The sequence below is a fragment of the Myxocyprinus asiaticus genome, chromosome 41, assembly GCF_019703515.2.
Source record: "Myxocyprinus asiaticus isolate MX2 ecotype Aquarium Trade chromosome 41, UBuf_Myxa_2, whole genome shotgun sequence".
Classification (NCBI taxonomy): Eukaryota; Metazoa; Chordata; class Actinopteri; order Cypriniformes; family Catostomidae; genus Myxocyprinus; species Myxocyprinus asiaticus.
The window spans coordinates 32933233-32993370 of NC_059384.1; the positions used below are offsets into that span (position 1 = coordinate 32933233).

At 36.7% G+C, this 60138-nt stretch overlaps 2 protein-coding genes across 2 annotated transcripts; both read left to right on the top strand.

Moving 5' to 3' along the window:
* The first annotated feature begins 19837 nt into the window (after positions 1-19837).
* On the top strand, positions 19838-32856 carry LOC127431862 (type-1 angiotensin II receptor A-like). Its single transcript, XM_051682477.1, has 2 exons — positions 19838-19886; positions 31352-32856. The coding sequence occupies exon 2, from the start codon at positions 31469-31471 to the stop codon at positions 32528-32530; it is 1062 nt and encodes a 353-aa protein (XP_051538437.1). The 5' UTR covers positions 19838-19886; positions 31352-31468; the 3' UTR covers positions 32531-32856.
* Positions 32857-36230: 3374 nt separating this feature from the next.
* On the top strand, positions 36231-47176 carry LOC127431856 (carboxypeptidase B-like). Its single transcript, XM_051682469.1, has 11 exons — positions 36231-36318; positions 36423-36498; positions 38370-38494; positions 39588-39687; positions 41673-41774; positions 42373-42477; positions 42581-42691; positions 43029-43119; positions 43295-43497; positions 44553-44637; positions 46875-47176. The coding sequence occupies exons 1-11, from the start codon at positions 36254-36256 to the stop codon at positions 47060-47062; spliced, it is 1251 nt and encodes a 416-aa protein (XP_051538429.1). The 5' UTR covers positions 36231-36253; the 3' UTR covers positions 47063-47176.
* Positions 47177-60138: the final 12962 nt, after the last annotated feature.

Consider the following 60138-nt stretch of genomic DNA (forward strand, 5'->3'; position numbering starts at 1 on the left):
CTGATGGTAGCAGTAAGAACAGCCCATGGCTCGGGTGGCTGGAGTCTCTGATGATCCTCCAAGCTTTTTTCACACACCGCCTTGTATATATTTCCTGGAGGGAGGGAAGCTCACCTCCGATGATGTGTTTGGCAGTTCGCACCACCCTTTGCAGTGCTTTGCGGTTGTGGGCGGTGCTATTGCCGTACCAGGCGGAGATACAGCCAGTCAGGATGCTCTCCACAGTGCAGGTGTAGAACCGTGTGAGGATGTGGCGGTTCATTCCAAACTTCCTCAGCCGTCTCAGGAAGAAAAGGCGCTGATGAGCCTTCTTCACAACGACTTCAGTGTGGACGGACCATGTGAGTTCCTCAGTGATGTGGACACCCAGGAACTTGAAGCTGCTGACTCTCTCCACTGGTGCTCCATTGATGGTGATTGGACTGTGTTCTCTGTCTTTTCTCCTGAAGTCCACCACAAGCTCCTTTGTCTTACTGACGTTGAGGGAGAGGTTGTGCTCCTGACACCAGTGTGTCAGAGTGTGCACCTCCTCTCTGTAGGCTGTTTCATCATTGTCAGTGATCAGACCTACCACCGTCGTGTCATCAGCAAACTTAATGATGGCATTGGAGTTATGTGTTGCCACACAGTCATGTGTGTACAGGGAATACAGTAGTGGGCTGAGAACACAGCCCTGCGGGGCTCCAGTGTTGAGGGTCAGTGATGAGGAGATGTTGCTGCCTATTCTAACCACCTGGCGTCTGCTTGACAGGAAGTCCAGGATCCAGCTGCACAGCGAGCTGTTTAAGCCCAGAGCCCGGAGTTTCTCATCTAGCTTGGAGGGCACTATGGTGTTGAATGCTGAGCTGTAGTCTACAAACAGCATTCTCACATAAGTGTTCTTTTTTTCCAGGTGGGAGAGAGCAGTGTGTATTGTAGATGCAATGGCATCATCAGTGGAGCGGTTGTTTTGCGGTAAGCAAACTGCAGCGGGTCAAGATTGAGTGGTAATACAGAGCAGATGTAATCTCTGATTAGTCTCTCAAAACATTTGCTGATGATGGGGGTCAGAGCAACAGGACGCCAGTCATTTAAACAAGTTATTTTCGATTGTTTTGGAACAGGCACAATGGTGGATGTTTTAAAGCATGTGGGGACTACAGACAAAGAGAGGGAAAGGTTGAAAATGTCCGTAAAAACACCAGCCAGCTGTTACACCAGGAATGCAGAATCCCTCCATCAGTGCTCAGACTGTCGCAGTAGGCTGAGAGAGGCTGGACTGAGGGCTTGTAGGCCTGTTGTAAGGCAGGTCCTTACCAGACATCACCGGCAACAATGTCGCCTATGAGACCAAACCCACCTTCGCTGGACCAGACAAGACTGGCAAAAAGTGCTCTTCACTGACGAGTCGCGGTTTTGTCTCACCAGGGGTGATGGTCGGACTCACGTTTATCATTGAAGGAATGAGCGTTACACTGAGGCCTGTACTCTGGAGCGGGATCGATTTGGAGGTGGAGGGTCCGTCATGGTCTGGGGCGGTGTGTCACAGCATCATCGTACTGAGCTTGTTGTCATTGCAGACAATCTCAATGCTGTGTGTTACAGGGAACACATCCTCCTCCCTCATGTGGTACCCTTCCTGCAGCTCATTCTTGTCATGACCCTCCAGCATGACAATGCCACCAGCCATACTGCTCGTTCTGTGCGTGATTTCCTGCAAGACAGAAATGTCAGTGTTCTGCCATGGCCAGCGAAGAGCCCGGATCTCAATCCCATTGAGTACGTCTGGGACCTGTTGAATCGGAGGGTGAGGGCTAGGGCCATTCCCCCCAGAAATGTCCGGGAACTTGCAAGTGCCTTGTTGGAAGAGTAACATACTCTTCGGCAAGAACTGGCAAATCTGGTGCAGTCCATGAGGAGGAGATGCACTGCAGTACTTAATGCAGCTGGTGGTCACACCAGATACTGACTGTTACTTATGATTTTGACCCCCCCTTTATTCAGGGACACATTATTCCATTTCTGTTAGTCACATGTCTGTGAAACTTGTTCAGTTTATGTCTTAGTTGTTGAATGTTCATACAAATATTTACACATGTTAAGTTTGCTGAAAATAAATGCAGTTGAAAGTGAGAGGACGTTTCTTTTTTGCTGAGTTTATATACAGACAAAAAATAGAAAGCGTATTTCATAGAGAAAGCATTTTCATTCTCAATGAACAATAAAACAGCATATCAATTAATCATCTCTTTTATTTTTTTTATGTTTTATTAAGCATCTCAATTAATCCTATTTCTGTTCACAAATCTTTGAAAAATTACATTAATATCTTTGTTTCAACAGTACATTAACATTACAACAATAAGGTTAACAAAGTGGCACAAGAACACTGGTCTGCAACCAGCTGGTGAAGATAGTGGAGCATCAAACATCTTAAAAAGATTATTAAGGTAAAATTATTAAGGTAGGTTTGACAACTTTCTTTTTTATACAAACTTGCATAACACATTTTGTGGTTCAAGTACTGCTTAGAATGACAAATAACGAAATAATAAAGTCTTATTGCAGGGGATTCTGTTCCTGGGAGTTTGTAGACAACGGTCTGCAGAAACTCCCACACTGGTGCGCACTGCTTTGGGAAATTAATGTCCAAAACATAAAACGTTTAAAGCATGTGTCCACAGCACCAAGGAGAGTGTTTTGCTGTAGTGCCTGTCTGCCAACAACAACAAAGGCTTGATGGCACTGACTGTTGTCTCCGAGGCCAAGGGCAAAGGGGAAGGGTTTAGCAATCTCAGCCTCCCCAAGTATTCAACCATTTTAGTCCCAACCTGTTAAAAACAGAAGAAAAACTTAGAAGAATGCATGAGAAGAACATACAACACTCTATACATGCATGATGCAGCATTATTATACAAAATCAATCATCATCATTATTTTATATATCACACAGCTGACTCAAATTACCTTCTACATTAATTTGCATAAACATAGATTTTTAAGTCATGAAATTTGTAATGTCACGACGTCCAGGACCAGATAGTCATTTCATCACCCTGTCCGTCATTCCATATACCCCGTGTTTGCTTTTGACATGATGCTCGCGTCAGGTGTTTATCGACTTTGAACTAAATGACTCACATAAGTCACATATTTCAGATGAAAACATCGAATTTTGACCAAATGAGACATTGGTAGTGAGTTTGAATCATTCACAAAGCAAAAAAAAAAAAAAAAAACCTGAATAACAAACTTGATCACGATCCAGTGGGCATTACAGACCGGCACACCAAAGTGACGAAGCTAGCGTTACTTTTAATAAAAGTTAATGTCATGTGAACTGTCCTATTTTGCATACTTTTGCATTTTCTAGTGTACAGTAATGGTTTTACAGATAAAAAAAAAAACAAACATTGATACAAACCTTGTTTCTCCAAATAAATTCAACAATTTGCCTCGCTGAAAACTGCTCCCTCCTGAGGCGATTCAAAAAGTCAGCGTCAAGTAACTAAAGATGAGTTGATTTGAGACAGGTGTTGGGCTTATGCATCGGGGTAGGGGTGCACTGTTTCAACTGTCAGTGAAAATGAACCAACCTCTAACCCAGTGACTGGGTTACACAAAAACTACCCATCACTGAGAAAATAACCCAAAAAATAACCCAAACGGCAACCCAGTGTTTGGGTAGAAAAAATAGCCCAGCATTTTTTAGTGTATGAGAAATCACAAAACATAATGTAACCAAATGCTACAATTTACTTAATAATAATTTCTCAATATATAATAATGTTAATTAAGACTCTATATTATTACAACTGTAATACAATAATACATATACAGAACTGACACTTTTAGTGTTTGAATCAAACATATCTCTCACTAAACACTGTGTGAAATGTTTATTTTTGCCTTATTTTATTCAGTTGGCATGTAGGAGTTAAAAACAGTTTGCTTAATAATCTCATTCCATATCTTTATAATTGCTGCAATATCATCAATGATAAATTTCCTCTATGATATTGCATTATATTAGTTTTGTACAGTATATTAACTTAATAGCCAAAATACTTGGACATACTTGAATGAGAATAAACCTGAAATAGGAATGTGCTTCGGTCACAATGCACATTATGTAGTTTAGAGATTATTTAGAGACATTTAGAATGTCACAAATGTCTATTTCTATAAAATAAATGTTGTATTCTTAATTTTCTGTTTGTCCAAGAACCCTCTTGATGCAGGTCTTTGGCATTTAGAAGCTGCTAGTTTAAGACCTGTTTCTCAAACTAGAGACTGTGATTTACTTGTCTTTTTGTACTTATGGCCGTCCACTTCCCTCTCTATCCTGGTTAGACATTCTTTTTTCAATACAGTAATGCATGAAATTTAATGCATCCTTGGTGAAAGGAAGCATAAGTTTCTTTCAAGAACAAAAATGTCTTTGTGTTCTAAAAATGGAAGCGTATATACTTTATATAATATACTTTTCATAAAGTAACTTGTAATGTAATTACTTGAGTATTTATTTACTCTTACTTGAGTCATAATAATTCTTAGTACTTCTACTTGTATTTAAGTGAATTATTTCTTCAGTAGTAGAACTTTTACATGAGTAGAAAAAAACAGTACTTTTCCCACCACTGTTCAAAATGCTTAAAAGGGTAAGTAAAATGCTGACTTGCTGTCAGTGAAAAAAATTATTTGTCAGTGAAAGAAGGAGCTTAACCTTTAGAAAATGGAGTTTGTCCACCTCAGGAGGTCAAACTAAATATTATATGTGCTATTTTATTTAATATATTACATTGATGCTCCCATTCAACACAATAAAGGCTCAGAACCTGTTATAACTGTTATAAACCGTTATAAACTATTAAATGGATGACAGGGTTGCAGTTTTAATCAGAGTTTGAGATCACATGTTGTTTTGTAGATCTATTTGTTTTGTACTTTTTTCCATTAACTTTTTTGTTCATGTTAGTTTTTAGTTTTTTTCCCCTACAATTAATTGAATGCACTCAGATATGAGACCAAGGCAGGGCTACATACAGTCATAAAGCCTGACTGAGGCCTGCATACAGCCTGATAACAAAGGAAGTTCAAAACAGACTACAGATACTATGAAGCCTTGTTCACTTTACACCTATGTGTGAAATTCTGAAGGACCGAACTCTCAACTCCTATTGGATGAGGCGCACAACAGAACGCGTCCCTCAACCATGATGTCATCTGGAGTATAAAAACCTCTGAGATCTTTCTGGGCATTGCTTGCAGCGACAGTATGTGCCTCTAGATGCAGCTCTGCTGCTCCCAGGTGTATCCTCGTTGAACAAGGAAGTAACATACACTACCGGTCAAAAGTTTTGAAACACTTGACTGAAATGTTTCACATGATCTTAAAAATCTTTTGATCTGAAGGCATATGTTTAAATGTTTGAAATTAGTTTTTTAGACAAAAATATCATTGTGCTACCATATTAATTTATTTCATTATAAAACTAACATTTAATTTAAAATAAAAAGGTTTTTGAAATTGATGACTTGGACCAAATAATAAAGAAAAGCAGCCAATAAGTGCCCAACATAGATGGGAACTCCTTCAATACTGTTTAAAAAGCATCCCAGGGTGATACCTCAAGAAGTTGGTTGAGAAAATGTCAAGAGTACATGTCTGCAAATTCTAGGCAAAGGGTGACTACTTTGAAGATGCTAAAATATAACACAGTTTTGATTTATTTTGGATTTTGTTTAGTCACAACATAATTCCCATAGTTCCATTTATGTTATTCCATAGTTTTGATGACTTTACTATTATTCTAAAAATGTTAAACAAAATATATAATAAAGAATGAGTGAGTGTTTCAGAACTTTTGACCAGTAGTGTTCATACCTGAAACTTTGGCCATACAATCTCCATCTTGCTGGACAAGTTGAGATTTCTACGTGTTCCTCCGAGCACGCTAACAGATCCGAACGAGACCGCCGAGCAATCTGCATCTTCACCCTTTTGCCTGCAGAAGTGAAGAAGATTTCTCTTCCTTCTTCAACCGGGTCGACTTCGCTGTTTTCTCCACAACCCGCTGAGAATCAGCTGCTGTACAACCCACCAGCAGAGCGAGGAAATGGCCTCCCATCATCAACCGAGCTTCGAGGAACCGAGTCAGAGTCAAATGACGGACAAACACACATTCTACCCACATCCTCATGCAACAAGTAAGAGGTTTACATCTGGGCAGAGATAGATTATTATAGTGTGTTATTCTTGTGTATCAAGGCTATTGCTTGTACAGTTTACGGACCGCCAAGTCCGCTCATTGCTGCTAATGATACTCAAGGTATTACTATAACTTACTGTTACCATGAATGAGATTTGCTGTGTTGTCGTCCAACCACGTTGGACTGTTTTTTATTTCCGCCATCGCAGGTGAGACCAGCACACCGAGTTTATCCATTAAAGAACCAACGACCGTGGCGGACGGATGACGAGTCGTTCACCGCATCACTGAGTGATAAACTAACAGTTGGCCTCTCAACCACGATCGCTAAAACCGGCTTCGGTGCCATTACCCTGTCTCTCTCTCTCTCGTACTAACCGCACACACAAACATACCCGCACACACATTTGGCGAGTAGATAACTTGGCGATAAAGCTCAGCTTTGTCCCTAACTTAATGACCAGCAGAGACACGCATTAAACAGGCAGACACCATTAATCAGTCTCTACGCCCACATTCGTGTGATGTACTCTCCACGAGAGCCACGTCCGCCATTTTGTGCCCTCCTTCCCTCCTTACACACACACACGCACACATATATATATTCCTTCCTCTCATGTATTATAGGCTTATTTGTTACCATATCAATTCATGTTACTGTTTAGCATGTAGTTGGAAGTCGGAAATAATTATTAATTATTGCTAATAACCAAACCTGCTCCTGAACGAAGCTTCCAACACTAGAATTTTGAAAAAAGTTCAATAGACTAGAGAAAGTGGGGAGGGGTAGACCAAAATCACCATTTTAAAAGGGCAGTACACATATTTTACAAGATACTAGCGACCTTTTAATTGAAGTCTATTTGTGGGAAATATCAAGTAACTTTAAAGCAGATATAACCTGAAAAGTTCAGCTTATAATTGGTGAAAAGTGAAGAAGGGTATAAACGAACAAACAAAAGAAAAAAAAAGTGATTAATGAAATAGTCCTATTGTTTTCCTTTGTTGGCAAATACTTAAGTTTCTTATTAAATCTCTGTGTTAAGCAAACTTCTCTGGCCTTTGACAGTTTTGCTTGACTTTAGTGAATCTTAAATGTTATTAAGTCAATCCACACTGCACAGTCAAGTTAAGGATATGTTTGTATTCAGCTCCACTAAATAAGAGGATGTGGAGAATGTTTAGGAACGTGATTAAACCAACCACAACATCCTTAAGTACATTTTATCTTGGCTTGATTTAATGCAATACATCCGACCCCATAATGCACTGTGGATATACTTAGAAGTCTTTTGTTGGGATGTTTTGGTGAGTTTTTGATCTCAGATAATGAAACCCCCACATGTAATATGCTCTTTTGTTGTGCCTAGGAAAACCATCAGGCGTTAATGATCTTGTACAACATGAAGAGGATCTTGTTTCAAATTTAGTGGCCAATGGAAGAATAATCTACGCAGACCACACATTAACTGTACTCATAACCTCCTGAGACCCCCATGAGACTGCTGTGTGCATTTTCCATTTCCCTTTTATATTTGTAACTAGTAGCACTTAATAAAAAAAATAATAAATGAAATAAAAAGATTTTCTAGAACAAACAGTTTTCCTAAAAAATAACATCCACAAATGTGGACAGCGGGTCTAATTTGTGAAATTTTAAATAATACCAAGCTATAGAAAGAGATTTTTTTTTTTTTCATCAAATTGTTTGTTTCCAGGAGTGTTGGTTATTCATATTTTGAGACATTACAGACATTACAGCTGATTTTCTGTTAAGCTGAATAAATAATTATAATTAAAAGCATCAACCAATCACTGCCAACCATGTTAAAATAAAATGTAGCATGATAAAATTCTGAATCTATGTTCTGATTACCATTGTCCCATGTCTGCCAAACATGTTGAGTGGTCCAAACATCATCTGCAGCCTGAAACTGAACTTTTGGTTGGATTTTAAGATTGAATGCACTTAGCCTCATAGAAAGCTATAGGATGCTCCCTTGCTCCCTATTTAGTGAATGGCTTAACCTCCAGTGTGCTGTCTGTCTCCACTGGTCTCTGAGCAGTTTGAAATGCACCTTATTTTCATCCTAACTCCATTTATAGCCCCTGAAAGCAAAATTTTTCAGCTTTTGGATGAACCCATTGATTATCAATGTGAAAATGCACAGTAAATATATAGGAATGCATTTACTAATGTTAATTAATAGAATCGTATTGCACAGAGATAACAAAATTAAACATAACAAAATGTAGATTAAAATGAAGCTAAATGACCCACAGATGAGATGAGTTTAAATTTATTCAAAATAATAATATTAAACAAAAATCTCCTTTTGAGGAAATGCAGTGCCAGTTTCCACATCTGTGGACAATGCTGACCTGCAAAAAATTAACATATTTTTTAAAGTGGCATATCAAACGAAACTAGAGACTCTTTACAACCAAACAGGTTTCAATGAAAAAACTTAAAGAGATTTCTTTCCAGAGGCACTTTTGTTGGCGTTGCATCCATAGGAGCACTTCAAGGAAATCAACGGCATGCTGTTGTGTCACGTGACTCTGTGTGGCAGAAGTTAACCCTTTAAATGACAGTCTAGAGTCTTGTGAACAGTATTCAGTCAGTTTTTATGCATTTAAATTATGCGTTACGTATAGCAAAGCCAAAATACAAAGATTTCGCATGTGGACACGGGGTTGCAGGAGGATAAGGAGGTAGGATAGTACTGTAATCTAGCTTATGACACTCCATTTGTACTATAATTATCTAGTTGGCTAAATCTTTTAATTTTAGTCCCACAACTATCAGTGTAACAAGTTAGCAAAAATACAACCTTAAGGCCTTTGCACATCTAATGTGAATTATCACCCAGACTTCTCACCGCAATGAACATTTTTAATAGAAACAATGGATTCCTTGAAGCCATTCACACCTGGAGCAAACACCCACGTGGCACAAAAGCAAGGTTTTAATTTTACGGCAAGTGTGTCGATTTTATCTGCTCATGAAAGAAATCACTTGCTTGTCTTTTGTATTGCAATTTCATGGTTGTTTTGCAAACTTGTCAAGTATTTCTATTTCTTTTCCATAATGGGCAAAGTGCTGATCAGCTGAAAGGTGCTTTGTGCCACCTACCTTACTGGGGTCAAATTGTTTGTCAATTAGCACCATGTAAAGGCGTGAATGTGTTAATGGTAATCATTCGACTGGCTTTTAAAGTGAAAGGGACATTTGCTAGAATTCGTTTCGCATTATCGCGTCACCTCTGGTGTTCAAAGGTCTTAAATTTGTCACTGTTATTAACAAAATTATAATCTGATTATAATCAACGAGGTTGTTAACACTGGAAGCAGCCTTCGCATTGTGTCACAGCACATCGTGCCTTCAGTTGGCAGGTGCCCCGATTCTATTTTAGGTACCCACTGTACTGTTTTTGAGGTGACATGCAGCTTTCAATGTAGACCAGTCAGAAGAGGTACACGCACAGTTCGGTAATTTCTGTGAGTCACAACTGCATTCTACAACTGAATTAACTCCCCGAAAATTCAGGTAGTGACAACCGCATTTTCAGAATTTCATTTTCAGAATGTGTGTGCAGAACCACACTGAACAACCAATTGTTAATGGCGTGATCAATAGCGCATGTAAGATGTGTCTGTCTTCTTCTGGTACAAATCACACAAACAGAGGTATATGTCTTCACTCATTCCTATATTTCAGTCTCTCTCCTCTGTAGTTTCTCTCATCAGCCCTGTGGTCTCAGGGCAACCTGTACATTACAGTCCAGAGACCATGTGCGCTGTTTATGGAGCAGCCGCTTTAGACGCTCAAACAAAACACGATGACTCTGTCGACAGTCATCTTTGCCAAATGATAATATGTAGGTCTCTGATGCATAACCTCTTTGTTCAAAAATAGCAAACACAAAATGGGTTAAACTGGTGGCATTCATGTGTCTTGTTCACAGATGCAAAACGCTTCAGCATTGCAATGGTTATCACTTGTCAATCATTGCAATGACGTGAGTAACTCCTGTTTTCTGAACAAACATGGAATGAAAATGTAAGGGATTCACTCCCGCATTTAAATGTGGTTGTCACTCTCAAAACTTTGTACCGTGTACAGTACGTGGCCAACCGAAGGTGCGTAGCCCCTATTGTATCCGTTAGTATTATTATGGGCCAAGCACCGAAGGTGCTGTGGCACCTATTGTTTTCGTTAGTATTATTATTATTAAGGGCAGCCTATGGCAGCCTGATGAATCGTATATAGTAAAATTATTCAATTTGGTACACTGATAGGGGGTCATGAATAGCCCCCATACCAAATTTGGGGTCTCTAGAAAATACTTTATAGCACCACCACCATGTCAAAAATTCACTTTTCATTTGTGCATATCTTTTGAACCTTTTGGTCTAAAAACTAAATTATTTTTGCATCTGATTACTATCCTCCTGATGATTCAAATGGATCCATATACATTAAAGCTCCACCCATTGCAATAGCTGCCATCATGGATTATGATGTTTATTGTTTTTTTCACTACTGTTCTTTCAAACATTACCCAATTCTGCCAAGCAAGGTCTCAAAATAATCTCCAGACTGAGCCTCAGATTGAATACATAACCATTTTGATTTTTGCATTTGTTTAAAAGTTTAGGCATCACAAAGTTAATGTGGTCGATGTAAAACCAGAAATGAGGCTATATCTCGGCAATGGTTTTGTTGTATCGAAACGAAACTTAGTATGCTTCATGAGGACCATGAAAAGTACATGTAAAGTTTGGTTGCAGCGCCACCTATGGATCAAGAAATAGAAAACATGGCTGTTTTTGCACGTAAACGTTGGACCGTATGTCCAAAAATCATAGGGTTGCTGCCTGCAGATTTTAACAATATCATTTTTTTCCCATATCTGCCATACTGACTCTCCACCATATTGAAATTTATGTAAAAATGCAAATTTTTACAAAATATTGTAGTGATATGTCTATTGAAGGCATTGTCAGATTTAAAAGAAAATTGGAATGCATCATCTACATCATGTCCTGAGGACATATGAGCAGTTTTGTGGCAGTGCCACAATACCCAAAAATCATGGAGTTAATGTCTGTGGATTCCTTGGGTCATGCAGATTTCACAGATATCAGTTTTTTCCATATCTGACATACTAAATCTCCACCATATTGACATTTATTTAAAAATGCACATTTTTACAAAATATTGTAGTGATATGTCTATTGAAGGCATTGTCAGATTTAAAAGAAAATTGGTATGCCTCATTAACATCAAGTCCTCATGCTACTTAAGCAGTTTGTAGACAGCGCCACCTATAGTTCAAAAGATAACTTACATTTGAGTGCTGAATTTAACCTCTCTTTGCCACATACTTGTCATGTTAGCTGAGTGGCTCAGTGTGTTAAAACAATGATTTATAGTTTGAAAGGTTATAGGTTTGAATCCTGAACTCTGCAAATAGTTCATGAGACTTTTGTGTATTGCTTAATGAATGTATGCTGGACTGTTCCACAATCAAATTCTGAATTTGATCTCCGTTCAAAAGTTACATAAATATTAAGTCAATCATATTGACTTGTTCTTGGCTGTTTTTATATATTAAAAAAAAAAAAAAAAAAAAAAAAAAAAAAAGAAACTCTTAGCATAGTATGTTCCTCTAGGTGGCTGCTATCATGGTGGCTGAGTGGAGCAGTGCTTAGAGCCATTAAATAGTAGGTTCCTTGTTCAATCCCCACCTAAGCAAGTCATACATTAGTAATGTGTGTAGTTCTAAAGATTTTTGTATTGTCCTTATTGAATGGAGGCTGGGCTTTTCCCCAGTCAAATGTTGATTAGCATCTTTTTTGAAAAGTTGCATGAATATAAAGTTGATCATGGTTAATGCCATGTTCGGCTATGATTCATCTAAGCTTGGTGTATCCCTTTGTTGCTTGACAGTGTTGTGACTCTTAAATTAGCATGTTTCTTTGCTAGGTTTTAAGCTGTCATAGCTAAGTGGCACACTGTGTAAAGTTCTAGGCTATAGTTTCAGGGCTGTGGGTTCAAACCGCCTATCAGCAAGTCTTTCATTAGAAAGGTCTGGAGATTTTTGTATCGTGCTTTACTGAATTGTTGCTGTGCTTTTCCCCAATCAGTTTTGATATTTGATGAAAAGTCTGCTTAGGCTGTTCCTCGTTGGCTGTCTGCACAGTGGCTGAGTGGAGCAGAGGTTCCAACCATTAAATATCAAATGGGAAGTTCCCAGTTTGATCCTGCTTTGGTGTAAATTGGTGTGTGTGTTTTCTTTGAGTTGTGCAGTGGTTTCCATGTTTGTGCTTGGCCCTGTTTTTTCTGCTTGCAGCTATATTTATTATTATTCTGCTTCTTCCTCCCAATGGGAGTCTATGGTAGCACATAGAACTGTTTGTAGGAAAGTGATGAAATTTGGCACACTGATAGGAGTGGTCATGAATAGTCACCATAGCAAATTTGGGACCTCCAGGTCAAACTCCATAGCACCACCACCAGTCCAAAAATTTAATTTTCTTTTGTGTGTATCTTTTGAACCGTTTGTCCTAGAAACCATTTTTTTTTTAAAATCTGATTACTCTCCTCTTAATATTTCAAATGAAACCCCATACATTATAACTCCATTTATATATATATATATATATATATATATATATATATATACAAATATATATATATATTATAAGCCCATTACAGTAGCTACTATCTTGGATAATGATGTTTACAGTTTAAAAGTTTCACATCCTTCAAACTTTGTCCGATTTGTCCAAACAGTGGCTCAAAATAATCTCCAGACCGAGCCGCACAGAAATGACAGTAAAGCATTTTGATGTTCGCCTTTGTTTAAAAGTTACGGCAGTGCAAAGTTAATGAGGTTTATGTAAAACTGGATGTGAGGCTGTATCTCGACAATGGTTTGCCCTATCAAAATGAGCCATGATATGAGGGTACATGCAAAGTTTGGAGACAGCACCACCCATGGGTTTTCTCATGTCAGCCATAATGTGTCTCTGCCACAATTAATTTTATTACAAGTGATATATCTTTTAAAAGCATTGTCAGATTTAAAAGAACATGTATATGCATCATAAACATCATGTCCTGAGGATATTTGAGTAGTACTGAGATATCACCAACTATAATCCACAAAAGATAATCCACACTTGTGTGCTGACTCTAACCTTGCGATGTCTCTTTGCCATCAGTTTGACATGTCAACTGAGTAGCTCAGTGTGTTGAAGCACTGATTTATAGTTTCAAAGGTTGTGGGTTTCAAATCCCCACCACAATAATTCATGCAGATAAACTTTCTGTTGTTATGGAGATCTTTGCATTGGGCTTACTAAAGGTTTGCTGGGCATTTCTCCAATCAAATTTTGATTTTCATTTTGTTGTATAGTTACATGAGTTGATTATTGTGACTACAACGATTGGCTGTGCTTCATCTAAGCTTGGTATGTGTGGTGCAGTGGATAGCACACTGAACTGTGGAACAGATTGTTGTGGGTTCAAATCCATTCAGGGACAATGTGAGCTGTGCTTGCTATGTTAGATCTTTGGGTTGTACAATAGTTGCTGCTAGTAGCTATATTGTTCTCATTAATTTTGTAAAAATAGAAGTCAGCTGGACCTGTACTTGCATGAGAGAACATACACCGATTGCAGGAACAGATCAAGTGTCCTGCCCTCTTAAGTCAGTCCATATAGCTTTCTCAAAAACAAGTTCTCCATGATCTTTCTCATGTTTACACACAGCTGGCTTCAACCTACCAGACCAAGCCCAGATGATGGAGTTTGACCAGCGTACCGGCTCGTCTTCCTCGCCTGCGTCTTCTGAACAACAAAGCCGCGCCTCCAACTAAAATGTCTAGCAAAACGTCTGAATATTCAAAAACCGGGAAAAGACTGTCTGGTATAAGCTGTTGAATGTTCAGCAGTTCGTCTCTGGTAAAACTGACAGGAAAGATTACTAAACACAGGACAAACAAACAAAAACAACAAAACAAAAGGAGCGCTCCATACTGAGGCGGCCATCCGCGGCGCCATCATGATGTATAATTGTTGGTCTATGAACATATGCGTCAGACTGACACTTTTGGAACATATCATTGGTTTACTGCATCACAAACGCCTTGTATTTAGGATGCTGTTTGAATTCAAAAGTAGATTTAACATTTGAATATTGCATTTCAAAATCCCTGCATTCTGTTTAGCTTCATCCAACTGTCAAGAATGCATCCTCTGTGACAGGCTCTCATTCTGTGGCTGCGTTGCTTGTGAGTTTTTTTGCTAGCACGCTGACTGCCCCCTGCTGATGCGACTCATAAAAACACAAAGTTATAAGCACTTTGAGCTTGAAGTAACAATTATCTGTCTTAAGGTAGGAAAATGCATACTTTTATTGCAGAATGAACATATGGGTCAGGGGGCATGATTAAATGTGTTCTATTTTTAAACTTGTTATTTTATATATAATTAATCACACTAAATTAACATGGTAAAATGGCCCTAGTTTGAACCATTGAATTACAGCTTTTCTAATTTGCACAACTGAATGGATGGTAAGACAGAGATAAGTGACAACTGTGTGAGATGGAGTAGAGGCAGTGGCACTCAGATGGGAGGTGTGTTATGTGGAGTGGGTGTATGCTGGGGGTGGCCTTAACTGTCTCATATTTTTTGGAAATACAGACATGAGATGTGTTTTCTTCGGGGGGGGGGGGGAGGGGGGTTGTGTGTTCTTGTTTCACATCATGTTCTTCTACTTCAGTATTAGGGCGGTTGTCTAATGTTACAACTCTTTGGTTCAGAGTCTGAAACTGTGATTTTCGTATCCACTGCTTCAGGTAGGACCCTTCTAGTTAACTTATGTATATATTTATATGTTTTACATGTGAGTTGGTATGCAAGTTAAAAGAATAATGTGCTACAAGCTCATTCTGTTCAATGAGCATGTTTGAACAAGTAGCCATGAGAGTTTGGATAAACTAATATCGTAGAATTATAGAACTTATTGAATCTGCAGCACAGTGAAATTCTTAATTAGTAGCCATTTCTACAATCACGTACAATTTTTATTTGGCAGTGTATGCTAAGGCAACCATCACTACTATTATTTGCTCATACTTAGGATTAGGAGTTTCAAATGCAACTCTCAACTGTAGGTTTTAAAATTTTGTGCAAAACTTTTCACACCATTTGTGGTGTGTACATGAATGATCTCTCAAATTGTACAGCTTATTGGCCAGAGCTGTGCTGTTACTTTCTAAGACATTGGACTTACATTTTTTGCATGGTGGACAGATTGAAGGAGGGACCCGTGTCATATCTAGGGACCAAAATATCATAGGTGGGGGACTCTTTTGAGTTGGGCCAGTGAGCAATACCCTAGCAACCACCTAACAATAACAATCCTATGCTTAGTGGATTTCAACAGAAAAGATGGAGGTGTTTGTGTTTTTATCAGAACTGACATTAATTTTAACGTGCTTGACATTAACTCTGTGCATGAGTTAATATTTTTTGATGTTACACAGTACACTTCCCATAACAAAGCCTATTCTGTTTGGGGTGTTATCACCACCAAATCAAAACGATTTTAATGAGGGGCTTGAGTACATCTTGAACAATTAAAATGATACTTTTACAAAGGAATGTATTACTATGAGAGATTTTAATACTGATTTTAATAAAATATCAGGAGAAAATTATAATGCTCTAAGGAAATTTTGTAAAGCAGATTTTAATTCACTAATTTAAAATCCCACTAAATTTTGGGACCGTGGCGATAGTATCATTGACCTTATTTTGGTGTCTGGTGAAAAGAATATTTCTCAATGATCATTATATTGTTTTCTGTACTAGGAATTTGTTTTAGACAAAAATACAGTAGACATAAAACAGTTAAGAAGACTACTCAAACAATGATGAAATATTTAAAGATCACCTAAATAAAGTTAAATGGGAAAATATACAAAATACCACTTTGGTTGATGATGCTTGGGTGAACTTTAAACATTTATTTCTTACTATAGTGAACAAAGTCACCCCTTTTAGACAGGTTAGATTTAAGCAAAGATCCAGTCCTTGGAAGAATCAGAAGAGAACTCAAGCAATAAAAAGGTGTAAGGCCTATTTTTTTATAGGAGAACTAAGAAATTATTTGATTCTGATAAGCTTAAAGCACTCGTACACAAATGTATTAGGGAAGCAAAGAGTATACAGTAGTTATCACTGAGCAACTACAAGTAAACCAAAATTAATTTGCAAGGTGTTGAACATGCTAAAACTTGATGGTAAATCTAAACCTAGTTCATCAAAAATAGGCTTACTTTAAATCTTGATGGAGAAACAGAATTTTATAAAAGCAAAATTGCTAACAAACTAAATAAATTTTCTCATCCATTGCTTATAGCTTAGTTGAACAGCTTCTTCCAAGTACGGGAAATTATGGGATCGAATTTGTAGAGAAGTTCTACTCTAGTCGAGGAGTGCTACCAGATTCCTTTTCTTTCATCAATACTAAAGTAGAAAAGATTACTAGGATGTTTAAAGAAGTACAAGTTTCTAAGGTAACCGGTCTAGATAGCATTCCAGATAAGTTTTTACGAGATGATTATTGCCCCAACCATAACATATATTTTGAATCTATTACTTGAAAAAGAAAAAGTACCATCTAATATTAAGGCCATGTCCACACTAATATATTTTCATTTGAAAACGGATCTTTTTCCCTGTTTTGGCCTTCCGTCCACACTGAGACTGTGTTTTTCACGACGAAAATGGAGCTTTTTGAAAACACTCTCCCAAGTGAGTAAATATGAAAACACTGTTTTCACGTTGTAGTGTGGACAGGGAAAACGGAGATGTCTGAAAACGATGACGTATTTGTTGTCATGTGATGCAGTCATGTTATCCATTTAACCCAAAACAATCAAGATGGTGGCTCATGTTGTAGAGGCTTTGTTGTGCCTGCTACCCATTTTGATAGCATTGTTAAAGATAAATGTTACTTTGTACAACCTTGACACTGCATTCCTTCGAAGGCGACGGAACACAAGACCGTACATGGAACGGGAATATTTGGCATGTGCAGTAAGGGGATTAAGAATTTTCATTTGTTTCAGTGTGGATGGGAAACTTTTGGAAAGTGCTTGAAAACAGCAGTGAGGACGGAGAGCATTTCGAATACATAAAACGCCATTTTTAAATAGATTTAGATTAATGTGGACATAGCCAAAATAATTATATTATACAAGAAAGGGAATAGACATGATCTAGGGAACTACTGGCCGGTCTCCATCCTCAGTGTGGCATCAACAAATGTGAAAAGGTTGTGCATAAGTGGATATATGTACTATATGTAAGCAAACATAAAATAATTTTTGATTTCATTCAGGTTGTAGGTCTTATTCCACAGATTTGTGTTTACTTTATTTAACAGACTGTAACAACATAAAGGATGGGCAAGGAGGAGGGGGGAACCAGCTGAACAGTTAAAATAATGTTTAATGAAAACTTAAAAAGACACAAACATAAACACACATGGCAGCTGCGTGTGGCTCTCTCTCTCCCAAACTGCCGGATCCGGCTCGGCTTTTTCCCTCTCCTCGGCTGATTAGCCAGATTGGGGACCGGCCGTGCACACTCACGGCCCAGCCCCGTCCTCCTCCTCGTCACACAGACCATATAAGGAAACAGATTAATGGTGGAAAATGGTGTGGTATCGTTCTTTTGGACCTTCATAAAGCCTTTAATACAGTTAACCACTCAATAATTTTAGGTGATCGAGTACAGTGATTGCTTGGTTGACATTTTATCTTTCTGGGAGGGCTCAGAGGGTGGAGAATAGTGGTATCCTTTCCGAGGTGAAACCTGTAAATAGTGGTTTTCCCCAGGGAAATGTTCTGGGTCCTCTTTAGTTTTTATTATATACAGTTGAAGTCAGAAATGTACATACATACAAGTTACATTTGTAAGTTACAGTTTTTCACAATTCTTGACATTTAATTGTAGAAAACATTCCCTGTCTTAGGTCAGTTAGGATCACCACTTTATTTTAAGAATGTAAAGTGTCAGAATAATAAAGAGAAAATGATTTATTTCAGCTTTTATTTCTTTCATCACATTCCCAGTGGGTCAGAAGTTTACATACACTTTGTTAGTATTTGGTAGCATTGCCTTTAAATTGTTTAACTTGGGTCAAACGTTTTGGGTAGCCTTCCACAAGCTTCTCACAATAAGGTGTTGGAATTTTGACCTATTCCTCCTGACAGAACTGGTGTAACTGAGTCAGGTTTGTAGGCCTCCTTGCTCACACACACTTTATCAGATTGAGGTCAGGGCTTTGTGATGGCCACTCCAATACCTTGACTTTGTTGTTCTTAAGCCATTGTGCCACAACTCTGGAGGTATGCTTGGGGTCATTGTCCATTTGGAAGACCCATTTGCGACTGAGCTTTAAGTTCATGGCTGATTTCTTGAGATTTTGCTTCAGTATATCCACATAAATTTCCTTCCCCATGATGCCATCTATATTTGTGAAGTGCACCAGTCCCTCCTACAGCAAAGCACTCCCACAATATGATGCTGCCACCCCCATACTTCACAGTTGGGATGGTGTTCTTCGGCTTGCAAACATCACCCTTTTTCCTCCAAACATAACGATGGTCATTATGGCCAAAAAGTTAAATTTTTCTTCATCAGACCAGAGGACATTTCCACAAAAAGTAAGATCTTTGTTCCCATGTGCACTTGCAAACTGTAGTCTGGCTTTTTTATGGCAGTTTTGGAGCAGTGGCTTCTTCCTTGCTGAGCAACCTTTCAGGTTATGTCGATATAGGACTCGTTTTACTGTGGATATAGATACTTGTCTACCTGTTTCCTCCAGCATCTTCACAAGGTCCTTTGCTGTTATTCTGGGATTGATTTGCACTTTTCGCACCACACTACATTCATCTCTAGGAGACTGAATGCATCTCCTTCCTGAGTGGTATGATGGCTGCGTGGTCCCATTGTGATTATACTTGCGTACTGTTGTTTGTACAGATGAACATGGTACCCTCCAAGGATGAACTTGCCCCCAAGGATGAACCAGACTTGTGGAGGTCCAAAAATTTTTTCTGAGGTTTTGGTTGATTTCTTTTGATTTTTCAATGATGTCAAGCAAAGTGGCACTGAGTTTGAAGGTAGGCCTTAAAATACATCCACAGGTACACCTCCAATTCAGTACACCTCCTATAAAAAGCTAATTGGCTAATTGTCTAAAGGCTTGACATCATTTTCTGGAATTTTCCAAGCTGCTTAAAGGCACAGTTGACAATGTATGTAAACTTCTGACCCACTGGAATTGTGATATTGCCAATTAAAAGTGAAACAAACTGTGTGTAAACAATTTTTGGAAAAATTACTTGTGTCATGCACAAAGTAGAGGTCCTAAATGACTTGCCAAAACTATAGTTTGCTAATATTAATCTGTTGAGTGGTTAAAAAATGAGTTTTTATGACTTCAACCTAAGTGTATGTAAACTTCTGTCTTCAACTGTAGAAATTATATTTAAGCTGTTTGTGATTGTAACTTGTTTTTATATGCTGATGATTCTGCACTACAGGTTCCAGATAAAGATGCTTTTAAGGTTCAGGAGAAGTTAGGTGAGGAACTAAATAAGGTAAGAGTTTGACTCTCAGAAAACAATCTTGTACTACATTTTGGAAAAACTGTGTCCAAATATTTTGGCTCTAAATATAAATTACATAGGGCTGCTGAGCTGGCAACTAGCAGGTTGTAGACTGTGTAATTTCAAATAGAACTTTAATTAATTATCTGTGTTGTGTTCTTGATAACAGCTTAAGTGGAGTAAGTATGGCCATGAAAGTGTTAGGCAGGGTTAATGCCAGGAACAATTCCTTTGCTAGAAATGTTGGATTTCTGGATAGAGAATGTTTAAGATTACTTGCATCACATTTAGTGCAATATCATTTTGATTATGCTTACAGTAATTCGTGACTGTTTTATCTGTCTCAGATATGGATAAGGAAGTTACAAGCATCTCAAAATAAACTGATGTAGGGTGCATTTCCCAAAAGCATTGTTAGCTAACTATCATCGCAAGTTCCATCATTACCAACATAATTCAACGATTTGGTGTTTCTCAAAACCATAGTTCCAACAAACATTCGCAAACAGTATCACAAAGTTGTGTTGTTGGAACTACAGCTCTCCATTTGTGGTTTAAAACATAGTTCCTTGTTAGTTTGCTGTGTGGACATTATTTCACTTTGCTGAGGCTTCTATAACTTTTATTCCATATATCTTTCATTTTGTCAAGACTTTGATCACATTTACATGCATTTAAGAAAATGACTTATTGGGGGCCTAGGTAGCTCAGCGAGTAATGACGCTGACTACCACCCCTGGAGTAATGAGTTTGAATCCAGGGCGTGCTGAGTGACTCCAGCCTGGTCTCCTAAGCAGCCAAATTGGCCCGGTTGCTAGGGAGAGTAGAGCCACATGGGGTAACCTCCTTGTGGTCGCGATTAGTGGTTCTCGCTCTCAATGGGGCGCGTGGTAATTTGTGCGTGGATCGCAGATAGTAGCGTGAGCCTCCACATGCGAAGTCTCTGCGGTGTCATGCACAGCGAGCCACATGATAAGATGCATGGATTGACTCTCTCAGAAGTGGAGGCAACTGAGACTTGTCCTCCGCCACCCAGATTGAGGTGAGTAACTGTGCCACCACGAGGACCTACTAAGTAGTGGGAATTGGGCATTCCAAATTGGGAGAAAAAGGGATAAAAAAAAGAAAACTACTTATTCCAAGGATAAGCAGAAAGCGGTGTTCTGAAACGTCATGCAAATGCAGACATTTAAGGGATAAAGGGCTGTTAAGAGAAAGGGCTTTAACACACATGGTAAATATCAGCCTCCAAAGGGCACTTCAAAGGGAGAACAATCAGAATAGGCTTTCAAACTGAATTCTAGGGCATAGGGAAAACTCTAGGGCATAGGAAAGATCACTTCTGAATGGAGCGCACCCATTTGAAGAGTGTGCATGTGCTTATGTGCTCAAGCATGCAGGGGAATCCCAATGTCTGATGTAGCGGGAAACCTCACTATTGCAGCGCAATGCATCTGTCTCATTACACGGTGCATGCCGATTTCATGTCTTCAGCAGCATTCTCGCATCAAACATTTTTCTGGTGTGCATGTACATAAGCTATTATAATTAAATTTTCCTGGAAGTTATCACTCCACCCCCTGCGTAACATCATTAACAACAGCTCTATGTTGTTGAACCAACATGGTTTGAAGGATGTATGTTTTGGGAAACAGTCGAGACTAGTTAGTTAATTTCTCCAACGATGCATAGTACTATGAACTCACCCCAGATTCATTTTTAGGGATTCAGCACCACACTCATGTGGATAAGATCAATTTCCAAGAGCCTAATTGGTTGCCAGTAGAATACAGAGCAGTTCACCTTAAACTTAATATGGTACATAAAATAATCAGCAAGAGTCCAATCTATTTTAGTAATTATAGTTACTATAGAGTTAGAGAAAAACATAGTTACAATCCCAGGCAGATATGTCAGTTTTAAACCATTTATGGCCAAAGGTCTTTTGAATTCTCAGGAACACATGAATGAAATTTTGGAATGAAATGCATATTATAGGTGTATAACAAACGTGATTGGTTTTAGTCAGAAATAAATAAATAAAAAATGTGTGTGTGTGTGTGTGTGTGTGTGTGTGTGTGTATATATATATATATATATATATATATATATATATATATATATATATATATATGTGTTTTTTTTTTTAAGATAAAATTTCTTAATGATGAAATTTATGTTTTAAATGATTGTGTACACAGTGTAATTATATGTTATATTGTATTTGTAAAAACTGTTGATGCAAATGCCAGTTGCCATCAGTGTTATGTAATATAAATGTAATATCATTAAGATGCACACACAAGGGCCGCAGAAAGCATTTATCGGAGTGGGATTGATATTTAATTTATAATGATCTCCTTCCCATGTCATAATTTTAGCAAATAGGCCTTTATTGTAAGCACCATAAGTACCTCTCACCATAAATCTTGTTTTTTTGTGAATTAAAGTGTGACTATAGAGTGCAACAGTCTGGTTTTGGAAGTAAAAATCCCATTCATTTTTTATCATAGGGGAATTGATTTTTAATGATATCTTATAAACCTTTAAAGACAGACCTACCACGAGCTCCGAGGTTGTTAATCTATGGTATGCGCTTTTGTTGAACTCATCAGTCTCTTTATTTGAAACATAATTTTTTTATTGTGTGTAGCAGTGTAATTTGTGATAAAGAACTACACTACTCATGATCCAGCAATGAAAGATCCACTAATCAGAGAATCGTGGTAAACAAACCGCAGCAAAAGAGCACTGGGTATTAGCCATACCACTTCCACGGCCTATGCACACACACATACGCACACTCGTGCGCGCGCGCACACACAAACACACACACAGATTGTGTCATATCTTGTTAATTTAAATAACATTGCTAATTGTTTAAATAACATTAACATTGATTCAGCACAAATGAACACAATGTTTCAGTGTACTACAGGATGACTAATATCTGTCAGACACATCTCCAATGGCGGCAACTTGAATCTATCTAATGAGAACGCAAACACGGCAGCAGAAGCTAAATTGCTGCGTTGGGCTTATGTTTGTGCTCAGCTAAACAAAATGTCCGACAGATGTCTGTGTCATTCCATCTGCTGTTAATCCAAACAGCCATTTGCTTTAAAAGCCCAGTCAACAGAAATATATAAACTGTGTCTATGCCGTCCCAGCAGGAGAGGAGAGAAGATAATTGTTTTTTTAGTGGCCACAGTTGTGCTGATGAGCTGGATTTCAGACAGCACCTCTCATAAGTGAAAGAAGAGTAGACTAAATGAATCATTAACTAGATCATTAACTGAAGACTTTTAGTGGCCAGTTTTACTCTCTGCCAGATGGTGGTGCTCACCATACAATTCTGTTTTCAACAGAATTCCTGTTAGAAAGTTGTGTTGCTCGAGCGAGTATCAAGCATGTGGGTGAATCTCACTAAAAAACATGTACAGGTCACATTTTTAACCCCAAAATCAAAAGGGAAAAAATAAGTAATAGTAATACTTTACAATAAGGTTCCATTTGTTAGCATTAGTTAACAACAATAGTTAATATGAACTATCAATGAACAGTACTTTTACAGCATTTATTAATATTAGCTAATGTTAATTTCAACATATAGTAATACATATTTTAAATCAAAAGTTGTATATGTAAACATTAGTTAATGCACTATGAACTAACATAAGCTAACAATGAACTATTGTATTTTTATTAACAACGATAAATAAATGCTGTAAAAAATATATTGTTTATTGTTAATTCATGATATCTAACTCATTAACTAATGTTTACGAATTGATACTTATTGTAAAATGTCACTGAAGTAATTATACTATTTTTCAGACCAATATGATGTTTTTCAATTGTGACATTATTTTCATTATTATTTTCATTATTATTTTCAAACACTCACTACCATAATGCATATGCAGACATTTTACTTTTGAGTTTATTTGTAATTCCTATTAATCCTAATATATATATATATATATATATATATATATATATATATATATATTTACAGGAAAGAATTACTGTAATAAAATTATTTTAACATTTTATTTTAAATATTTCATTTATTAATTATTTAAATAATAAATATAAATTAAAGGCAGTACAAAAAATAGTACCAAGATGTATAATACTTTACAATATTAATAATATATAATTTTATATATAATATATTATTATTACATATAATATTTAATTAATATTTAATAATACATTATATTTAAAATATAATTATGCAGTGGATAGAAAAAGTATGTGAACCCTTTGGAATCACCTTTATTCAAGTATACATTTGTCTTAAAATCTGGTTTGAACTTCATCTAAATTACAGTAATGAACAAACACAATCTATTTGAACTAATAACACACAAATTATTGTATTGTTCTTGTACATGTTGAATACATCATTAAAATATTCACAGTGTAGGTTGGAAAAAGTATGTGATCCCCTCCAGGGGTGTCAAACTCGGTTCCTGGAGGGCCACAGTCCAGCAGAGTTTAGCTCCAACCCTAATTAAACACACCTGAAGCAGCTAATCAAGGTCTTCAGGAGTGTGTGAAGATTACAAGGAGGCATTTTGGAGCAGGGCTGGAACTAAACTCTGCAGGGCTGCGGCCCTCCAGGAACTGAGTTTGACACCCCTGCGGCCTAGGCCATTGGTTCTCAACCCTATTCCTTACCAGTACAAAGCTTTAGTTTGGAAAATTACTGGTGGTACAAAGAACTTGGTAAATACATTCATCCATGTTAGTGTGTAGTAATTTACGATTAAACTGAATTTAATCTGTATGGTTAGAGTGATTTATTTAGAGCAGTGTCGGTCAGTGTGGCCTGATTTACTTTCTGTATGGTGGTCAGCCAAGTCAAGACCATCACACTTCAGTTCAGATGCAGTTGCACCATCATATTTGGAAAGCACTCTGCTGATACTGCAAAAACCCTATCCTTACAACAAGATAAATTTACCCACTGTATGCTTTTTTCAAAGAATATTTTGAATATACGTGTATTTTGGAATGTTTTGTCACTTGATTTAGGCATTAAAGGTGCTGTAAGTGATTTTTCATGGAAAGGTACGCAAAACATTTTACTACTCCCTGAAAGATATTAATGAAATATGTGTCTCGAGATATCTCACCTGTCTCTGTGACAGCTCTAAACTCTGTAAACAGCACACAAAAATGTGTCCACGATGCTATGTTGCTCATAACAGTAGTCAGTTGAGGGTGCAATTTTGCCGCTGTTGTTTTTGAAAACTGTTTCTGCTCGGGTCTCAATAAATCTCATTTAGTATCTTTGGAGTGCAAGGTTTTGGCGAGCTGCGGACAGTGACGTTTTCTGCCTGTCAATCATTTTGCACATTCTCATAGTATTGTAGTTGCAGTGAATTATTGGAGCATAATGCTAATTTTATGCCATGTTGCTCATAACAGTTGTCAGTTGAGGGCGCTATTGTGCTGCTATTGTTTTTGAAAACCATTTCTGCTCATGTCGGTCTCAATAAAGCTCATTTGATATCTTTAGACTGTGGTTGTTTTGGAAATAAAAGGGGGGCGTGGCTAATCCAACGGCTCAGTTTGACAGCTTGTGGAAATTCTAGAACGGCTAAAATCGCTTACAGCATCTTCAACCTCACTATATCATTTTATTTCTGACTTTCTGACTGTGTTTTGCAATGTATATTCCTTATTGAATAACCATCATGACAACAGTCATACCATTCTGTATGTAAGAACATGTAGACCTAAAGTATCCATGACTGATCAAATGTACTGTATTTCCAGAAAAGTAATTAAAGAAGAGCATTTTTGCAGCTTATGTCAATTATAAGTATTTTACCATTTAGACAAATTTTATCTGGGGATTGTCTTATGTTACCAAAGCGAATCCAGATAAACAGCATAGGAACACATGCACAACCTTTAAAGAAGGCTCGTCCAGCACATTTAGCTTCTGTGTTCCCTGTACAGTGAAATTTACAGCCACATACTCTTTCACTCATTAAAAAGAAAACAGGGTTAAATCAAGCGGTGACATGAGCGGAACTGCTTTATTGCAGACTGCCTGAGGAGGAGAAATGCAGGGCTGATATTTCATGATCCTCTTACCCTTGGCACCCTGACGCTGGTCTCCTCTCAAAATGAGCTGCACATCTGCAACTGATATGGCTGTTGTTTTTACAAAGAATGCTGCTTTTTAATAGAAACTCATCTGTGAAACCAAAGAAATGAAACAGCTCTATAATGTGGGTCTGTGCTTTAACACAACCACTATAAGGGCCAGAAATGTTTGTATGGTCACTAAACATGCCCAACTCTGCTTTGTAGTGGATTTGGGATCTTAAATGGATAGTTGCAATAGATACAATGCAAGTGAATGGGTTCCAAAATTGTGAAGCTCCAAAAGCACATAAAGGCAGCATAAAACTAATCCATATGACTCCAGTTGTTAAATCTATATCTTCAGAAGCTATATGACAAGAGTCCATTTTTACAATCAATCTTCACTTTCACTTTCACAATCTTCTTATTTTGTTTTTGGCTATTCGCATTCTTTGTGCATATTGTCACCTACTGGGCAGGGAGGAGAATTTATAGTAAAAAAATATTGATCTTTTTCTCACCCACACCTATCATATCACTTCTGAAGATATATACCACTAGAGTCTTGTGGATAATTTGTATTCTGTTTTGATGTGCTTTTTGGGGCTTCAAAGTTTTTGTACCCATTCAATTGCATTGTGAGGACCTACAGAGCTAAAATATTCTTCTAAAAATATTTGTTTCTGTTCAGCAGAAGAAAGTCATACACATCTGGGATGGCATGAGGGTGAGTAAATTATGAAAGAACTTTCATTTTTGGGTGAACTATCCCTTTAAAGATTGCAGCTGTTCCCTCTTCACCAAACTAAATAAAGTAGGTAGAACAAGTTTTATCATTACAGAGTTTTTGGACATTGATAAACAACATCCAAACTGATATCTTTTTCTCATTCTATTCCAGTAGCAGCAAGCTCATTTTTAACAGCAAACAGGTTTGATTTTCTCACAGGCAGTTTCCACAGCCTAGACCTCTGTTGACCTGTTTATTTAGGTGTGTGCTGATTAGAGATTCTCATGCGGAGCTCCTTTTTAGGTCGGTGTGCAGGAACATAACAGCTCTGCATTACTGTGATGCACTTTTCTCTCTCTATTTTTGCCTTTTTATTTCCTACCTCACTTAATGGCGTAGACACAAAAGCATGCACATACATGCAGTAAAACAAGTTGTTTTTTCCCCCAGGCGCTTACAGTATGTCCAGATAACAGGGTTCTGAGCAAAGAATTGCCATAACTTTTCCATGACTTTCCAGTTGTTGTTGATTACCATCCATAGGCACTTGTCCTATGCAGGGTTGCAGGTAGTGCTGGAGCCTATCCCAGCTGTCTTGGGCTGAAGGCAGGGAAACACCCCGGACAGGTGGTCAGTCCATCAGGACAACTCACACAGACATACACATTCACACTCTCACCTATGGGGAATTTAAGGTCTCCAATTCACTTAACCTGCATGTTTTTTTGGACTGTGGTGAAAACCAGAGCAAACCCACACAAACACGGGGAGAACATGCAAACTCCACACAGAAGGCCCAGGCCACTTCTTGCTGTGAGGCAACAGTGCTACCCACTGTCAAATACAAATCCTTGCAATTTACATATTTTAATGGTCATGCTTACTAGTGTTCAAATGTCTCAATAATACAGTTCAGTTGAACAATTTTGCTTTCTGAGCCCCCGTGCCCCCACCCCCCTTCCGGAAGACGACTTTGTGTCTTATAGGAAACAGTTATTAGTAACATGAACAAAACAGATTTTTGAGACGTGAGACAAAGCTGCCACAATTTTAACTGCCATTAGCAACATTTTGACTTTAATAAATCAGAGATGATCACTTCATATTTATTTTGTCAAAATGATTACTGCTAAAACCACCATAACTCAGTATGTCAGACAACAAAATATATTTAACTTGTATCTTTGAAAGAAACATCAGCACTATGTCCTGACAGTAGGAAGGTTAATTTCTGAAATCTTCTATAGGACTGGTGTCCCTACTTATTGTGAACACTGTCAGATATTAATAATAATAATAAAAATTAAAAAAATTAAATCATGAAATATCAATAAAAGTAAGCCTTCATCCTGAAGGTCCTTTTCCTATTTAATTGTATTTTCTCTCAAAACACTAAATAGCAACAAAAACTACCACAGCACATTACTAAACATCTGTTTGTCACTATATACAGCAACATTTTCCTGATCCATGAGGTCATCCCATGCAGTGTCTAAAGGTTGATTTTAATTTAAATTGATCTAACATTTAAGAATTTTTTAAATGTTGCTAAAAGGAATCCCTCAGATTATTCCATTTGTTTTGAGTCAAAATACTTATTTATCATTATCAGTTTTGTTCATGGCGATTAAATTAAAAGTTTTCCAATAACTGTTTAATAAGTGAAAGGGTTAGGCATGGCTCCATGCGACATTTAATATATATATATATATATATATATATATATATATATATATATATATATATATATATATATATACATTGGCGGCCAAAAGTTTGGAATAATGTACAGATTTTGCTCTTATGGAAAGAAGTTGGTACTTTTATTCACCAAAGTGGCATTCAGCTGATCACAATGTATAGTCAGGACATTAATAACATGAAAAATTACTTTTACAATTTGAAAAAAAATGTAAACTACTTCAAAGAGTTCTCATAAAACAAATCCTCCACGTGCAGCAATGACAGCTTTGCAGATCCTTGGCATTCTAGCTGTCAGTTTGTCCAGATACTCAGGTGACATTTCACCCCACACTTCCTGTAGCACTTGCCATAGATGTGGCTGTCTTGTCGGGCACTTTTCACGCACCTTACAGTCTAGCTGATCCCACAGAATACTCAATGGGGTTAAGATCCATAACACTCTTTTCCAATTATCTGTTGTCCAATGTCTGTGTTTCTTCGCCCACTCTAACCTTTTCTTTTTGTTTTTCTGTTTCAAAAGTGGCTTTTTCTTTGCAATTCTTCCCTTATGGGAATATATATATATGCAGGCCTTATGGCCTGCACCCCTGAGTCTTCTCTTTACTGTTATACATGAAACTGGTGTTGAGTGGGTAGAATTCAATGAAGTTGTCAGCTGAGGACATGTGAGGCGTCTATTTCTCAAACTAGAGACTCTGATGTACTTATCCTCTTGTTTAGTTGTACATCTGGTCTTCCACATCTCTTTCTGTCCTTGTTAGAGCCAGTTGTCCTTTGTCTTTGAAGATTGTAGTGTACACCTTTGTATGAAATCTTTAGTTTTTTGGCAATTTCAAGCATTGTATAGCCTTCATTCCTCAAAACAATGATTGACTGATGAGTTTCTAGAGAAAGCTGTTTCTTTTTTGCCATTTTTGACCTAAAATTGACCTTAAGACATGCCAGTCTATTGCATACTGTGGCAACTCATAAACAATGTTAAGCTTTATTTAACGAACCAAATCACTTTCTGCTGTATTTGATATAATGGCAAACTATTTTCTAGTATCAAATGAGCAATTTAGCATGATTACTCAAGGATAAGGTGTTGGAGTGATGGCTGCTGTCTAGATTTGATCAAAAATGACTTTTTTCAAATAGTGATGGTGCTGTTTTTTACATCAGTAATGTCCTGACTATACTTTGTGATCAGTTGAATGGCACTTTGGTGAATTAAAGTACCAATTTCCTTCCGAAACAGCAAAATCTGTAAATTATTCCAAACTTTTGGCCACCATTGTGTATGTATATATATGTATGTGTTTATAAACAACTTCCCATTGTTATTTCCTTTAACAAAAATGATAATGCTCCACCAATACACACACACACACACATATATATATATATATATATATATATATATATATATATATATATATATATATATATATATATATATATATATATATATAGGTACAATGGCGCTATGGGGCACCCCTTGAGGAAAAGTTTTTTTTTTGTTTGTTTGTTTTTTTTTTTTTTATGGAAGTGTATCAAGATTTAAAAAAAAAAAAAAAAAAACTGTATTGGATATTGGTGGAGCAATATCATTTTTGTTAAAGGAAATAATAATGGAAGTTTGTTTTAAATATATATTTTTTAAATGTCGCATGGAGCCATGCCTAGCTTACACTGTATATATTATCAAGAAATTAAATTCAAAATAACTGTAAATAAATTGTTATGGAATTTTTAGATAATTTCCCTCATATTTACCAAGGTCATGTTACAAGCAACACTAGAAAACACAAAATGTCTTCTGCATTAAAAATAGTGTGATATGCAAAATATAATTATTTTGCCTATACACTAAAATTGTCTGTATGATAGTGGTGACAATTCATTATATGGACTAAAAATCATTTGAAAACATCGTGTAGTCTCCATTAATTTATAAATTGAAGTGAGGCTAGATTTATCAATATTTAAAATAAATATTTGACATAACAGTGAACATTTTGTATCTGATGGTGTTGACACAATGTGTTACAGTCACAGTGTTATTAATCTCCATGCCCTTACCAGACTTGGAAATTACAATTTAAAAATGTTCTTGAATTTCTACACTGCAAAAAAAAAAAAATAAAAAAAAAAAATCACTTTCTTGCTGAGTGTTTTGTCTTATTTTCCACTAAAAATATCTCAACATCCTTAAACAAGAAAAAAATAATTATTGAGAAGCAGAATGACTTAAGATATTAAGTCTTAATTTCAGATAAATTCAACCAAATTTAGTTTAGTTAGTTAGGGTTTATGTTTAAAACAAGAAAAAAAAAAAAAGAAATGCCAAAGGGGTAAGAAAAATGAACATGTTTTCCCTTTGAATCAAGCTTTTTTTTCTTACCCCATTGTCAATTGTTTTATATATATATATATATATATATATATATGCATAAACGTTACTACACTTTGAAAACATGACAAAATGTCATTTTGCTCCTTAAGTAATTGTATCTTGCTTTAAGAATGGTTAGCTATTTTTACAAGAAAAAAACAATATAAAATTCTCAGTAAGAAAATTCATTTTTGCAGTGCAGGTTTTTCATGACCATGAGAACCCTGAGATAAACACAGTAAAGTTTTACATTTGCCACTCGTTAACTAAGGAAGAATTTAAATAGGGAATCCAGTTGGTTAGATTAGTGTTATTTCAAAGGGGTATTTTGAATCCTTAGTACCATTAAACATCTGTTTTTGATGGCGTCTTGTTTAATAGAAATATCGTGAACAGTGAGGACCGCTTTAAGTGCAGAGCTTATTGAGAGAGCGTGGCATGAGCTCTTTCATGGCTGGTGTTTATAGTCTGTGGTTGCGGTAATGATGTCTCTTCCTCTGGACTATGGCTGACGATTTTTGTTGCACTCTTTTATAGGTGTCAGTGAGGCCTTTAGCCCAAGGCTGGTGTCGGTCACGACAGACACACCCTGTGGATAACGGAGATAACGGACCCCTACTTGCAGACACATAATCAAAAAACTGGGGACAAAATATGGAGAACAAGACATCAGGAATAAGTGAATATCTCCATGTCAACTGCAGCATGTCTGGACGCCACAGTTTCATCTTCACCTTCATCCCTGTGGTGTATGGATGCAACTTTGTCATTGGGATCATTGGCAACAGCTTGGTGGTGGCGGTCATATACCGCTACATGAAGTTGAAGGCAGTAGCGAACGTATTTGTGCTCAATCTTGCTGTATCAGATCTCACCTTCCTTATAACGCTACCAATGTGGGCCACTTTCACAGCAACGGGCTACCATTGGCCTTTTGGTGCCTTCCTATGCAAAGCAAGTGCTGGTTTGGTCATCTTCAACCTCTACACTAGTATATTCTTCCTCACCGCTCTTAGCATTGACCGATATCTTGCTATCGTACACCCGGTACGTTCCAGACGCCAACGCACCCTACTTTATGCTCGCCTCACTTGCGTACTCATTTGGGTGTTCGCTTTGCTTCTAAGTTTGCCCACGGCACTAAGCAGGGATGTGTACAACATTGGAAACTCTAAAGTGTGTGCTGTTTGGCATGGCAGTAAGCGGATCCACTTGATAGTTACACTTAGCATACTAAAGAGTGTGCTAGGCTTCCTTGTGCCTTTCCTTGTGATCATAACATGCTATTGCCTCATCGGTCAGGCCCTGCTAGGATCTCGAGGTCTGCTGAGGAAAAACGTTCGCTCTCGGGAAGACGAGACGCTACGGATGCTAGCTGCTGCAGTGCTAGCTTTCTTTGTTTGCTGGGCACCTCACCAGGCTTTCCACTTCATGGAGCTTCTGGCCATGCTCGGTGTGGTGGAAAACTGCCAAACACTGGATGTTATTGACACAGCCATGCCGTTTACCATCTGCATCTCCTACTTGAACAGTTGTGTCAACCCCATTCTCTATAGCTTTGTTGGACACAACTTCCGCAAGAACCTGCTGAGCTTGCTGGGCTGTGCATCTGTTCCAACCAGTGGTCACCTTAGCACTAGCTTAAAGAATGTGCATTCCCATTGTACCTCTGGACTGCTCAACCCAACAAGGACCACATCTACTGTTAAGACATAGCTGAAATTCTTTATCTCTATGATGGGTTTTGTTTTCACAGTTTGGAAAAGTAATACAAGATATTTTTTACCTTTAGGTTCTCCATGGGGCATTCACACACAGAGCAATTTTATCACTGGAGGACATTGAGAGCCTGTATTGTTGGTCATAGTGGGCTTCCTACTGCTAGATGCCCTAACGTTATTGGTTGTACCGCACAATTGGCCATAGCTTTTGAAAATCTGATCACAAATGCTGGTAAAAATAAAATTTTTCTAACTTGACCAGTTTTAATTGTGTCAGGGCTCTTGGGGGGTCCCCAAAACTCCACCTACCACCAAAATGCCCACTGCTGGGGGATGAATAGAAATTGATAAAGTGTTGGATAAGTTACTCAAAAAAAAAAGTAATTCAATACAAATTACTAATTACTTCTCCAAATTTGTAATCATATTACTTTACTCATTACTTAACAGAAAAAATAATCACATTACTAATTACTTTACTTTTGTTACTTTGTAAAGCACTTTTCACAGAAGTTTCGAGTTCAAAATAATGTCTATATTCTAATGTCTATACACACACCCTGTCACATAAAAACAAACAGATGTACATACTGTATTAACATAATGTTTTCAATCTATTCTGCATAAATATTTATTTGAAAATATCTGTGACCCAAGAAGTGAAAGGAATTAACTTCACTGAAAGTCAGTAGCTTTTATCTGATTAGAAGAATTTAAAACTGTTGATAAACACTCAAAAATCAACTTTGCTGAAACATATTATGTAGGGATGTCCCAATACCGATACCGCGCTCATGTACTTGTACTAGTGCTCGTAAAAAATCTATCATAAATACCATCTGACATATGAATGCCATTACGTAAACATACAACGCACTAATTAAAATCACGTTATGTCCTAGTGTGATTATTAAACCGCAAAAGCTGCAATTTAATGAGATAAATATATAGTTTGCATGTGCTGTGCTCTTCAAATGTGACTGCTTGTGAATGTGTGGATCCGGTGTTGTGCAGACATAAAGACACAAAGTGCTCATACCTTATAGCTTCTTGGCACATACATGGAAAACAACATCATGAGCATCGTATGCTCTGTTTGTAGCAGATGACAGCGAGCAGAACACTAATTCACTTGTAGCATGAGGCACATACAGACTATGTATTAATTTAATTTAATAGCAGCCTTTTGCGTTTTAATAATCACTTTGAGTCACATAGCAACTGGCTTTTCCGGATTGAGAAGCTACCGTCATAACACAGAAACACTTCATAATAAAAGTTAAGCCAAAATAAAAGCTCAATTTAAATGAGAAAAAAGTATGACAGGAATATATCACTACTGTATAGTTATGTAATATTCACTGTAATACCACTAATAATAATAATAATAATAATAATAATAATAATAAATCAATAATAATTGTATTATATTTAAGCAATATCTCACATCTGTGATGCTCTGTTATGCAGCACTTGATTTGACAACTCCAATGTTGTATTTGGATTGTGCTGTAAGGTTTTGAACAAAAGCACTTAATTTGATAAATTATACAATATTATGTTGATAATTAATGTTTTATTTTCATTTGATAAACTTTTTAATGAATTCATTTATTTTGTTGATAAAAATGAAATAAACCGTTTATATGGAATAAAAAAAAAAAAAAAACAGGTATCTGCAAGTACCTAAAAGGAAGTATTGTTACTCTATCTCAAAAAAAAAAAAAAAAAAAAATATATGGTATCGGTACATCCCTAATATTTTGTATGTATGTAAAAACACAGATCTTAATTTAACTTAATTTACAGATCTTCAATAAAAACTTAATTAACACAGAACTCCTCCAGTCTAAAGAAATAAAAAAAATGTGCACACCTACTACATTTTATTGTCATATACTTGTGCACAATCAAAATTGTTTAGTGGCCAGTTGGGCTAGAGGTTTGTTTTTCATTCTGGATACAGAATGTCCTGGGTACAAATCCAATATCAAATCTCTAACAATGGTCGAAAAAAAAAAAAAGATAGTCTCATCCCAATCACACCATTGATTGTCTGTTGTATGTTTTAACCCACTTAAACAATTTGAAAATCCAAAAATGAAAAATAATTTAATCTCACCCTCATTTTATTATACTATTAGGTCCTTTTTAAAGCTTTAAAGTCATTAACTGCCATTGTGTTGAAAAGATGGACCAGGATATTCATTAAAACATCTCCTTGTGTGTTCTGCATAATAATGAAATGCACATGGGCTTGGAATGACATACATCGTTACAGAAAACAAATCTCAAAAAAAAGAAAAAAGAAAAGAAAGAAAGAAAGAAAGAAAGAGAGGAAAAAAAGAGAGAAATCAATTTAATTATCTCCTGCTTCCCCAGAAAGGGGGAAAGAATAAACAATACAAACATAACTATATAATATACAGTATCATAACAACTCTTGACTACATACACTGAATAAATGTGGAATAATTTATTTTAATTCAGCATTTATTTTGATTCTTATTCAATCAACATTATGCTATTTATAATATCTTCTCAGAACAGTTTCATGCATATTTCAGCAGTCTTTTAAGTGGTCCCCCTATAGCCTAAGTGATCTGGGAACTTGACAACATCTAATCATGTTTCCAGATCAAATCCCGTAACAGGGTCTCAGATATTATTGTGCAACAAGACAGACACATTTTCTTGAAAATATAACAGTAATGGTAATTTTTGGGCTGGTGAAATCAGGTATTGACCTACAGATTTGTCAGAATTGTGCAGAAGATAATATTACAATCTTATTTTTTATTTTTAATACATTTATTTTTGTGATTTTCTGCAGGGTCAGTGATGGGTTAGAACTTTTCTCATATACTGTACATGAATCAATAGAGCATTCTTAACATACTGTATAACAACACTAAAAAATCTGAGTATTGCAAATTGCAATGGCTGTAAACTATGTAACTAGTATGTATATAATTATCTTGCTTAATCTCCTGAAGAAAAGTTTAGGTATTTTACTAAAACCACAATGTAAATATGTACAGTATTTTACATTATTTAAATCTATATTGAAGTACAACATTAATGTGAGAAGTCAAATAGAGATATTAGTTTAAATGACTTAAATACTTGAGATATCTCTTACATTTATTGTGCCTGTTTAGTGCAACTATAACACTTCCAGACTTTTTATTGGATAAGAAAAGTCAACTGATAGCTGTAGTGTAAGATATTAACTACTTATGTGAGATATGACTGTAAAAACACTGACTTTTGCAACTTAATTTCTGTAAGTTTTGTTTTCAGGCCTAAATTAGCCTATTTATACCTTGTTAAAGAAACTCTTTATTTTTTTATTTTTATTTTTATTTTTTTTTTATCCATGGACAATTCATGCAAATAACATGTAAATATTTCATTTGAACAAAATAGCAGAAAATACATGATGATCTAGTTTGTATTTGGGTCTAAATTAACATTTTTTAAATGGTGGCCCTCGGTCAAAGCTTTCTTTACCTTTTAACAGGTTAATAATTGAAAGAGTTGTATTTGAAGCTCTAGGTGAAAATCACATCTATGAATATGTTGTACAGCCCTTGCGACAGGTGAATTATAAATTATGCATGTGGAAGCATTTTGGAGGATGTTTGGGATTGGGTGGCCCCTGGGAGCCGAGCATTATAAAGGGAGATCTGTATGAGGAACTTGATCACTTTGCAACATGAAGGTTCTTTTGCTCTTGGGATTGGTGGCCGTCGCTCTCTGTGAGCCGACCAGATTTGTGGGGTAAAATTTTGAACCTGTTTCTCACTTTTTAACCAGAAATATTACAGAAATAGTCACGTTAACCTGTAAGATGGTAAAGAATATCTCTCCTTACGCTTTTCCAGAGAGAAGGTCCTCCGTTTAAAACCTGCACTTGACGAACACGTTTCAGTCATCAAGGAACTGGGCCGCAATGTCAAGGTAAAATTAGAACTGACACAAACACTGAAGACAGATGTATTTTATTATCTTATTCCAGTTCCACTACGAAAAACCGACCATTAAACGTAGAAAATAACCAGACAAGCAACAAGACCAACACTGCAACAATATTAGAATATTACTTTATATATTCTGCAATCCAAGTTACTTTCTCTATAGACTATCTAACATATGTAGCAACACTTTTTTTCTATTTTTCCCAAGCTCTGTTTCATTCAGCGCTTTGTGTTTCTTCAATGTTTTGGTTTTCTTGCTTTAACTTGGGACTTCAAAAGTCTCTTGATCACTATATATATATTAAAATCAAAACTGAAATCCTCCAAGGCCATATAGTACAGCAGAAAAAATTAAGTACTTTCTACATTCAATAATTTAGTTAAAGCGTGAACTTGAAAATATGAAATAAATTCTACATTTGTACTCACTTCAAACATGTAAAAAGTAATGCTCTAACTTATAAGTAAATATTATTTATGATTGTTTGTTATCTGTACAATGCATCACAATGTACCATTCAGAAAGTAGAAAACTTTGTCAGATTTATTTGCTAATTTGAGTACATTTCACAGGTAAATTAAATAAATACATTTTACTTAACTTTTCAAAGCTGGTGTTCCCAGCATGCACTGGGCTTGAAAAATAAATGAGCTTGGTTTCACTGTTTGCAAGTTGATTTACAACGTTTTTGTTTTTTTTAGGATTTCCTCCTCTTTTCTCCCCAATTTGTTATGCCCAATTCCCAATGCGCTCTTGGTCCTCGTGGTGGCATAGTGACTCGCCTCAATCCGGGTGGCAGAGGACGAATCTCAGTAGCCTCCGCGTCTGAGACAGTCAATCCACGCATTTTATCACGTGGCTTGTTGAGCGCGTTACCACGGAGACCTAGCGCGTGTGGAGACTCACGCTATTCTCCGCAGCATCCCCGCACAACTCGCCACGTGCCCCACCAATAGCGAGAACCACATTATAGCGACCACGAGGAGGTTAACCCAACGTGACTCTACAAAATGTTTACAATACTGTGGCAAACAGGGCGTGGCTGTAGCCTTTAGCCTCTTGTTACCGGTCCTGCTTGACCCGCTCCGAGGGGGATTCGAACCGGGGTCTCCGGCATGGGAGGTGGGCACGCTAACGAGGAAGCTAAAGGTTACAGCCTACACTGTTTTCATTGTTGTTTTCATTGTTATGTTTGGTAACTTCTTATTTTGTGAAGTCTGTGAAGTGTTTGAAATTTACAGACAAAGAGTGAGTAAATTTTACTTGAAAGAGAGTAAAAACTTGAGATTTTCTAATTGTTTGTAACCTTTACTTGAAGACATGGCCTGTTAAATTTACTAGCAATTTCTTCATGGAAATAGTTTCCTAGGTATTTTTTGTTTGTTTGTTATTTATTTATTTTTTCAGGAAAACCCCACTTCAAATTTTTTTCAGTGCATTTTTTATTTTTACTACAGTGGATAACTAACCATTCTAAGTCACAAGATGGTGCCAAATAACTTGCATTTGTGAGGCTTGCTTGGCAGCATCTTGGAGTTAGAAAATATTTGTTCATAATGGCATGGTTCCTCCAAAAATACAAATTATGTCATTATTTACAAAAAGGAGAAATTTGAAGAGCTTTACACAACTTTTTGCCTTATAATGGAAGTTAATAATGGCTCAGCGCTGTCCATCACTTTTATTATAAGGCAAAAGCTTTTGTGTTCCATGCAAGAGAGAAAGTCATACAGGTTTGAAACAACATGAGAATGATACTTGTAGGATTTTAGTTAGTTACTGACAGGACTTTAGCAGACACATGTTTCTACTACACCCACAATTTCAATAAGTGTACGTTACTCCCTCTGCAGGTGGATTTCTGGAGGCCCGACAGCGCTGAGGTTGTGACCATTGACATGAAAGTTGACATTCATGTTCCTGCTGCCCAGCTTGACATGGTCTTCACCATTTTACAGCAGAGTGGCATGGAGGTTGAGTAAGTCTGTGACATATGCTCAAACTGTGTTAGACTTCATCTTAAAGAGCATAACATGAAATGAAAGGAGTGTTCTGGGTTAAATACAAGTTAAGCTCTATCAACAGCATCTGTAGGGTAAAACGAACAAAAACAACTTGACACACTTGCGATGGAAATCTATGAGGCAAATATATAGCAATTGTCCCATGTATTCATATTGTAAGTGAATTTCTCTAAACAAAGGTCAAAATAATTTTCTGTAGTAAATGACAGCATGCTACAGAGCTTTAACTTGTATATAACATCCCTCATGTCAGAGTCATGGCAATTGTACGTGTCCAAAAAAAATTCCGTAGCTTAACACAGAATTTGTTTTGGACATGTACAATGGTAATACCGTGACTTTTCAGACAAGTGCCATAGTAACACCATGCTATCCTTTCATGTACCTTGGAGTAAGTTTTGCATTCCCTTGTAATAAATTGGTTTTACTAAAGGAAACATATTTTAACCATGATATTCATAATGAAACCATGGTGATAATACAGGAAAATGAAAACTATGGCAATAAAGATCATAATTTTCAGGTTAGTATGGTTTTACTATACAAATACCATAGTTTAACTATGGTTTTACTATATATGTATACTGACATAGTTTTGTTGGAAATTATGGTTTTACTACAGTAATATTGTAGTAACCATGACTGTTGTAGGGTAACCATGTTTTTTTTTTTTTTTTTTTTTTTTTTTTTTTGGCAGAAATCATGGTTTTAATACAGTATACTCTATCCTTAAAAATGGTTTTACTATAGATTAACCATGGTTACAATGGTTTTAAACCATAATAAGCACAAAATTCTGATTTTTATTAACATTGTTTTAGTTTTCCTGTTATTACTGTGGTTTCACTATGAATATCAAGGTTAAAATATGGTTACTGTAGTAATACCATAGTAAATTTATTGAGAGGGAATGCACAACTTATTGCGAGGGCACGCAAAACTATTTCTGAAAAAAATAATTCCAGCCCTGTCCTCTAAGGTGCTCCATAGGTACATTATGTAAGCAGCTATGGTGTAAAGTTTTGAAATGAGTGTTTGTCTTTGCAGGGTCTTGATTGATGACCTTCAGGCTGCTGTAGAGTCTCAGATGAACCACAAGAGGGCGACAAAGGCTCATGAATACACTAAGTACAACAACTGGGCCACGGTTAGAAAATGCACTCATAATTCCCCATGAACATTTCCTTCCATTTCAGGTCAGGGTTGTTATTATAGTTTTGAAATTTAATTTAGTGTTTATTTCTATTTTATTTCAATTTGTCCATTCAATTCAGTTAAGTTTTTACTCTATGGTTTATTATTTTAAGTACAGGTGCATCTCAATAAATTAGAATGTCGTGGAAAAGTTCATTTATTTCAGTAATTCAACTCAAATTGTGAAACTCGTGTATTAAATAAATTCAATGCACACAGACTGAAGTAGTTTAAGTCTTTGGTTCTTTTAATTGTGATGATTTTGGCTCACATTTAACAAAAACCCACCAATTCACTATCTCAACAAATTAGAATATTTTGACATGCCAATCAGCTAATCAGCTCAAAACACCTGCAAAGGTTTCCTGAGCCTTCAAAATGGTCTCTCAGTTTGGTTCACTAGGCTACACAATCATGGGGAAGACTGCTGATCTGACAGTTGTCCAGAAGACAATCATTGACACCCTTCACAAGGAGGGTAAGCCACAAACATTCATTGCCAAAGAAGCTGGCTGTTCACAGAGTGCTGTATCCAAGCATGTTAACAGAAAGTTGAGTGGAAGGAAAAAGTGTGGAAGAAAAAGATGCACAACCAACCGAGAGAACCGCAGCCTTATGATTGTCAAGCAAAATCGATTCAAGAATTTGGGTGAACTTCACAAGGAATGGACTGAGGCTGGGGTCAAGGCATCAAGAGCCACCACACACAGACGTGTCAAGGAATTTGGCTACAGTTGTCATATTCCTCTTGTTAAGCCACTCCTGAACCACAGACAACGTCAGAGGCGTCTTACCTGGGCTAAGGAGAAGAAGAACTGGACTGTTGCCCAGTGGTCCAAAGTCCTCTTTTCAGATGAGAGCAAGTTTTGTATTTCATTTGGAAACCAAGGTCCTAGAGTCTGGAGGAAGGGTGGAGAAGCTCATAGCCCAAGTTGCTTGAAGTCCAGTGTTAAGTTTCCACAGTCTGTGATGATTTGGGGTGCAATGTCATCTGCTGGTGTTGGTCCATTGTGTTTTTTGAAAAGCAAAGTCACTGCACCCGTTTACCAAGAAATTTTGGAGCACTTCATGCTTCCTTCTGCTGACCAGCTTTTTAAAGATGCTGATTTCATTTTCCAGCAGGATTTGGCACCTGCCCACACTGCCAAAAGCACCAAAAGTTGGTTAAATGACCATGGTGTTGGTGCGCTTGACTGGCCAGCAAACTCACCAGACCTGAACCCCATAGAGAATCTATGGGGTATTGTCAAGAGGAAAATGAGAAACAAGAGACCAAAAAATGCAGATGAGCTGAAGGCCACAGTCAAAGAAACCTGGGCTTCCATACCACCTCAGCAGTGCCACAAACTGATCACCTCCATGCCACGCCGAATTGAGGCAGTAATTAAAGCAAAATGAGCCCCTACCAAGTATTGAGTACATATACAGTAAATGAACATACTTTCCTGAAGGCCAACAATTCACTGAAAATGTTTTTTTTATTGGTCTTATGATGTATTCTAATTTGTTGAGATAGTGAATTGGTGGGTTTTTGTTAAATGTGAGCCAAAATCATCACAATTAAAAGAACCAAAGACTTAAACTACTTCAGTCTGTGTGCATTGAATTTATTTAATACACGAGTTTCACAATTTGAGTTGAATTACTGAAATAAATGAACTTTTCCATGACATTCTAATTTATTGAGATGCACCTGTATATTATTTTGGTTTTAACTAAGACGTTCAAGGTTTTACAATGTATTATGCATCAATAAATTGCTGGTCATTTTTAGTGTATTTTACTGAGTTTTGGAGTCATGAAAATGTAATTTAGTTTAGCTTTCCCATTTTCTTTTTATTTCAGTTGTAAAAAAAATATTTTCATTTAGTTGTCATTTACACTTAACACTGTTTCAGGATTGTAATTTGTGTTCTACTCATGTTTTGTTACCTTTAGATCAATGACTGGGTTATTACCATTACCTCTGCCAATCCTGATCTGCTCAGCAGGCAGGTGATCGGAAACAGTTATGAGGGACGCCCCATGCACCTGGTGAAGGTAACGTCCTGCCACTGCTGCTCTACACCCAAAAATGAAAATTATGTCATCAATTGCATAAATTCACATTTATTAATATCACAAGCACTTTTTTTTTTTTTTTACAAAGTAGTGAAAGTCCAATATAATCAGTTGATATTTGGTCATGCTCAGATTATTGGCATCGGCCCACAACCATGCCTGCTTGACAGAAGCGATAACTCTGCCAAGTAAAAATGACCTTATATTGTCTTATATTCAAGCTTCTTCAAAGACACCACCCTTTGTCTAGATTCCAGCTCTGCACACTCAGATTATTCTCTCAACCAACTTCATGAAATACATCCTGAGATGCTTTTAAGTTCCCATGTATGCTGGAGACTTGTTGGCTGCTTTTCCTTCACTATCAACTCCAACTTCCAAATATATCAATAAAATGAGTACAATTTAAAGCTTTAGCCTGTTTAGATCAAAAGGTTTTTAGGATCATGAGATATCCAAACTTTTGACTGATAATGTATTATATGTTCTCTTAAATACTGAAACATTGTTAAAACCTAATATTACTACCTATCTCTGCTGGTTGATTTGGACAATAAAGATATTTTTTTTTTTCCAGATTGGAAAGAATACAGACTCTATTAAGCCAGCCATCTTCATGGACTGTGGCTTCCATGCCAGAGAGTGGATCAGTCCTGCTTTCTGTCAGTGGTTCATAAAGGAGGTACAGGATCTTTTTTTTTTTTCTTTCTTTCTTTCTTTCTTTCTTTCTTTCGCTTTCTTTCTTTTCGGGAGATCTTTAAATGTAAACTCTGTTTAATGCTCAGGCTGTTTCCACCTACGGAGTTGATGCTGAGATGACCAACCTTCTGGATAATATGGACTTCTTCGTTCTGCCCGTCTTCAACATTGATGGCTATGAATACACCTGGACCAATGTATGTTTATTACATTTATGTCACCAAAATATAGTATATTACTCGGATTGTACAGCAGGATTTGATGTATGGTGGAATCTGAGACCACTGAGATATCACTGAGATCAAATTTTTTCCCCATTATGATGGTTGATGTGAACATTAACTGAAGCTCCTGACCCATATCTGCATGATTTTATGCATTGCACTGCCACATGATTGGCTGATTAGATAAGTAGGTGTACAGGTGTTCTTAATAAAGTGGTCATGAGTAAGTGTATTACAGAGCAGAGTCAGTGTATTACAAAGTTCAAATGTATAAAAATATGATTTGAAAGGTCTTGTTTTGGTTCTACAGAACAGGATGTGGAGGAAGACTAGATCCAAGAACAGTGGCACCAGCTGTGTGGGTACTGACCCCAACAGAAACTTTGATGCTGGATGGTGCAGTAAGTACATACATCCTATTTAAGCACTGCATTTTGAAATCTCTTTTAGGATATAGGTCTCTTGGGTACCTTTTTTTTTCTTTTTTTCTTTTTTTTTTATCATAACAGTAAACTATAATTTATAATACCTTGCCATACCATGAAATATAGTTGATGTTTGCCTTTCATTTTCAAGCCGTTGGAGCTTCCAGCAACCCCTGTAGTGACACTTACTGTGGAAGTCGCCCAGAATCTGAGATTGAGTCCAAGAATTTGGCCAATTTCATCCGCACCAACAAGTCCATCATTAAGGCCTACCTGACCATCCATTCATATTCCCAGCTGCTGCTTTTCCCATATTCCTACAAATATGGCCTGACTGCTGACCACTCAGAGTTGGTATGTGCACACACATACATACACACACATTGAAGCATACTGCCTCATGTTATGCATGAGTCATTATTAGAAGGTTTTTTATTATTCATTGGGAGGTTTTGGTATAAGGGTAATTGACATTTTGGAAAGTTGCAGTGTGACATGTTATACTCCATCTAAAACTATTCTAAACAGCATTTTATAATTTCTATATAATAATTATGCAAGCAGTATTCATGACCTCATATTAGGCAAAACGGTGATTAAAAAATTTAATGGTGACCAGTTGCAGGATTTAAGATATATACTTTCCCTTATACATTAATTTACATTTTTTTAAGGGTCAGTTAAAGGGATATAGTTCACCCAAAAATTTAAATTCTCATCATTTACTCACCCTCATGCCATCCCAGATGTGTATGACTTCCTTTCATCTCCTGAACATAAACAAAGAGTTTCAAAAGAATATCTCAGCTCTGTAGGTCCATACAATGCAAGTGAATGGTGGCCAGAACTTTTAAGGTCAAAAAGCACATAAAGGCAGCATAAAAGTAATCTATATGACTCCAGTGGCTAAATCCATGTCTTAAGAAGTGATATGATCTGTTTCTTTCCTACACGGGTGAGGAACAGATCATTATTTAAGTCCTTTTTTACTATAAATCTAAGAGATTTATAGTAAAAAAGGATTTAAATATTGATCTGTTCTCACCCAAAGCCATTGCATTGCTTCAGTATACATAAATTAAACCACTGGATTTGTATGGATTACTTTTATGCTGCCTTTATGTGATTTTCAAAGCGTCAAAGTTCTGGCCACCATTCTCTTGCATTGATTGAACCTACAGCGCTGAAATATTCTTCTAAAAATCTTAATTTGTGTTCTGCAGAAGAAAGAAAGTCATACACATCTAGGATGGCATGAGGGTGAGTAAATGAAGAGAGAATTTTCATTTTTGGGTGAACATTCTCTATAAATCTGTCAAAGATTATTGGTACAACTCGTATGTGTACTTCCGTGAGTCTTTGACTTTTCTGACTGATCTGTGCTAGTAACTTGTGTCTGTTTTTGGTAGCTGAGCGTGGGTCAAGGAGCTATTTCAGCCCTGCGTACCCTGTATGGAACCAAATATGACGTTGGACCTGGAGCTGCTACTATCTGTGAGTATAAAGAATCTAAGATGCTCTATTCCACAACCTACTGAACCGCATTGCTGTCTACTGCCTACATAGGCCAACATGATCACACAGGAAATCCGTGTGTTAGTTCTGGATGTTTTTCCACCCAAATGACCCGATGCACCGAATTCCAAACAAAAATGTTCATGCCTGAAAATCATCTGTGCTGTGCCTTTGAAGCCACGTTTCATTTTATCCTCGACTAGCAAGATCAGGTTAAGGTTAGGACTATATTAATGTGCTGTATTACCTGGAATATCAGTGGCGTTTTTTTAATCATCCAAAAGGTCCTGCGATTTATAGTCCAAAGTGACTTATTAACATAATTTATACTAGATTATATGATTGTATATAACTAGTTATAATTGATTATATAACTAGATTATACAAATTGATGTAAGATGGTCAAACACACTGCACACCAAAACACAAATGCTTACACACAAACATATAAAAACCTCAGTTGCAGAGTGGGTAGTAGTATTTTAAAGGAACCTATTCTGAGTATTTTGCCTTTACAAAGTATTTTGTGCAACCAGTTTAATTATTCAGACCATCGTAACAAACAAGATTACTAGAAGACCGCTTTCACACACAACTCCTCACATCCCCATAAAATGACATTTCTTCACACTCTTAGTAAAAACATTCAGTCAGTGAATCGGACAATTAGTGCATAGCAAACAGGGTTGCAAATATCAGAAATATCTAAGATTGACAGCCATTAAAGTTAATGAATGAATAGAATACAACAAGCATATTGATTCACTCACAGTTACATACGTTATAAACAGATGTGGTTTATTTGCCGCATTTTTTTTATTTTTCATAAAACATAAACAGAATATGAAAAACAATTGCACATGATTACTTAAAGCAGATGCTTCCGATTAAAATGAGCCCAAATAAATTGTCATACAATGTGTAGATCTTGAGGTAATCTTCACGAAACTTGACATGCAGAGCAGCTGAAGGGAAGTCAGGCAGCATTGGGTCCCTGTGCTGTTGCGCATGCGCTCAACTGTAGTTCCTGCTTAAGCCGCTTGGGGGCAGTTCGAACAATCGAAAAGCATGGACTGATCTTTGCAGACAAATCAATCAACCACTTGTTAAAAGGAATCTTAACTGAAATACAAACTCATAATTGACTGATTTGGAGTGCTCTTCATAAGCAGCCACTCTACGCTAATACAACGCACATAAAGCACATGAGAGATACCACTCACATTTGATTCCAACAGAGTTTAGTCCAATGGAGTCCAAAAGATATTAGCATGTTGCTAAACTAACAAAGTGTTAGTTTAATATGCATAAAAAATGCATAGTACACACAAATATTGGGTAAAACAGTTTTTAATTTAAGATTGAACTATGTTATTTTCCAGTATTTAATTAAATATACTTTTAGTTGACATTTCTCTCGACTTTGAACCCAGCAAAATGTAATCTGGGATTGGCTTCATTGTGATGTACACATGCAATGTTACCTCAGAATTTGGATCATCAGGTTTCGCACAATCTTGCGGCGTCCATGCAAGTTGGAGTGCTGCCATTCAAGCAATTTTTCAATTCAACTTTTCACTCAGATTGTTATGCTCATAATATAAAAGTAAAATGAAAGCACTTTCACTGTTGGTCTCATATTCAGTAACCTTTATATAATTTTAATATAGGCTGTGTCTCAACCCTTACAAAAATCAAGTTTGCGGCTAGTTTCGATTTTTTTGTAAGGGAATTGATGCACACAACACTGTGCACTTGCACTATAAACTATACGCTCTAGTGTATACAGTACATTTTCAAAGTGTAGTATCATCCCAAATGGAACACTAACGTTTGTTTTACAACATGGAAGCATTTGGCGTTTTTCAGCTGACAGAAGTTACGTTTCACATGATATGTTGCCGCTAGCTTTAGCGTGTTAGCCAACGTAATTTCAACACTATCTCAAATAATGTACATATTCACACAGCGAGGGGTGATGGTAAACATTCAACTTACATCTGTAAGGTGCTATTTTCACAGAAGTTTGCTAGTTGCCACATTCGCAATTCATTAACCTCGCCTCATCCTTATTTAATAATTTTTCAGATTTCTGATCAAGAGTGTCATTCCACTTGGGGGCACTATATGTACATGAACCACGGTTTGAGACCCATTGTCCTAGAAAACTTTGTTATTGCTCAATGTTTCCCTAAAGCTGACCCTTCTCATTACAGACCCTGCTGCTGGTGGCTCTGATGACTGGGCGTATGACCTGGGTGTGAAGTACTCATACACCTTTGAGCTGCGTGACACCGGTCGCTACGGTTTCCTGCTGCCTGAATCCGAGATTAAGCCCACCTGTGAGGAGACCATGCTGGCTGTCAAATACATCACTAGCCATGTGCTCAAAAACCTGTACTGAGGAAATAATCTGATAGAAAGCTCTTTGAGGGTGTGTTTCTCAGGAATGTGCATTTTATGACATCAATTTACTGCACATCTCTAAATACCATGATCAGTAAAGAAATAAAACAAATCCTCTGTTTGTTGAATGATATCTTATTCAAGATACCACATGATGCAGATATCCATTTGATTGAAGCAGATAGACACTTTTTAAAACCAGCATATCTTTGTAAATTTGATAGGTCTGTCAATTTATTACATTCATTTATTACAATAATTATGGAGAAATAGCATGTAAATAAAATGACCGCAATTAACACACATCTGACCTGTTCATAAATACCGTAATAAGGGTTTTTCCCTACCATCTGAAAAATCCAAGCTTAAAGTGCCACTTAAATGTGAATCTGCAGTCAAACTGGCCACAGATTTCTGAAATGTATGGTGGCAGGGGAAGACATGAGAAATGAATGCATGAGAAAAGTGCAACCTGGTTTGTTAGGGTTAGGTTTTGGGGTAGGGTAAGGGTTGGGTTAGGGTTAGGTAGAGACCAAGCAGGTAGCGCTTTACTGTTGAATATTAATGATTCGTCCAATCAGGTCTGGATTTCTTCATGAATATCAGTGAGTCTTTCCCTGCAATCTTTCGTTTATGCCATGCCAAACAACACTAAACTATATAAGGCAGCAAAGAATGAGTAAGGAGCTGTTTACACAGTACACGTTCTTGCATTCAAAAACAGCTTGCTGAAACTTTCGATTGTAAAATTACTGTGGACTGTAGGCCAGTGATAGGCTTATGTTTAATGATATGGAAATAAAAGAAATAACATTTTGACTTGTAGGCCTATTCAGTGATCTGCATGGTATGGACCCAGAGTCTGCAGCAGTTTCTTTCCACCGACCGAGAACAAACCTAACATGGTGATGTCTAGAAGGCAACTGTCAGGCTGAGGGAAGTCTCATGACCAAGTGATGCTTTTGTTTAGACAGAACTCTTAGAAACGTATGGGTTTGCTAATGGGATTTTAGATTTTCTTCTCCAGAACACAAACTAAGATATTTTGATGGAGATATGAGGTGCTTTGGTTCATACAATGTATGTCAATTGGATTCAAAACTTTCAAGCTCCAAAAAGGACGTAAAGGTAGCATAAAAGTAATCCTTACAATTTGAGTGGTTTAATCCATGCCTGCTGAAGCGATGCGATAAGTGTTCAGTGAGAAACAGACCATAATTTAAGTCAAATTTCACTGTAAATCTTGACATCCAACCCAAATGAAACACAATCCTGGTATCATTATACATCAATAAGACGTTGCATTTTCATTTCATAGTGTTTACCATAAACCTTTTGGTGAGTGCAGTACATTTTGAAAGGATCCCCAAAGAACTCAACTCATGACTCTATCATTTTAACTCGCGTCTGCATTTTCAAAATTGCCCAACTGGGCATTAAACAATAAACCTGGCAACACTATGTCTGGTTTGTGTCCAGTGCTCTGTGCATACGCCAAGAACGTGGAAGTATGTGAAGGAGCTTCTCACATGAACCGCATAGGACATTGTGGATGTTAAGATTTATAGACACCGTTTCCACCTGGTATTACAATGTGTCTCAGGTGATCCGATCACATGTGGTCAGGTGAGACACATGGCTGTTTACACCTGGTCACTTAAATGCATCTCCTCTGACCTCTTGGATTTGGAGGAGAGGGTCTCTGTTTCGTGATGACATACATCACTCACTATGTCAGCGTGTTTCCTTTTAAAGCCACTCGTAACTGGTGAACTTTAAACTCTTGTTTTAGCACAGCAGTTGATTGACAGGTGAGGGGAGGTGCTTCAGCTGCTGCTGGGACGCATACAGGATGGATTAGCGTTAACACCTCAAATGTGATGTGGACACATGCGTTTTTGAACACATTCATATGTGGTTTTTGTGATCCGATCACAAAAACTATTTAGACCCCGTTTAGACCTGTATTTAGGGCTTACCACATGTGATTGGATCACCCAAAACACATCTTAATACCAGGTGGAAATGGGGTCATAGTGAATAAGGACTTTGTCAGTTTCTCACCCAAAACTCATCGTATCATTTCAGAAGATATGGATTAAGCCACTCGAGTCATTTGGATTATTTTTATGCTGCCTTTATGTCTTTATTGGAGCTAGAAAGTTTTGGACCCCTTTGATTGACATCGTATGGACGAAAACATCTCAAAATATCTTTGTTTGTGCTCTGCATAACAAATAAAGTCATACAGGTTTTTAATGACATGAGTAAATTATGACAGAATGTTCATTTTTGAATTAACTACTCCTTTAACTTTACAGTCTTTAAAACAAATGAACTTCAACTGTGCCCGTATATTTTTTAACATAGACCCCTGAAACAGACAGGACAGCTTTTACAATAACAGATCCAGTCCAATACAAACCTTGGACCAGTGCAAATGTGATACTGTATCTTTAATTTCATAACTAAATTAAAGTTTATGTTTTTAAAATGTTTTTAAATACCTCAGTATCTCCAGTTGACAGTTTGGACTCTTTAGTCCGTCAGAGAGCAGCTTCACTCCTGAATCTTGCAGGTACAGCTCTCTATCCCTACAAAAATCGAGTGTTCTGGCAAACTTGCTAACAATTCACCACTCATTATTTTCACATGCTAATGAGCGTTGTTAAAAAATCCCATAATATATTGGTGGGATAAAATTATGTTTTCTATATTCTGAAATTGACACTGATCACATATTGATCAAATGACTAATGTTCTACTTTACATAAGGAGGTGAGCCCTCAATATTGACTGCCATTCAGCGGAAATGTAAAATAATCTGATAATATGAGGTGTTATATAACTGACTCAAAATTAGATAGTCATGTAATTGACACAAAAAATTGAGTCCACTGAAAAGGAAACTTTCTGAATCAGCTTAACATAAGCTTCATTCCAGTCATTTCTTTTTTCAGAAATCAAATGACCTGGCCACTCGGATTTATATTTTGAAGCATCTACACTTTTCTCTAGTGCAGGGTTTCCCAGTCTGTGATTTGCGCACCCCTGGGGGTTCACAAGGGAACTCAAGGGGGTTGGTTAGAGAGTGAAGAGAGAGCGTGAACATTTTTACCAAATATTAAAAATATTAAGAATAATTCCAAATGTTGTCCGACATTTTAAAAATAAATAAAACAAGAAAGAACACATCTGAAACCAAGTGTGTCAGTTTTCCTTTTAACCTGCTATTTAAGTGCTATTTAAATAAATAAATATGTACTTTTTATGTGCCTCGCATTACAAAGTGAAGTTGCGCTCTGTTCTCTGTCATCTGCTACAAACAAAGCACTTGATGCTTATGACAGTTATCCCCAGCTGGCGTCAGCACAACACTGTCTCCATACATTCACAATCGAGCTGCTCATGCACACTATATATATATATATATATATATATATATATATATATATATATATATATATATATATATATAATTAAATCGCAGATTTTGTGGTAAAATAATCTCACTAGGACATAACGTGATTTTAATTTGTGCGCTGAATGTTTAAGTAAGGACATTTGTATGTCAAATAGTATCGGTTTTTGGTATTGGAGCATTTTTACGAGTACTAGTACCAGTACATGAGTGCAGTATCAGACCCGATTATGATACCAGTATCGGTATCGTGACATCCCTAGCTATAAGCAATAAATAATAAATAATAGAGAAAAGAAAAAGACTAAATATTCTCATATTGTTCAGACTCAAATGACCAACCTGATTTGTTCAGTGAAGGGGCGTATTCGTTCAGCAGCTGAAACCAGTGATATGCTCTGATATGCTATTGTCAGTTTTTACAGGCATAAAAATCCATCAAAGCAGTCTTGCGCTTCAAACTCATGGACTTTAAAAGGAAGAGACATCAAAGAATGAGAAATAAGAGTCAATGTATGTAGGTGAACAAGAACAGTTCATTCACTTAAAAGATGCTTTCAAAAAGACCAATTAGTTCACAAAGGAAACATCATTAGGAGTAACACTAGTCAGAATTCTATGACTATGTGGTACACGGATGGCATTTGCTGTTGTGCAATGTCTCCGTTTTTATATCACCACCTCCCGCTGAATGCGTTTACGTGCATGTCCTCCTGCGAACGGCAATGGGCCCGCATAGGGTGGCGGATGCTGTGTCTGGGACCCCTCCTTGGGAGTTTGAAGAGCGACTGAGATATAGATGCATGTTCTCATATATCTCACTTGAAAGATTTTAAACATTACCATTAGTTCAGTCAAGACAACTTTCTAAAAGATTTAGCATGTGAATGTGGGTATGACATATTGGTAAGATATTGGTCTTGATGAACTAGATTGGTTGATGCTGCTGCTGCAGAGGAAGTACAGTGACTTGCTACTGCTAGAATATACACATGTATACTGTGTTAGCATGTGGACATGCTGCTGCTGCTTCACAATTATACAAAACACAAGACATGTTGCATTGAGCATGTATTACATGCTGCTGCACAAATAGACATACAGTACACACAGTCCCCCAACAAAGTAGGGAGCTGCATAAAACTCATAACACAAAACACAACCACCTAACCAAGCAGATCTGTCACCAGGACTTATGTACTGGTGCTTCTCTGAAAAGCCATGTGCACAGAGTGTATGCAAGCTAGCTGTGCCTAGGCCACAGGCCAGATAGCTTAAACGGTTATTGACTTAACTCATAATGTGTATCTGAGCCAGGAAAGCCCAGAAATTATTTAACCAGTAACTTGCTTTGTGTGTGTTAGGGACCAAGCAGCAAGGCATGAAGACACAGGCTTTTCAGAACAAAATGTTGGTCTTTATTTTCACCCAGAAATTATACCAAAGTCACATATGAAAGAAAAAAATAGATAAATCAAATAAAGTAACCGAACTATACTTAAATAACTGAGGTCAACTGAACAGAACTAACTCAAAATATGAATAAAATAAGGAGAACTTGAATGAACTGACCTACCATACTGAGACACAAGATGAACATATAAGACAGACGGCAGGCCCACTTACACACTTACAAAGGGGGAGGACACTAAGCATACTATAATTAATACAAACATTTACAACACAAAGACAATCAAACTATATCAAGTAAATATAAAGAAATAACAAATTGCTAATAAATGACAAACAATATCTATAATTGAATTAATAAAACAAACACCAAAATTCACTCATCCCCAACCCATGATGTTTTCGCCACTTGGTATCTGCCAGCGGAACTGAAAATCATCTCTGTTGGACGGACCTGGCTCTTTGCTACTCAAGATTCCACCTCAAATGGACACACACCCACCAGTCATCTCTCTTCCTCTTCCATGCCACAATAATTTAAACTCAACAGAAACTAATATTAGAGGCTGAAGTAGCACAACGTAAACCAGAATGTGTGCACTCCTAAAGTACTAGAATGTAAGAACATAACTGTAAATAAAGCATTAATAATGAAACTAAACCTGGGTTGCATCCTTACCATAAAGTGATGTTTACAAGTTGAACCTAAACCATAAGTACATAGCAAAGTAAAGGACATCCCAAATAACGGACCTCTCTTTTGAAGAACTCACATTTGGTTGGTCTGAGTTTTCCCAATGTCATTGAAATGCTTTTAGGACTCTAGTCTCTAGATGGTCCTCATAGCAAATGCAATCATCAAGGTAAGGTTCACAGCTATCATCTCAGCGGGAGTCTAACATCATTGCTTCTCTGAAAAGCAGCAGGTACATTGGTCAAACCAAAGGGAATCCTTACCTACTCATAAAACCCCTATGTTGTGATGAAGGCCATCAGATGTCTGGACCTTGGTGACATGCTTTCCCTTGACCAAGGATGGAAAACCAGCTGTAGCCCCCTAGTGTGTCTGTAAGGTCTTGTATATGAGATAAAGGATGTCTGTTGAGTACTGTCTTCTGGTGATGTGTACAATAGTCAATGCACAGTCTAAGTGAGTCATCTTCCTTCCTTATGCATACGACAGGAACAGAGTATGGCAAATTGGACGATCCACCCTCTAGCCAAGAGGTCTTGAATATATTCCTTAACCTCCTTATAAAGCAGTTTAGGGACCGAAGCATATGATCTTTGGACATGCATATCATCCTTTAGCGAAATAGTCATCTCATCTGAAGGCTAGGAATGCATTCTATGTCATGTTCTCCATATACAATAACCTTAAAAATACAGTACTTTTCTGCAGTTCATCACAGCTGGTATCAGTCTCCTTCTACCCTCATCTGTTGTGTTGTATTTCATTAGATCCAGTTTATCCAAACCCTCCTCTGACATCTGAAGCATGTAGACCATTGCTGAGCAGTGCGCAGGATGGGTGGGTGGGTACCTGCAAAAGAGCAGAATTGATTCTGGACACGTGGAAGACCGCTGAATTCTTTGAAGAGACAAGTACATTTTGAGCCATACAGCTGCAGGGCTTTACCTTAGCGATAGGATAAAGACCGGTAAACTACAAATGTATTGAACCACAGATAGAGAGCGACTGATAATCAGTTTTAACAATATTTTTTTCCGATACTCAAAATTTTTCCTTAATCGGATATTATTTTTGTAATATCAGATACACTGATAAATGGCACCATCTGGTGGATGTTTCAAGAATTTCACACAATACTGCCATTACAGCACTGCGTGTGAGGGGAAACAACGGTGTTCACAGGTAAAGTAACTTGCTCCTGCAATGTATTGCTTGAATTAATAAACTTAATTCAACGTAACAGCCATTCATGGTCAAGTGAAGGTGTGTCATCTCTCTTCCATTTCCATGTGGAGCTTGTAACACTCATTTCAGTTCCAATTCTCTCTGGTGCCATTCCTCCTCTTTCAGCATAAATAAATAATAAATAAATGGGTGACTTGCACCGCTTGAAGTCCCCTCTTCACTGAGTTCCACTATAGACCCATAAATGCTTGAACTGGAGCTTTCATTCATACTGCTGTGGCTGTCATCATTTTCTAATGAAAGATGATGGGCACAAATATTGGGGACAAAACTTGGTATAAAATGCATGTTTTTTAATGCTTTTTTATGATTATTTTCCTTATCTAAAATATTTGTCTATTTTTTTTAAATTGTAAAAGTGTTGTATTTCATGCCTGTGTTCTCTGGTCATATTAAGTGTCCATACATTATAATATCTGTTACTTTTACACTAAACAAACACCGTGGTGAGATTGGAATCAGTCATCAGAATGGACCGTAGCTGATAACCGGACCGAGGTGAGCATGTTTGCTTAAGTTCTACTACTCTGGCACTCCAAACAAGAATCAGACATCCCATGTTTTCTTCATACGTCTGATTAAGGAAAGGATAACACGATGGCTTGTTTAAAAGCAGAAGACATTGATGAAAACCGAAAACTTTTTTACATTGTGTGAAAGTTACGAGGGGAAAAGTACACAGCTGAAAGTTCAGCTTTAAACCATGCAATTTCCTTGTAAGAATATATATGAATTAATATTAGGTCTCTAAACAGTCCTGGTTTTGGTGGCAATGCCTGTTTTCACTTCATTTTCAAAAGTTTGAAATGAACAAAATATCAGAATCTTTGATTTGCAAACAGTTCTATCATCTTCACTCTTCTCACATTCATACTTTTGTCCCATGATTGATATTCAGCAAAGTGCCCCAAAACTCCTTTGCCTTTGTTTCCGCTCACATTTTGATGTTTAGCCATCTCTGTCAAGAGTTAGAGTAAGTGAGTTGTTGTGCTTGACCCCCTCCCATCCTCCAGTAATACAGCAGAATACAACAAAATATAGACGATAAAGTGAAAAAAAAAATAAGGTTCAAGAACATGAGATATTTCCAGCATAATGCTACAAAAAATTATATTATACAAACAACTTTGCTTTTTTTATTTTCCTTTCTCTCAAGGGCTTCTGAAAATTGTTTTAACTAATTTACTAAGTATTATAAAGAGTGGGGGCTTGTACATGGTGTCATCGTGTAGTGGTTGTCCTGGTTACGGCATCTAACGTACACCTTTGATGAAAAATAATTTGAATAATTAAAAAAATGAAATAAATTCAGCCAAACAATGACCACTGTACTGTGCAGTCACCTTTGCAAGTTTGAATGAAAATTATTTAAAAAAAAATTCTAATCACATTCACACAGCTTCAATGTGGTCATCATTCCTTCAGCGATCGAGAAGCCTGTACAGGAGGTAACAGCACCCTCCAGAGGTCACAGCAACAGCGGTTGCCAGCCTCATCCGATAAAAGACAAGAGAGTTAATCACTCAGATGTGTGAAGAGCTTACAGAAACAAGTCTGCTCTCAACGATACGTAATACAGTAGTTTAGTCATGCCAACTCTTGGAAAGATTTAGCATGTGAATGTGGGTATGATATATTGATAGGATATTGGTCTTGGCAGACTAGATCTGTTATGCTGCTGCTGCTGCAGATCAAGTACGAAGACTTGCTACTGCTAGAAAAACACATACATACTGAGTAAGCATGTGGACATGCTGCTGCTGCAGCACAATGAGACAAACACAAGACATGCTGCATCGAGCATGTGTTACATGCTGCTGCACAAATCTACATAAAAAATCCCCCAACAAAGCAGGGAAGCTGCACAAATGCATAAAAAAAAAAAAAAAAAACACAAACCCCCCAACCAAACAGAACTGTCGCCAAGGCTTATGAACTGCTGCTGCTCCGAAGAGCCATGTGCACCGAGTGTATGCTAGCTAGGTGTGCCTAGGCCACAGGCCAAATGGCGTAATGCTAATGAACTAAATTTCAATGTCTGCTTTGCCAAATAACTTAAACACTAATGACCTAACTCATAATGTGTACCTGAGCTAGGACAGCCCGAAAAATTTTAACAAGTGACTTTAACTAGACTTAAACTAGCTATGTGTGCATTTATTTAATCTAATGACTAGGGGTGTGACGATACACTTAGTTCACGAGACGAGACGATACAAGATACTGGGTTCACGAGAACGAGACGATATTTTAACACAATATACACATTATTATATACATTTTAGAATAATAGTAAAGTCATCAAAACTATGGAATAACATAAATGGAACTATGGGAATTATGTTGTGACTAAACAAAATCCAAAATAAATCAAAACTGTGTTATATTTTGGCATCTTCAAAGTAGTCACCCTTTGCCTAGAATTTGCAGACATGTACTCTTGACATTTTCTCAACCAACTTCTTGAGGTATCACCCTGGGATGCTTTTTAAACAGTATTGAAGGAGTTCCCATCTATGTTGGGCACTTATTGGATGCTTTTCTTTATTATTTGGTCTAAGTCATCATTTTCAAAAACTTTTTTTTTTAATACATTTTTGTTTTGTAATGAAATAAATTAATATGTTGGCACAATTATATTTTTGTCTACAAAACTAATTTCAAACATTTAAGCATATGCCTTCAGATCAAAAGATTTTTAAGATCATGAGAAACATTTCAGGCAAGTGTTTCAAAACTTCTGACCAGTAGTGTATATGACTGGAAAAATAGTCTTTTATTCGACTGAACGTCACAAAATGCAAAACAATGCAGGTGCATTTTGAAATGTTTTAACTAATCATCTTGCAATGAATGTCACTTCAGTTCTACTTTCTGAGTATGAATTATCATATGCAGTAAAAGACAGAAAAATATGCAAGCATTGTAAAAGGTTTTGCCACAAACTCAACTGACTGGCTTCTCTCCTGTTTGATTTCACATGAGTCTCTTCAGACCTGGTTGATTTTATTTGAGAGCTGCGGTGGATCTGTAGGTGTCATTGCATAGTGCTTGTGTTAGCCGCGGTGTACGGTACTATTTTCTTACAGTGCTTACATATTGGCTGTCTCATTTGGAAGGCTGCGTCCTCCGGAGGTCGCATTTGTTGGCCGCATACGTCATCGAGGCTGTCTCGTTTCATTCTTTTTTTATTTTATTTTTTATTATTTGTTTATTTATTTATTTTTATTGGGAATGCACAAAAGGTTAACAATTGTATAAATGTAAGTGCATATACATAAAAGGCATTGACAATAGATAAAAAAAATTTAAAAAAATGAAACGAGAAAGACTTGATGACGTATGTGGCCGATAAACGCAGCATTCCAAACGAGACACAGCCTTTGTTCGTGTCTTGTCTGTCACTCTGTCGCCGTTTATTGTTCCCAACGGCGTACCTAAAATGCTGCCACACAAACGATTTAAAAGTGGCGGGGGCATCTTTTATGCTAATTTCACCCTCACACTCTGTCATGCTGATATCGTGAGACAGCTTTTCACCTCAACGAGAAATATCGTCACATTTTAATATCGCGAGACCTCGTGGCACGAGATCATGTCACAGCCCTACTAATGACCTAAGATAGCGATGTTTGCCAGTCAGATTTGGCTGAGACTTAGATAATTAAGATGCGCTTCTATGTGTCATGGCCAAAGCAGGCCTTATCTTACACGCTGATAGAAAAAAGCCCCAGCACCACCTGAGCAACTGTCATTTGAATCAGATTAATTAATGCATTTAATGCTAAAGGGGTTATGAAAACGAATTAAGGCCATTCACGCAGCACAAAACTGTGCAGTCATGAATTAAAACAAGAGCTTGCAGAGAAATCAAAATGAAGTATAAAGACACTAGAACAAATGTTTGCTGCTAGATCATATCAAATCAAATCTTGCTCCTGAATTAGACCTGAATTAAATTGGCTTAACATGTCATGTGTGTGAGCCGATTGGATAACAGATAGTAGTGTAGTCTAGGGCATATGCAGGCATACGCCGTATGCCCACCTATCTTTCTTAGGATTTTGCATATGCCCACCTAAAATGAGTTATGATACATATGGCTGCCAGTACAACGAGTAGGCTTTTGACCCAGAACTTTTTCAATCTAATAACGTGATACCGCAGCACCGTTGAGTGAATTGTGTGTTTTTTATTATTTTAAAAAGTCTACAGAGATTCTCTCTAAATGCGCACAGAGCAGTGGGAGCGCAACTGATGGCACAGGCAAGACAGACAGTCCAACTAAACTTATCCACCAATCAGAACATTCATTTCAGACATGATTGGATATTTGCTAAACAATCATATTTTCCATTTCAGTAAGGGCCGGGAGTGTACTTCGGGTGTGCGCATTGCGGATCCCTCTGCTCACAGTCTGTGTGATGCAAATTGCGTTTTTCATGAATTCACAGTATGCCTACCTCTTCAGACACTACTACACTACTGATATTTTTTTTTAAATTGTGTACACCCAGACATGTGTTATTTTAATCATTATCATGATTTTACCTTTGCATACAAGAAGACTATATAAATGAACTTCACGGTTCCCAGCTTTTCCCCAAACAGTTCACTGCAAATGGTGGCACAGAAGTGCACCAGGAGTGCATTTGTTCAATTTTTGCAAATTTCCTGATCAATGATTTGTTGTGAAGACCATTAAAAGCTTAATGTTTTGCTATTTTGGGTTTGGCCCATTTTCTTTTGCCCAGGTTATACACAAATATATTGAATTAAATTAGGTGTTTTATTTTTTTTTTTTTTTTTATTATTATTATTATTTGACTGCATGCTGATTTTATGAGTTTATGGAAGACTCTCAAACACATGATAATGTCAAAATGGATAAACTTGATGAGACTTTTTGTTACTTGGTTTTAATTAATTGTTTATTAATATAAACATACATACAGTACTTGTTCATAGTTTCAAATGTAAGGTAAATATTGCTCAATTTAAACATCACATGGAACTGGGAAATTCCAAACCCAGAGAGGCCTTTATTTCAGAAGTCCACCACACACCTCTGCTGCTGTGTATGTGTAAGTATTTTGCATTTCCTTATGCAGATGCACAAAGTCAAATCTTCCCTTTATTTAACAGTTGCACTTGTTTTGTGAGACTGCAACAGCACTGAGCTTATTTTCTCATAGCTCAAAGAGCATTATTATTGGAAAGAATCATGGAAATGGAAGAGGATGATTATTTATACACACAAAAAAATAGATTTAGTGTTGTATAATTGTGTAAAGTGATAAGAATAAAGCCAAATGAGCCTACAGTTTAAATATTTTATGCTTCATTAAATAATAACATTTAGATAACAATACTGATAATAGGAACATCACAATTTGATGTAATTTATTAGCAGTTTCATTCATTATAATAAAACTAAGAAATGAAGACTACCATTTGCGTTTGTATCAGTCAGCCAATTTATTTTTCAAATAATTCATTGAGAATTCAAACTCACTTTAGTCGGCTATTCATCACACAGTTTTTAAATTAATCAAGAAAATAAATAAATAAATTATATATATATATATATATATATATATATATATATATATATATATATATATATATATATATATGTATATACATGTGTGTGTGTGTGTGTGTGTGTACATTGCTAAGCTAATTATAAATTAGAATCATAACAATACAAAATATACATAGCATTATTGTTAAATTAAATAATTATATATATGTATATATATATATATATATATATATATATATATATATATATATATATATATATATATATATTATAATAATTTGACATCTTCATAAGATGAATTATGGATATTATAAATGTTTAAATGGTTTCCTAAGTTTAAAAAATATTGCTCTTTAATCTTAAAAGTATTTCCCCTCCAGTTTAATTTAGTGTTCATTAAGTTTGACATTGTATGATATTATATTTTAAGAAAAGTTACAGTTTTATATCATATAGTTTACTTTTGTAGTTTTTTTAAAAAAGTTCTTATAATAACAATTTCTTATAGCCTAAGAGCCACATTTTTAGTTTCAATCTTAAACAAAATATACTTTCAACTTGCATCAGGCTCCTTTAAAAACATGTGACTATGATCTAAAAAGTGGATATACATTTAAAACAGCTTTAAAATTACAATGAAAAAAAAGTACAATGACACTTTCTTCCAGCAGCCTTCATAGTCTACTACATGCCTTCAGAAAAACTGTAGCCTAGGTCTCATATGACATTTTTTATTTTATCTTCTTTTTGCCACACTTT

Coding starts and splice junctions, on each gene's coding strand:
- LOC127431862 (XM_051682477.1), top strand. CDS start 31,469: ATGGAGAACAAGACATCAGGAATAAGTGAATATCTCCATGTCAACTGC.
- LOC127431856 (XM_051682469.1), top strand. CDS start 36,254: ATGAAGGTTCTTTTGCTCTTGGGATTGGTGGCCGTCGCTCTCTGTGAG. Junction 36,499..38,369: donor AACTGGGCCGCAATGTCAAG/GTAAAATTAGAA, acceptor CTCCCTCTGCAG/GTGGATTTCTGGAGGCCCGA. Junction 42,478..42,580: donor GTCAGTGGTTCATAAAGGAG/GTACAGGATCTT, acceptor TTTAATGCTCAG/GCTGTTTCCACCTACGGAGT.